This window comes from Notolepis coatsorum (assembly GCF_963971535.1).
Source record: "Notolepis coatsorum genome assembly, chromosome: 14".
Classification (NCBI taxonomy): domain Eukaryota; kingdom Metazoa; phylum Chordata; class Actinopteri; order Aulopiformes; family Paralepididae; genus Notolepis; species Notolepis coatsorum.
Window position 1 is genome coordinate 101,038,101 of NC_140178.1, and position 72,089 is coordinate 101,110,189.

At 42.3% G+C, this 72,089-nt stretch overlaps 1 protein-coding gene across 1 annotated transcript; it reads right to left on the bottom strand.

Annotated features, from left to right (window-relative positions):
* Positions 1 to 11,789: 11,789 nt before the first annotated feature.
* On the bottom strand, positions 11,790 to 60,320 carry tsen54 (TSEN54 tRNA splicing endonuclease subunit). Its single transcript, XM_084329801.1, has 11 exons — positions 60,253 to 60,320; positions 54,709 to 54,867; positions 51,154 to 51,217; positions 48,373 to 48,456; positions 47,027 to 47,125; positions 46,577 to 46,629; positions 40,297 to 40,401; positions 37,169 to 37,791; positions 22,263 to 22,323; positions 21,810 to 21,923; positions 11,790 to 15,154 (listed from the first exon to the last, which is right to left on the bottom strand). The coding sequence occupies exons 1-11, from the start codon at positions 60,306 to 60,308 to the stop codon at positions 15,004 to 15,006; spliced, it is 1,569 nt and encodes a 522-aa protein (XP_084185927.1). The 5' UTR covers positions 60,309 to 60,320; the 3' UTR covers positions 11,790 to 15,003.
* Positions 60,321 to 72,089: the final 11,769 nt, after the last annotated feature.

The following is a 72,089-nucleotide window of genomic DNA, read 5'->3' on the forward strand; positions in this document are numbered from 1 at the left end:
GGTCTCCTAAGTAAAGCACCAGTCCTGTTTGTGGTAACCCGTATCCTAATATTCTGATCATTGCCTCCCCTATCTCCTCCCAATACCCCTTCAGCTTCTGACATCCCCAGAATATGTGTGTGTGATTTGCCCCCTCCTTCCCACACATCCTCCAGCATGCTCTTTGTGTTGGTGCATATTTTCCCTTCAGCTCTGGGGTTATAAAGAATCTGATTATGTTTTTCCATCCAAACTCTTTCCATATCCTCGATCCTGTTGTTGAATGTTGCACCTCGCATATGTTCCCCCATTCCTTCCCTGTTATTTCTATCTCTAGCTCTCTCTCCCATTTCTCCCTTATGTAATCGGTCGTGTGTCCCTTGCTGTTCATTATAGCCCGGTATATTGCTGATATTACTCTTCCTTGCCCCCCTTCGTATGCCCATACTATCATCTTTATTATTCCATTCTGTTCTTCGTCTTTGGCCCCCCTTATTTCTTTGTTGTAGTAGTCTCTAACCTGTAGATATCTGAAGTGGTCCCTGTTTTCTAGTCCAAATTTCTCCTTTAATTTTTGTAGTGTCTGCATTTCCCCCTTCTCTATCATTTTGCATATCGCTGTTGCCCCCCCCCCCCCCCCCCCCCTCTCCCACCTTCTGAATCCATGGTCTAACCTCCCTGGTTTGAATCTCTTGTCATGTGCTACCCATCTCAGAACCCCTGACTGCTTCTCCAATTTGTGTGTTTTTACTACTCTGTTCCATATGGTCAAGGTGCATTTGGTGATTGGATCTAATAGTCCCTCTTTTTCTTTAAATAGTTCCCTATCTCCCACCAGAGCTTGTACCTTGTATCCCTCCCCTTCTTTTTCAATGTCTTTCCATCTTGCCTCATATCTGTCGTTACACCAGCACGTCACTGCTCTCAGTTGTGCTGCATAGTAATAATCTTGTAGGCTGGGTACTGCCATCCCTCCCTCTTCCTTTGGTAGTTGTAGTGTTTTATATCTGACCCGTGGTCTTCTCCCCGCCCATATGAACCTCGATATCAGTCTGTCCCACTCCCTGAATTGATTCTGTGGTATTTGTATCGGTAGTGACTGGAATAGGTACAGTAACCTTGATAGTATGTTCATTTTAATGACCTCTATTCTTGAATTGAAGTCCAAGGGCATTACTGTCCATCTCTCTAAGTCTCTCTTGATGTTCTGATTTATCTGTGTATAGTTCGCCTCAAAGAGTTTCTCCACCCCTCTCGTGATGTTCACCCCTAAGTATTTAATCTTGTCCATGTCCCATCTTATCCCGTACTGTTCCCTAATTTCCGTCGTTGGGGTATAGTTCCATGCTAAGGTCTGTGTCTTTGTCACGTTTAGTTTGTATCCTGAGTAGTGGCCATATTCCTTCAGTAGATCCATCAGTGCCGGGAAGCTCTTGTCTGGTTGCCTCATGTATACTATCACGTCGTCCGCAAATAGGCCTAGTTTATATTCCGTTCCCTTTATCCTTACTCCCTTAATGTCCTCGGTCTGTCTGATCAGTTGTGCCAGTGGTTCTATGAAAACGGCGAAGAGCGTCGGTGAGAGACAACATCCCTGTCTGGTAGCCCTCTCTAATCTGATTCTATCCGTCAAGCTGCCATTCACCTTAACCCTCGCTGTCGGTTCTTGATATAGCGCCTTGATCATCCTCATCGCCCTCCCATTCAGTCCGAACCTCATCAATGTTTTATATAAAAATGTCCAGCTCACACTGTCGAATGCTTTTTCTGCATCTAGGCTAATCAGTACCGCGCTACCACCTTGTTTTTGTATCTCCTCTACTATGTGTAATGTCTTTCTCACGTTGTCCTGTGTCTGTCTCCCTTTAATAAATCCAGTTTGATCTTCATCTATAATGTCTGGCATAAACGTCTCAAATCTCTTTGATATTATCGATGTATACATCTTGTAATCCACGTTGAGTATGGACACAGGTCTGAAACTACTACATAATTCTCTATCCTTCCCTTCCTTCGGTATCGTGGTGATTATGGCTTCCTTCCACGAGGGGGGCATTTTTCCCTCTTCCATCGTGTGTCTGAACGCCGCCCCTAACATGGGTACTAATTCCGTTCTAAATGTCTTGTAGAATTCCGATGGGAATCCGTCGCTCCCCGGAGACTTGTTGTTTTTAGCTCTACTAATTGCCTCTTCCAGTTCTCGTTCCGTAATTATTTTATTTAATTCTTCATTCTGTTCTTTCCCTATCGATGATAACTCTAGCTTCTCCAGATATGCTTCTATTTCCTCTTCTCCCGCTGCTTTTGGCTGTGTGTATAGTTTCTCATAGTATTCTCTAAATGTCCTCTCTATTTCAGCTGGGTCTCTCAATATTTCATTAGTCTTTATATCCCTTATTGTGTGTATCGTGTTCAACTTCTGTTGCGTCCTAATTCTCCTAGCCAACAATCTGGTCGCTTTTGGTCCCCCTTCATAGTACGTTTGTTTCATGAACCTCGCTTTCTTTTCTATTTCCGTCAATAATTCCCTATTTATCCTGGCCTTTACTTCTTTGATTTCTCCGAGCGTTTCCTGTTCTTTTGATATCTGGTGTCTCCCCTCTAGCTTCTTCCGCCTCCCTATCAGATTGTGATATGTCTCCGTTCTGGCCTTCTTCAGCATTGCTGTCTTCTCCATCAATTTCCCCCTTATCACCACCTTCAGTGTGTCCCATAGAATGTTCGGATCTACCGCCCGTTGTCATTTTCTTCCTTATACCTGGCTATCTCCTCCTTGATCTGACTCACCACCCCCTTGTTATTTAATATTCCTACATTTAGTCCAGGGTTTCCGTTAGAATTTTTTTTTGCAGGTCTGAGTGTCCGGTAGATTTCAATCTACCGGACAAATGGGATAAATTCCGGTCAGAGTTTATTGAGCTTAAAAACAATTGATAGACCTATATAAAGAATGACATCATCAAGGCATTTATAATATTTTAACTTAAAACTAGGCTACTTTTGCGTATATACAGTCATTAATATATTCCAAATAAAATAAGTCCCTCGAGACTTCGTGCTGCTGCAGACTTGAGGTGTCGGTGGGCAGTCTGCCCGACCTTAATAAACAGCAGTCTGTTATAATCACATTTTTATGAGCTAACGAATTCCGTTATATTGGACATTTGTATTAATCAAGCGAAGAACTGAGAAATTTGGCAGAGAGAGACGGCAACATTATCGTGGGTTTGCGCCGTGATGTATATCTCCACCTCCCAACGACTTGGTGCTGCTCATAATGTCCGGTGAAAATAATTCCCTCTAAGCACAATTTGATTATTTGAATTGTATTAAAATAGGCTAAAATTAAATAGCCTATGCGATGAACGAAACAATCATTACATTTGTCGTTGCTTCACCAAGCAGCCGGTCTAATAATGACACCGCTGAGTCAGCGCGAGCTGGCTGCTGATATTTACGTGAAGCATGGAGCACTTGGAGCAGGCAGAGCAGAGCAGCGGTGTCAGCAGCGCCCCCACCCAACAGCTGAATTGCCAATGGCTGAATTGGAGTACAAGCCATGCTACACGTAAATATATCAACAGCCAGCTCGCGCTGACAGCAGGATGTCATTATTAGACCGGCTGCTTGGTGAAGCAACGACAAACGTAATGATTGTTTCGTTCATCGCATAGGCTATTTAATTTTAGCCTATTTTAATACAATTCAAATAATCTAATTGTGTTTAGAGGGAATTATTTTCACCGGACATTATGACCGGAGAGATTAAATATGTCGGACTTCAACAGATTTTGCCGGTCAAATACCGGTAATTACCGGCTAACGGAAACGCTGATTTAGTCTCCAGATCGTGTTCCTCCGTCTCCCTTCTAGATCTACTGTCAGATATATGGCACTGTGATCCGATATGTCCGCTACTACTATTCTGCTCTCCCGTACCCTGTAACTGTCCCCCGTCGTCATCAAAAAGTAGTCTATTCTCGCATGTCACGTGCGGGTGTGAGTAATGTGTGTATTCCCTGTCCATGGCGTGCATTCCCCTCCAAACATCTGTAATTCCCATTTCCGTCATCTGAATATTCATATATCTACTGATTGGTGCCCGTCCTTTTCTAGTACTCGTGGTGTCTAGGTCGTGATTCAGTACTACATTAAAATCTCCTGCGCATATCAATATCCCTTCTAGTTCCATCACTATCATATCAAAAATGGTCTCATATAAATCCCTCTCACTCTCTGGGGGTGCATAAACATTCACTAACGTAATCATTTGACCCTCCATTTTTCCCTTCACCAGAACAAACCTTCCCTCCTTGTCTCTTACTTCCTTGATCAATTCAAATTTGACTGTGTTTTTGATTAACGTGATTACTCCTCTCCTCAGGTTCCGTTTAAAGGAACTATAGTATGCATTTTCATATCCAAATCTCTTCAGTTTCTCATGATCCTGTGCTACCAAATGTGTCTCCTGCAGAAAAATCACTTCCATCTCACTTTTTTTACACTTCAACATCACTTTGCCCCTCTTTATCTTATTATTCATTCCATTAACGTTTAACGACATCATTTTTATACCTTTAACCATTGTCATCTTTCTTCTTCTTTCGTCTGTCAGTCCCCCCCATGTCACATTCATTCCCCCCTCCGGTTGTAGCCTCCGCTCTCTTCACCGAATACATATAATGATTAACATAAATAAAAAACATAAACTTTACATAAAGTGCTCCCAAGGCGATCGGGGGGTCCCTGTGTCCCCCCCTGTCCCCTGCTGGTGGATGAGGAGTAATTGCTCTCCTAGTGAGAGGCCTCCTCCTGACGGCTTGGGGGTTTGAAACCTTTACCCCCAACCGCTCGTCATATTTGTCCAGCATTCTTACTGTTTTTATTGCTGTCGAGCTCCTGGTCAAAAGCGCTCTGTCCTTCATTCTGATCAAAGACCCCCATTTCCTAGGTCCCTCTCAATGTGGCTCATATGTTCCAATGTCCCTCCTTCCTCCCAAACCCGTGTGTGGTGTCTTCTGTGTACCCCTTTTTACTTTCTTTTCCTTCTCTCTATTTTCTATGTGATGTCCATTTATCCCCTTAATCCCTTCCAACTGTGTTACTTGCAGCGTGTGTCTATGTATTTGTTTCAATATATTCTGTGTTCCGTCTATCATACCTAATTTTATTTCCATTTATTTCCTCCATCATCATGTGTATTATGTGTCCATGTACACGTTATGTTCGTTCCTATATCCTGCCTCTACCTGGGAATGTGTGTTTATGTATCACTGATTCTTGAGAGTCGGGACAAAACATGTCCTACATAGAAAAGTCAAATTTATATAAAAAATTAAGAAATTAATAATGATTGACATACTCACAAAGTTCAATCTAAAGGTATTGTGTATACTGATGTTATGTTTTAGCACATATATTTGTTTTTTGGGGGATATTTCTTTAAATGTATAATCTGTGGTTAGAAGCTCCCATGTTAATTTCCTTGTCCTCAGCAAGGGTCACATTATTGACCAGCCCAAAAAAGCTTGAAAAACCTCTCCACTTGTGAAAACATACATATCAAATCAAGGATAAGGGTTATAAATGTATAAAACTATGCATGCCATGAAACTCAAATAATATTTTCCATAGAAATCTGCCTATCAAAGTTGTGTCCTCAGTTTATGTCAACTCAGTCAGACTTTTTCATAAACCTAATTAAATCAGGCAATAGCATGGCCAGCTCTATCCCTGAGGACCCCTTTTCCTTTCCCTGCCTGTGGTGAATGCAACACTACCACACATGGTCTGGTAAATTTGATACGTTTTGATATTTTAGACAAACAATGTCAATATTCCTATGGTCACAGCTGGAACATGTCAACACCATCTCTCCGTTATTATACTTTTAAAAAACAATAGTGGATTGAATTCAAGTGTTTCAGTGAGATTATTAAGACAGCTAGCAACTGCCAAAAAACTAGCTAGCTGCAGTGCACAATACAGGCTTGGAGGGAAAATGTGTGCCTTTTTGTCAACTCCGTCAGACATCAACTCCGTCAGATTTTGTGTCTGACGGAGTTGACGTGTAAGCTGACGGAGTTGACAAATCCATCAATAACCTCATAATATGCTATTATTATACTATTTTTGAACATGGTAAAGGATTTAAATGTTATTTCAGAGTTGTATCTGCACAGAAGTGTGCATATAATAACATGCATTACAATACACTTCTGACTTTTAGAGCATGGGCAGGCTGTGGTCTGCTTATTGAATAATTGTCTTACTTTCCCAGCACATGTGTTAATACATAAATATAAATATATCACTTGTCTACGTGGTTGATTGATTGATGTAAAATTTCATAACCCAGTAGGGATACAAGACAGAAGAAAACAGTTATTCTTGTTCTTATACTGTTTACTTAGATCATCAGAGCAAAGGTGAACGGTGGTAAACTGTGGATATTTCATCTTAATATCTTTATAATAATTCTTAATATAGGACTGGTCCATGTGTGTCTACTGTAGATTGCTACATCATCCTTTATCTGACTCTTTCCATCCATAGTGTAATACATTATGGTATGGAGTGATCAACAGGATAATATTTTGCTAGTCAGTTGTCTCAATCTTATCAGTTGTCACAAGTGTAGAGTTCAAGAAAAATCAGGATCAGATAAAGATCAGATCAGGATATTCTAGATAACAATGCCAGACAGTGCAGGGAGTCTCTCAGACAGGAAAAGCAACGAAGTAAAATGCGAAAAAGGCATTCAAGAGAAATAAAAACTATGAAAGAGAATATTACAAATGTAACAAAGCAACGAAACAACCTGATAAAAACAATAATGCGCAGAAAAAAGGCTACAAATACATCACCACTGGACTCTCCAGGCACAGAAACAAAGAAGATGCTATCAGGAAGCAAAGTAAGGAATCCGAAAATCCAAAAGACCCTTCTATTCCACAACATCCCCAGAAGAGAGCTGAAGACAAACAAACTCCTGGCCCACGGCGCCAAAAACCAGCACTGAGTGTGTCATCAGGCACGATTCTTAAAAAGTATCGTCTTCTTCAACAAATGAAAGAGTTTGGGTTAACCTACAAGTTAATGAGAGAAAAGGAGCAGCCTCAGAAAAAGCCAACATTAATACAGGGTATAACACAGACAGACTGTTCAGGATTTCTTCCTGAACTCTACACGTGTGACAACGGATAAGACTGACACAATCACCAGGAACAAGATCAAGCGGCACATAATGATCCTGCTAGACTCCATGCTCAACCTCCACACTGAATTCCAGATTAAGAACCCCACTGTAAAGCTGAGCTATTCTTCATTCTGTGCTCTGAGGCCCTTCTATGTCACAGCACCAAAAGCATCTGATCGGAAGACATGTCTGTGTCAAATACATGAAAATGCATGCTTAATGCTCGAGGTCCTTAAAATGTCTGGTGTTGTGAAGTCAAACAAACTGGATGACAGTTTTCAATTAGTTTGTTGCTCTCCAGCAAGTGAGGCCTGCCTTCTTCGCGCCTGCTCACAATGTCTAAACAAAGGTACAGTTACAACCCAAGAGCAAGACAAAATCGATGTTCAATGGAGGCAATGGGAGAGAGTTCAAGAAGACACATGCAATGGAATCGACATGAACACTAAGCTCGTCGAACACAGAGGCAGCCTTTCATTGCTCATCAAACTCTATGAGCAAAAACTCAGATAGGAAACCACAACACATGTGTGTTCATTGCGAAACCAGTCAAAAGAATACAGCAACACAATTGAGTCCTGTGATGAGAGTACAGCAATCGTCCATGTTGACTTTTCAGAATCCTGGAAATTCAAATATAAAGCTGAAGTTCAGGCCTGCCATTTCGAACAAAATCTGCCACAGATAACACTCCATACCAGAATGTATTACACTAAGGGTGGAAAGGCAGGGTTTTGCACACTGTCGGAGTCAAAGAGACAGGATGCTGCAGCAATCTGGACACAAATGGATCCAGTCCTAAAAGATATCAAGACAAAATATCCACAGGTTACCACCGTGCACTTTTGGTCTGATGGTCCAAGCAAACAAGAACAAGAAGAACTTTTTTCTTCTGTCTGGTATCCCACCTACACTGGGGTTTGAAAGGACAACGTGGAACTTCTTCCCCACTTCTCATGGTAAGGGCGCACCAGACGGCATTGGCGGAACAGTAAAAAGAACAGCTGACAACCTGGTCCTGAGAGGAAATTATGTGACTGATGGACACATATTCTTCAAAAAGGTCTCAAACAGTCTGAATGGTGTTCAGCTGTATCATATTGTGGAAGAAGACATGCAAAGATACGACACACTTCTCATGAATCCTCTCAAACCGGTTCCCTCAACAAGACAAATACACCAGATCATCGCACATAAGGACAGGATCCACAACAGACAACTATCCTGCTTTTGCAGCGAGATGTTGGATTGCCAGTGCTTCTGCCCAGCTACCTCCTATTACCATGGCAACCCATGAGAACAGCAGAGTGATACACGGAGGGCAAGGAAGAAGAGACCTCTGGCCATGTTGTGGGAGGAGATGGAAAATGAGATGGAAGAGGGTATGGAGATGGAAGATGTAATGGAGGAGTTGGACGAAGAACCTTTGAAAGGTCCTGAGGGTACGGTGACAGTAAAGACTGTTAGCAGCCTTAGTAATAGAGACTGGTTAGCAGTAGTATATGATGACCACTGGTGGCTAGCCAAGACCATCGATGTGGATAATGAGCAACAAGATGTGAAAGTGGAATTTCTGCAACCCCATGGTCCAACAGAAATGTGGTTCAGCCCAAATGTGGCAAGAAGGATGTCTGTTTCTGCCCAGTTCAAGACATCATAGTGAAACTAATCAGAAATGCAGAAGGAAAGGAAGAGGAGAAGTGGGTGAGAAAGTGGAGATCAGGAAGTGGTGTAGAGGAGGTAGATGAAAACAGGGACGAGAAGAAGGGGTCCTGTTCTCCATTACTGTTTTTGTTGTTGGAAACGGTGCATTTTGTAATAGTTGGAAACAGTGTATGTAAAGTTTGTTGTTTATTACAATTGAGTTAACAAAATGTTCAGTATAAGACAAGGAGTTATTAGTTCTTATTATTGTCACTTCCATCTGTTTAAAAAATTGAGCAGAGATGCAAATCCAATGTCAACTCCGTCAGTTTCTCGTCAACACCGTCAGATCATTGTCAACACCGTCAGATATTTATTTTTGTTAATCTTGGGGAAAATACAAATTCCTTCTTCAGTTTATGTTGTTTAAGTAATAAAGGAGCATTAGATCTTCATCCTCTTGTGTCTTATTTACTTAATGATCTTTTTTTTATCATATCAAAATTAAAAACAAAGTTTGAAAATGCTAATATTTCTAACTCTGGGTTTTCAGAATAGTGTGAAATTACACCTGAGGTTTATATATTATATTTTATTGCATACCAGAGTAACTAAACACTATTACAACATACTTCAGAACTTCAGATTCTTGTTGGACTGGAATAATTAGAATTATATACTTTTTTGTGTGTCTGACGGAGTTAACACAAATCAAGTTTCAAAGGGAAACATGTGAATTTGTTGAAAATGTTTTTCTATGTAGAGCCTGCACCTTTACATGGTTAAATAGCTCAGACCTTTCTCTACATGAATATATAACTCTAATTAATATAGTGTGCATTCTCAAAATATAATATTTAAAAAGTGTTTTGTCCCGACTCTCAAGAATCAGTGGTATATGTTATTTCAGTTTCATATTTTGTCTCTATTTGGATAGTTTTTTCAATCTCTTGTGCGTGTACTCATCCGTTCGTCTCCTCCCGCCTCCTCTCCTCTCCTTCTCAGTCTCTGGCCTCCTCGTCAGTCTCCGCCTTCGGTCTGTCACGTCTCACCTCGGCCTTCTCCTCTCTCCTCCCTCCTCTCCCGGGTTTCGATCTCCTACTCTGGTCCATCTGCGCGCTTTCTCCAATCTCTGCTGCAGGCTCCGCGTCTGGCCCTCCTGTCCCCTTCCTTCTCCGTCCTCCGCCATCTGCATCCCCTGTCGCCTCATCTCCTCCGCCGCCTCCCGCGCCGTCGCGTACGTCACCGTCCCTTCCTTCCAGTGAATCCTTAGCAAGGTCATGGGTGATTGGAATTTCATTACATTTACTTTCAGAATTCTCTTCAGTCCCGCGTAGGACCTGCGTGTTATTGCTACCGCTGTCGAGTAATCGTGATCAAACGACAGTCTTTTCCCCTCGATTTCTATCTTCTTGGTCCACGCGGTTCTGAGTATCAATTCCTTAATCTCAAATCTCAGAAAGTTAATAATCACCGCCCTCGGAGGTCTGTCCGGTTGCGGTCTCGGAGCCAACGCCCTGTGGGCCCTCTGTATCTCCATTTTTTCCAGTCCCGTCTCATTCATTTGCTCTTTGATAAGCTTTTACACAGGATCACCGATTCCCCTTCGACTCATTCTTTCAATCCCCATATTCTGATGTTATTTCTCCGTGACCTCCCCTCCATGTCCGATATCTTTGTCTCCATCTGTTCTTGTTTTTGAATCGCACACGTTAACACCTTGTGTATCTCTGTGTTCCATTCCTCCATTTGCGCCGTTCTAGTCTGTACCTCTGTTACGTTTCTGTCCTGTTCCGCCATCTTCTCATCCACCCTTTTGAGTTCTGTATTCATTTCACCTCTGAAGTCCTCCTGTTCCTTCCTCAATTCCTCCCGTAACTTCCCAATATCATTTCTTATCGTGTCCGAGTTCAGTTTTATGGTCGCCTGCATCGTGTCCGAGTTCAATTTTATGGTCGCCAATATCCCGGCCTGCATGAGCACGGCCCATCCTGGCATTTCCTTGTCCGTCTCAGCCGAGACTCCCCCTTCCTCCGCCTGCTCCTTCTCGGTCTCGCCTCGGGGGTTCTGCTCCATCGAACTCTCCTCTTCCTGTGAGTTCTCCATTTCTCTTTCCTTCATATTTGTTTTCTCCTCCTTCCTTCTCGTTTGCATCTTGATTTTTGATCTCTTTTCGGGTCTTTATTTCTCAGTTTTTCGCTCTTTTGACCAGGAGCCTCACCGCATGCGTGCTACTCTTCCGCTCTCATACCGGAAGTCGAAAATGGGCTGTTTTCAAGGAATTCCAGGCCTCGACTTTTCTTTGTAAAAAATTAAGCACTTTAAGCACTTCAAGGACCTTGTGCAAACCCTGTCCTCATCGTATGTGTCGCTGCATGACTACGTTGCAATGTGTGCTACGAATAAGGACTTCTTCAAAGTCCAGTTTAATCTTTCATCTTAATCTTAATGTACCCAAAATTCCATTCCAATAATGGATGTACCTTACCAATAATAAGGGCCTTAAAAATGAACAAATGCCAGTGCCTGTTGTGCCTCTCCGTCAGAGAGGACCAAGTGATGATTGTCGTATCTATCATTAGTGATGAATCTGAGGGCAGAGTGACAGACAGGGTCCAGGGATGTAAGCATGGGTGCCACCATCACATTAAGCATGAAACCAGCTTTAGCCAATCAGGGAGATCGGATATGGATGAAATAACCAGCTTTAGCCAATCAGGGAGATCGGATATGGATGAAATAACCAGCTTTAGCCAATCAGAGAGATCGGATATGGATGAAATAACAACATCTAGCTGTGGTGGATGAAGACAAGACAACACAACTTCAAAATTATTCTGGTAATATTTATTACAAAAAAATAAAATAAAATAAAAGGGTTACACATTATGTAGATCTGAATGATGCAACATGGCCCTGAGAGTGCAGCCATTATTACTACTACAGAGACTCAACATATTGTCAAGATAAGCCTGAGTGAAGTGTTTTTAAGATGACAAGAGCGTATGGGTTCCATATTCACAATTAAAGCTTCCCAAAGTGCTGATCAGGGGTCAGTGGCGAGGAACACTTAAGTCTTCCTGACCGTTTTCAAACTAAAAGACTTTTAAGAAGCTTTGTGAGTATGGACCCAGGATCAGACTGATCAGACATGACCACATACACCTCACTGTGAGTACTGACCTATAGGATCAGACTGCTCAGGTCACATGACCACATACACCTCACCGAGTACTGACCTAAGATCAGACTGCTCAGGTCACATGACTACATACACCTCACTGAGTACTGACCCATGATCACAGTCCTACGTGAAAAGTTGAACAACGTTCCACTGTCAAACATCTCTGCTCAAACAGGAAGTAAACTAACTCAAACAGGAAGTCAACTAACTGGTGCTTCCGGGGCGGCCGGGTAGCGCAGCGGACTAAGCGTCTGTCTACCACCACAGAGACAGTGGGATCGAATCCAGCTGTGGTGCCTCCGGCTTGGCCGACCGTCCATACTAACACAATTGGAAAGCCGGCGAGGGTGGGTCCTGGTCGTTGTAAAACAGCGACTCCTACAGATCGGTCAGGGCGCCTGCACAGCAAGGTCGGGTCTAGGCGGGATGGGCATTTTAAAGAATCCAGATCGATTGATCGCATGCTATACTCGAGTGATCGTGTATTACTCGAAAAGGGAAGACATTAAAAAAAGAAAATAAGAAATTATTTTTGAAAATATTTTATTACATTTTTTTTTACTTACTTTTGTTCATTCATGTATATATATATGTTTAAGGAAACCAACAAAGAGTTATAATCTTACACATACATGTGAAAAAAATTATGTAAAAATTTTTTTTTACATAGAAGAATTGAAGAAAAAAAATTCATAATTTTTTTAAATAATTTAAGATCGATTTTTATCATAGCTACGAGTAATCTATTACTCACACCCATCCCTAGTCGGGTCCTGGGGGAGGTAGTGTGCTCCTCGGTCGGGGCGCCTGCTCAGCGCGGATAGGATCTAAGGGGGGTAGTGTGATCCTTCCACACGTTACACTCTCCCAGTGAGAGTCCGCGCTGCCAGGTGAAAAGAAGCGGTGGGCTGGCTACACATGTGTCGGAGGAAGCATGCGATAGTCTACGCCCTCCCAGACCGACAGTAGGAGGCAGAGCATGCAACGACCAGGTAGGGGATTGGGAATTGGCATAATGACTAACATTGGGATGGGGGAAAGATGGAAAAAGAAAGGGGGGAAAAAGAGAAAGTAAAAAAAATAGAAGAAAATAACTGGTGGTTCCTTTACTCATATTACATAGAGTAACATATTGAAAAAAAATCCTATTATTGTTTCCCCAGCATATTCTTTAGTCGCTGTTATAGATAAGAACAGAAGATTTGTTGAAAAAAGTTAAATCATTTAATTTCACGGCGTCTGTGCAGCCTTGTTTATCCACTGTGTCCATGGAAATGAGGATGAACACAGCCAATAAAGATATGGTTTCCTTACGGAGGAGAGAGATGGCACTAATAGTCTGTTTTACTTTTCTGATAACTACATCACTGCATAACTCAAATGTTCTGACAAGCTTACATTTTGGTTATTTTTTTTTCAAATTTGGTTGTGGGTGTCTGGATTTTGTTAAAAATGTTTGCTTACTTGGTCAGAACAGGCTGTGACGTACACACCTCACTGAGCACTGACCTAGGATCAGACTGCTCAGGTCACATGACCACATACACCTCACTGTGAGCAATGACCTAGGATCAGACTGCTCAGGTCACATGACCACATACACCTCACTGTGAGCACTGACCTAGGATCAGACTGCCCAGGTCACATGACCACATACACCTCACTGTGAGCACTGACCTAGGATCAGACTGCTCAGGTCACATGACCACATACACCTCACTGTGAGCACTGACCTAGGATCAGACTGCTCAGGTCACATGACCACATACACCTCACTGTGAGCACTGACCTAGGATCAGACTGCTCAGGTCACATGACCACATACACCTCACCTTAGTGCTCAATTCTGATGTGTTGCCCAGATCTGATTTCTTTACTTTAGTTTGTCTGTTTCACATTATGTTTTAAATGTGGCCCAATATCAGATTCCAGTGTGAGCCGGTCACACACTCCTGTACTGACCTGCATGCGCAAATGAACAATAAAAGAAGATGGACGTAAACATGGAGGACACTGAGGTCAGTTTATGGTTTAATTTATAACTTGATGTGCAGTGGAGGTTAATCCGTGAGCAGATGATAATGGGGGCGATGGACGAGGTGAAAGAGACATTTCTTCTTTCAATATGCTTTCAAACACAGCAGTTATGATACGTCTCTTCAAGTTTAGCTTGTACAGAAGTATCTCCCTAAATACTTATAAGATAAACACCTCCCTGTCCCTCCAGTGACCACCTCCATCACAGCCGTCTTCCATGTCTGCATTCACAGAGTGACTCCCGCCACAGAATTGTGATGAATGGCGCGGCTGAGTAGCGCAGCGGACTAAGCGCCTGCCTACCACCACAGAGACTCTGGTATCGAATCCAGCTGTCAGCGGTACCTCCGGCTTGGTCGGTCGTCCATACTAACACAATTGGCAGTGTTAGCGGGTGGGAAGCCGGTGGGGTGTGTATCCTGGTCGTTGTAAACAGCGACTCTTACTGGTCGGTCAGGGCGCCTGCTCAGCAGGGAAATAATCTGGGGGAGGTAGTGTGATCCTCCCACGCGTTACGCTCCCCAGTGAGAGTCCTCGCTGTCAGGTGAAAAGAAGCGGCTGGCTGACTCCACATGTATCGGAGGAGACATGTGATAGTCTTCAACCCTCCCCAGGCCGGCAAGTGGGGGGGAAATCGCGCAACGACCAGGAAGGGAATTGGCATAACAACTAAATTGGGATGGGAGAAAAATACGGAAAAAAGGGGGGAGAAAAAATAGATTAAAATTTTTTTTTTGATGAATGTCAGTCTAGAGTGACGTAACAGTCATATGATTTCTGACATGACAGACCGAGGTCACATTGCAAAGAAATCAGACCTGTATCTGATTTAGGACCAACATATACAAAAATAAAATAAAATAAAAAACTCTGATTCAGCCAGGCCACTTTCGCCTGCAGTCTGAACGTTCAGATTTCCTACTCCGAGACATTTAGTAAAACACAGGCCCAGGTCCAGTGGTCAGAGGGAGACGTCGGTGGGCAGCTCAAAGTCCTTGAAGGTGTAGAAGGAGATGTCCCCGTGGTCCACGACCGCAAAGGTGACCGGGACGTCTCCGCTCTGGAACGCCAGCAGCTTGACTGTCTGCAGGTCGGGCACTGGACCGGAGAAACTGTGGACGGGACAAAAGGAGAGAAGTCACATAATGTTCAGTCGCTAAAATGCAGGGACATTTAGAAGCGCTGCTTGGATGTGTGTGTGTGCTGGTAGTGAGCTGATGGATCAGCGGGTTCAGACATCAAAACAATGACGGGTTGTGTTCTGGTCATTAATTCATTCAGCGCCAGCCTGTATCCCCATCCCTGTGGTCAATGGGCCACGCCTTAAAAGATAGGCATTTTCACGATGCGTCACGATGTTTGCAGAGCTATATCTATATTCTATATTATATGTAACACACAGTGTGAAATAAGGTTTCAAAGGGTAGGCGATACTGCCACCTAGCAGGATTCGGCCGGCATTGCAATCTCGGCGTCTCAGAATGAGTGCCAATGATACACAGAGGTCCGTGAGACTGTATAGAAAAAAATTATTGAATAAAAGAAAAAACAATGAAAACGATCGAAAACCCGACTATACTCAGGTTTTGGCGCTCAACACATGGCGAGATAACCCGACTATAGTCGTGATTGGCCGTGAATGAGTTAAAGCAACACGGTCTTCTTCACAAGGTGAACAAAGATTCACACTCGGTTTGCCAAAAAACAAGACTAGCGCAGGATGTTCGCAGTGTGCCGGTCTAGAATAAATATCGCCTATAGTAGGGAGGTCAGACGTTCTGCCGTGATGTAATGAAACGGGAGCTCCGCCCACAATGCTGTTCAGAACGCAGTTTAATGTAATGAAACGGGAGCTCCGCCCACAATGCTGTTCAGAACGCAGTTTAATGTAATGAAACGGGAGCTCCCCCCACAATGCTGTTCAGAACGCAGTTTAATGTAATGAAATGGGAGCTCCGCCCACAATGCTGTTCAGAACGCAGTTTAATGTAATCAAACGGGAGCTGCGCCCACAATGCTGTTCAGAACGCAGTTCAATGTAATCAAACGGGAGCTCCCCCCACAATGCTGTTCAGAACACAGTTTAATGTAATGAAACGGGAGCTCCGCCCACAATGCTGTTCAGAACACAGTTTAATGTAATCAAACGGGAGCTCCGCCCACAATGCTGTTCAGAACACAGTTTAATGTAATGAAACGGGAGCTCCGCCCACAATGCTGTTCAGAACACAGTTTAATGTAATCAAACAGGAGCTCCGCCCACAATGCTGTTCAGAACGCAGTTTAATGTAATGAAATGGGAGCTCCGCCCACAATGCTGTTGAGAACGCAGTTTAATGTAATGAAATGAGAGCTCCGCCCACAATGCTATTCAGAACGCAGTTTAATGTAATCAAACAGGCGCTCCGCCCATAATGCTCCTTACGTTTTCAGGCCACTTCCCTCACGAAGAGCCAATGTCCCAGACGATACTTTCAATTGGTAGAACAAACAACCACTCAGATTGTAGCCAACCCCTGTGTGCCACACAATGGCGTTTGTCCGTTGATGATTTGTTGGAGAAATGCCTGTTAAAATGGAGTCTGCGTTTTTTATTCAAATGGCTACTCCCCTTAACCCATTCTCCGCCGATGACGTGTTAACACGTCATTCTCCGTCATGCGTAATCTGCCAATGACGCCGTAAGTTATAAAAAGTTAGTTATAGCCCTGCAAAGAAGGTGAACATCTCCATAGACAAATAGAGCTGGCAGAGGATGGTTTAGGATGGGTACAATGCCCGGCAGAGAATGGGTTAAATAGGAGCCAACAACATCCGAACGTTGCCCCAAGTCTCGACTGAAACCGTGTGAAATCAGATTATTCTTTCCATTTTGGATTTTGAGTTTTAAACCAAAAGGCAACGGGTGCGCCGTCACCTATTAGGAATTCAACGCGGGCAACGCGCCTGAGTCGAGGCATGAGCGTCCTCTCTGGTATTGCCATGATCAATTATAATGGATTATAGACCGGTCAAGTAATTACAGGAAGTTGCGGTAACAAAATGATTACTTCTTTATTTCCTGACTAAAACATTTTGATCTTTTTTTTTTATGTTGTAGACCAGGGCTATTCAACTGGCGGCCCGCGGGATGATTCTGACCGGCCCGCATAAGATTACATGATAATAAAAAAAAATTAATTTTTTTATATATATATATATATATATATATTAGTGCTGTCAGGCGATTAAAAAAATTAATCTAATTAATTACAGGATTTGTAATTAATTAATCTAATTAATCGCATTTTAATCGCATTCCCATTTTATGCCTCATATTCTATATTCTATAATCATATTTCAAATTGCATGTGTCCGGATGGCAGAATTCAGTACTGTATCTACAAAACCTTCTGTTTAATCATCTTCCATCTATTAATTTGCTTAGATTTTTCAGGTCTGGTCAATTTGAGCATGGTGTTATTCACAGTCAAAGATAAAAAAAAAATTATATTCTCATTTGGTTCATTACAATTTACTCAAAATAAAATGTTCATTCAATCAATCACCGCGCAGATTGATTGATTGAATGAAAATGTTATTAACAGATTGCAGAATGGGTACAATACAGTACGGCTCAATACACACAATTGTTAAGGGAATGCAGACCAGAGAAAGACTTTCGTCTTGTTTACATCAGCGTCCCCCATTTTCAATTCATAATGAATTGTAAGTAAGGGTGCAACTTGCACCGTGCAATCCATTCTTTTTGGATCTAGCCCACAGTATTTCTGACACTGGGAATACATTCCCTGAGATTCATAGATGTCCCTAGAATCAGATACCAAGAACATGCAAATGTACCATATTAAAAAAAAATCTGTAAATGTGTATTCTACATGCTTATGGAATGAATGAGATACAAAAAAAATATAATAAAAAAAAAATAAAAAAAAACTTTTTTGTAATTAATTTTGAGTTAATTTTCATAACGCGATTATTTGCTGTGTAATTAATTAATCTAATTAACGCGATAAACTGACAGCCCTAATATATATATATATATATATATATATATATATATATATATATATATATATATATATATATATATATTAGAGGTGGGCATAGATTAATGTTTTTAATCTAGATTAATCTATCTGCAATCCTGGATTTAATCTAGATTAATCTAGATTAAAATGGCTAAAAAAAAAAAAAAAAAACTGCCGAAGGCATTCAAAATATGTGTTCTACCTAGGCCTGCCGCGATAAGCAATAAATCGATTAATTGCCGCGATAATTAAAATGAATGCAATGATTTTGACGGGCGCGATTAATTGCTATTTGCGCGTTTGTTTTAATGAGGCGGACCCAGTGCCCCTTGTCAGTCACTGTCCGTGTTGGGAGGCGGGCCGCTGGCTTTACTACAGAGCACAGCACAGGAGCTCCGTGGGGCTAACGTTACCCCTCATTGTGTCTATTCTACTAGCATTAACGTTACTCATACAAACAGAGTAAACACAGTTTTCAATCAATCAATCAATAACAACATTAACGAGACCCTCGTTGTGTCTATTCTGCTAACGCTAACGTTACCTCTCATTGTGTCTATTCTACAAGCGTTAACGTTAGCTAGGCTGTCTATGCTAACGTTAACGAGCATTAGGCTAACAAGCTGTAACGTTACCAGTCGCGTCTATTTGCTAACGTTAGCATTAGGTAATAACCGGTTTAAAATGGATGGTGATTACCTCACGTTGTGTCTATTCTACTAGCATTAACGTTACTCATACAAACAATCAATAGCGAGTTATATTGATCACGCTATGTACGATAGCCATGCTAAAACGCTAGCACAACATTAGCACCTAACCTAACAACAAGCCTTAACAAGTCAGCGATCTTTTTGCGAGACTAAACTCTCCGCTCGGTGGCAAATTGTGTTGATGTCGGTTTTGTTTAATCAATAAATGAGGCAGAATACACAGTGACTGTATCCTTTGTTTATTGCACTTGTGCCTGCTGCAAACATAATGATTATGAAATCCTAGAGACGCGTCTCTATTCAGTGGTCTGCAGTGTTTCACGTGACTTTTCTGGTACCCAAAAAGTACCTGATAATCACAACAATACTTCCGGTCCGGTCGGTGGGCTTCAAAATAAAAGTCTTAAACACCGGAAAAGACGGAGCGGTGGGCTTCAAAATAAAGGTTTTGGGAAATAAATTTCTCCAAAAAAAAATTCTCTAACCGGTCGCAATAATATCGCTTATCGCGATATTTTCGGGGGCAATTAATCGCCCAGCAAAATGTGTTATCGTGGCAGGCCTAGTTCTACCCAAATAATGACCAGAAGTAAGTCCTTACTTTTTCTTTCCTCCTTATGTTTCTCAGGCCAGGTGGCCCATTACACCATGAGCCCATCTCCTGTTTCCAAAATGCATTACAGACTGTTTGAAAAAGCTGTTTTGCTATGATAATTGGTAATGAAATATCAAAATAATGTTCAATAAGATGTACTTGTGTTTAATAAGTTGTTTTATTCAGGAGTTAACACAAATAAATAATATTACCAGTACAGTACAGTATCTAGCACTCTCAGGAGCAAAACAGAAAGAATCATTTCAAACTTGAACTATGTGACATGGCTTGAATCAACTGCTCCAGTGGAGTTGCTCAGTGGCCAATGGTGTCAACTGTGGTTGTACTGGGCAGCTCCCAGGTGTGAATGGAACTGTGTGAATGTGAAGCAGGGCGTTCCTGAAAAAGAGCATCTGTGCTCAGCGAACCTACCCTGGGTAAATAAAGGTAAAAAAAAATATATATATATATATATATATATATATATATATATAAAAAAAAAAAAAAAAAAAAAAATTAATGCGTTAATTATATTATCGCGCGATACTAGTATAGCGTTAACGCAGCACGTTAACGCCGTTAACGGCCCAGCTCTAATATATATATATATTATATATATATATATATATATATATATATATATATATATATATATATATTTTTTTTTTTTAACTTTTTTCTTTTCATGTCAACGTTCACACGCACAATTGAGCCAAAAGTCACTCAATTAATGACAGATTTCATTGATAAATTGAGGGAAAACTTTGCAAGTCGATTTGATGAATTTGACATGCCCAGAGAATTGATGCATTTTGTGAGCAACCCATTTGCCAATGTAGCTGCTATTTCCACAAAAGGACAAGAGTTCCTTGCATCACTTCACATTGATGAAGGTCTCCTGCAACTTGAAATAATTGACATGCAAGCATCATCTGCTCTGAAGCAGGCACTTGAGAATGAATCCACCACAACATTTTGGATAAAGTGTATTCATGTCAACACATTCCCCAAAATAAAAACGCTGGCAATATCTGTGCTAACAATGTTTGGCTCAACATACACCTGTGAATCCAGTTTCTCTCACATGAATGCCATTAAAACAAGCAACCGTGCCTCCTTGACAAATGAGCATTTGCATCACTGTTTGCGGGTAGCCCTCACTTCCTATGAACCCTCTTTCTCTGCCATTGCCCACTGCCAGTCAAAGAAGTGCAATCTCTCTCATTAGATGTGTGTATGTAGGCTAGGCCTGTCTGCCCCCCACCCCCCCTGATGTTTGAGAGTTAAGAGTGGACAATAAGTGCTAATAAGATGCTGTGATTTGCTGTTGTTGCACAGACATGAAGCACTTTTTCATAAGCTCAGCTGCACTATAAATGTGTTTTTTTGTTCAAGTGTTGATGTTAGAATGTTCAGATGCACATCATGCACTTGTTTGTTTTTTATTTTATTTTTATATTGAGATGTTGCAGTTGTTGCACAGTCATAAATGAAGCACTTTTTGCAGGAGATGTTGCAGATGTGGCACATAAATGAAGCACTTTTTTTAAAAAGTATACTACTTTTGCAATGTAGTTAAATAAAAGTTGTGAAAATGTGGTTGCGTGTTGTGTCAAGTGTACATATATTCATAGCACGGGAGACGCCGTGGCAGTCCGGCCCCTGGCCCCTTGGGTTTCTGACAATGTGGCCCCCTGAACAATTTAGTTGAATAGCCCTGTTGTAGACCATCTCACAGAGGTGGAATACGCTATTTAAATAAATATTGGCTCATTAACCCTTTCACTACCACTCTACCAAAGGGTTAACCCTTTCACTGCGACAATAGGTTAACCCTTTCACTGCCACACGACAAAAGTGTTAACCCTTTCACAACCACACTACAGAAGGTTAACCATTTCACTACCAAACTACAGACCGTCTGTAGTGTGGTAGTGAAAGGTTAACCTTCTGTAGTGTGGTAGTGAAAGGGTTAACCGTCTGTAGTGTGGTAGTGAAAGGTTAACCTTCTGTAGTGTGGTAGTGAAAGTGTTAACCTTCTGTAGTGTGGGGTAGTGAAAGGTTAACCTTCTGTAGTGTGGTAGTGAAAGGTTAACCTTCTGTAGTGTGGTAGTGAAAGGTTAACCTTCTGTAGTGTGGTAGTGAAAGGTTAACCTTCTGTAGTGTGGTAGTGAAAGGTTAACCTTCTGTAGTGTGGTAGTGAAAGGTTAACCTTCTGTAGTGTGGTAGTGAAAGGGTTAACCTTCTGTAGTGTGGTAGTGAAAGGTTAACCTTCTGTAGTGTGGTAGGGAAAGGTTAACCTTCTGTAGTGTGGTAGGGAAAGGGTTAAGCTTCTGTAGTGTGGTAGGGAAAGGGTTAAATAAATATTTCGGGTGAGGGTAGAAAGACGGTCTGACCTGCCGACCTATACGACGTGGGGGATGTTTACCTGCAAACACACATGCGGGAGTATGGTTTCCCCGGGTGGCTCTTTTTAAACTCTGCCACCGCGTCAGGCTGGTAAACACTGAAACAAATCTGCCACTCGTCTGAACCCTTCAACCTGCACACAGACAAAAGAACAAGGTCTTAAATTTCCTATCGACATACAATACGCCATTCATACACCGAGGACGTGATGTTCTAATCATCCGAGAGCAGTGACATAAACCATTCAAAGATATTTTTTTATCTTAAAAGACAAACATAGCTTAAAAAGACAAACATGAGTTGGGAGTCTATGTTATCTATGGACTCGCTACGACTACAAATGTATGTAATACTAGCCTGTATCATCATGTTATCTAAACACAAGTGCATTGTGACTGATCCGTCGGGCCTAAAATCAAAAGCTTAAAGCAGCCGACAGCAGGAAATACTGTAATAAAGGAGGGTTTACTACCTGGATGCTCCATCTGGTAGTCGAGAGGATGTGACCACGCTGAGTTTATCTAGCAGCTCCCCTGTAAGAAGAGGAGCGTTGGCATTTTTTTAGGACGCACACAAAAATAAACTGTACGTGATGAGGTTTCATACACCAACAGCACTCGATGTGTGGCACAGTAAATCATTGTTACTCTCGACGAGAAATGAATTGGCTCATTTACAAAACCGTCCTTGGTCCTGACCCCTCCTTATTTGATACACCTGTTATAATTCTCTCCCTATGACACCAGAGCTGCTCACCATATCTCGCTAGATGTTCCCTATGTTAACACTTCCTTCGGTCAATCCTCCAATGTGCTGCTCCCAGCAGGTGGAACAAGATGCAAAATACTTTGAAAATGGACACATTGATCCCCCTCGCTACTTTTATGGACTCTATCGCAGAGTTGTTTACACACACCTGCAACTGTCACCCAGCCTTTTAACTGTAATTTGTAGGGGTGGAACGGTAGGCATTCAAACCTTACACCGTTCGGTACAACCTCCACAGTTCGGGGCATGTGTGTATTGTTCGGTTCAGGGGATGCGCAAAAAATCCGCACATACACGCACGCACACACACACCCCCAGAGACAGAGTAACTAACGTTAGCCGCTAACTAACGTTTACCTGATGTAAACAAGACGATAGTCTTTTTCTGGTCTGTATCCTCTTAGCAGTTGTTTGTATTGAGCCGTACTGTATTGTATTGTACATCAAAGCCGCTAACTAACGTTAGCCGCTAACCGTGGAAACACTCGAAGTGACTCCACGACACCAGTTCCATTAGTGGGGAATAGGGATGGGTATCGTTAGGATTTTATCGATACTACTACTCTTATCGATACTGCTTATAAAGGCAATCATACGAACCGCAGTTGCCTTGAGGCTCCAGGTAATGCGTTGTTAGTCCGACACGCTCCGAATTGCAATCCAAAAAGAAAAGATGACGCTGGTCCAATGTACTTTCAAAACAAACAGGATTTATTGGGAAGCGAGTCACAACAGCCCCAATAGCTGCCTACCACTATAAAACAAACAAAACGGGTTATGTACATGAACTTAAACTGTCAATCAAATGCGAATTGAGTGCTTGTGTTCTTGTAGACAAACGAAACAATTACAACTTTCAAAATATAAAAAAGGAGCCAAAATGTATAGTCCATTCAAAAAATCTTCCATCTTCCAAGTTATCAGTAAGAGTGTATTAGTGAACGTGGGGGTGTGTGTGTGTGTGTGTGTATGTGTGTGTTCTATGTAGGAGCCTCGAGCAGCAGACACAACTTTGTGATAGGTCTGCGAAGAGTGGTAGTCTGGGTTCTCACTTGAACTCACTTGAACTCACTTGAACAACTATATGAATTGAAAATGGGGGACCCTGATGGAAACAAGACAAACGTCTTTCTCAGGTCTGCATCCCCTTAACAATTGTATGTATTGAGCCGTACTGTATTGTACCCATTCTGCAATCTGTTAAATAAAGTTTTCATTCATTCATTCATTCATTCATTCATTCATTCAACCTGTCTAACCAGTCCTCTGGAGTCGGGCATGGTCTGTATGACCCGCCCCAGGATCCAGGAGTTGCGGGGGCAGTATCATCAATGATGAGAACAATATCTCCGGTATCAAAGTTCCTTCTTTTCCGTATCCATTTTTGGCGTTCCTGTAACTCGGGCAGGTACTCCTTTGTCCATCTCTTCCAAAAAAGGTCGGCCATATATTGTACCTGCCGCCATCTGCGTCTAGGGTAGCAGTCCTCTGGTGTGAACACTCCAGGTGGTATAGAAGGTTTGGTGTTCATCCGAAGTAGGTGGTTGGGTGTGAGAGGTTCTAGGTCGTTAGGGTCATTAGAGGCTGTGGTGATGGGCCTGTCGTTGATGATTGATTCTACCTCACATAACAAGGTCTGCAGACTCTCTTCGTCAAGTGTCTGTTGCTGTAGAATAGCGCTGAGGACCCTTCTGACTGTCCGGATTTGTCTCTCCCAAACACCACCATGGTGGGAACCGGAAGGGGGGTTAAAAACCCATGTGATGCCCTTTTTAAGCAGAGTGTCTTTAATGTGGACCTCGTCAAGGCCCTGGATGGCCTCTCTAAGTTCCCGCTCTGCTCTAACTAGGTTGGTTCCATTATCGGAGCGCATGAACTTGACTTGACCTCTCCTAGCAGTGAACCTTCGGATGGCATTTATACAAGAGTGTGTGTCCAATGAATGTGCCACTTCCAGATGCACCGCTCGTATGTTTAGACATGTAAAGATGACTCCATAGCGTTTAACGGTTTTTCTACCACACTTGGTCACAAACGGTCCAAAGTAATCGACACCAACATTGGTGAAGGGTGGTTCATCTGGGGTGACTCTCTCCGTAGGCAGATCTGCCATGTGCTGCTCACCTTTACTTCCACTCAATCTTCTGCAGGTGACACACTTAGCTATTAACTTCCGTATGGCTGCATTAGCACATGGGACCCAGTACTGTTGCCTGAGACGAGAAAGAAGATAATTCCTTCCACCGTGTCCAGTATCCTCATGTATCTGCCTGATGATGAGTTGGGTAACGTGATGGTCCTTAGGCAGAATAGCAGGGTGTTTAGCTTGTGCTGGCATGGCTGACCTGCTTAATCTTCCCCCTACTCTCAACACGTCGTCCTGAAGAACTGGACACAGTTTATGAAGATGGCTGCTACTTTTCACAGTGGAACCCTTTCTCAGTGCCATAATCTCTTCTGGAAAGGCTCTTTGCTGGCAAAACTTTATGATTTCCACTTCTGATTGCTGGAGTTCCTTTACAGAGAGTGATCCTTGGTTCGATTTTCCCTTCTGATTTTTCAGTTCATCTTTCCTTATTTTCTCATTTTTCTCATCCACTTTGGCTGTTTTTTCCATTGCTCTTTTCTCACACTTTTGTTTTAGTGCATCTTTGATCTTGAGCATCCAGGCAATCGCTTTTTTGAGTCTGTGCCACTCGGAGTAGTGAGAGATGAGCCTGCTAACAGTTTCCAGGTCCTGCTTTACAGATGTAGTATTCACAACTGCAGCTCTCTTGACCTCTGGATCATCTGCAGCAAGGGCTTGATCTGGCATGTCTGGCCAGTTAATCTCTGGCTGCATTAAGAAGCCTGGCCCTGAGATCCATGTTCTATTTTTTAGGAACATGCTTGTTGAGATGCCTCTTGATGCACAATCGGCAGGATTCAGTGCAGTACTTATATGTCTCCATTGGGAAACCTCAGAAGCTGCTCGAATGGCTGTGACTCTATTCGCAACGAAAGTGTGAAATCTGGTAGTTTCATTCTTAATGTATTTCAACACTGCTGTGCTATCTGTCCAGAATACGGAGCTCCCAAGTGGGACTTCCAGTTCAGCTTGCATCATCTTGTCCATACGAGCGGCTACTGTAGCTGCCGTTAGTTCCATTCGTGGTATGGTGACTGACTTCAGTGGTGCGACCCGGGCCTTACCCATGATGAAGGAACAGTGGATTTGATGTTCAATGTTTTCCAACAACAGGTAGGTAACAGTGCCATAACCAGTCTCACATGCATCGGAAAAGTGATGGAGCTGAGCTGAAACCACGTTTCCAAAACCCTGGGGTTTGATGCATCTCTTGACCTTGTAGTCTGATAGATGGTGTAGATCCATTAACCAGTGGTGCCATTTCTGAGCAAGGACCACTGGAATGCTTTCGTCCCACCCAAGCTTCATCCTGCTTAGCTCTTGCAGTAACTGCTTTGCCGGAAGAATGACGGGTGCCAGAACTCCCAGGGGGTCGTAGACGGAACTAACCATAGAAAGGATACCCCTTCTAGTAAGTGGTCTGTCTTGGATGGCTATCTTGAACTGCAGTGAGTCTGATTCAATGCACCACTGGATACCGAGTGCCCTTTCGACTGGCAACACGTCCTGATCCAAATCAAGGTATTTTATTTCCTTAGCTCTCTCCTCTTCAGGAATTGAGTCTATAACAACGCGACTGTTGCTGACCCACTTGTTTAGTTTGAAGCCTCCTTTTGCACACAAGGCTGTGAGGTCTTGAGCAAGCGTCAGAGCTTGATCCTCCGTTGCCACTGACTTTAGACAGTCGTCTACGTAAAAATTCCTCAGCACTGTGTGTATGACTTCTGGTGTGAAGTCTTCTCTATGGTCCTTTGCACACTGCTTCAGACCGTAACTGGCACAGCTTGGCGAGGATGTAGCTCCAAAGATGTGCACTACCATCCTGTACTCTTCAAGCTCTCCATCCAGATCTCCGTTTGGCCACCAAAGAAACCTCATCAGGTCTGAATCCTTGTCTGGGACTTTAACCTGGTAGAACATGGCTTCAATGTCTGCTATAAAGGCTACGGGTTCCTGCCGGAATCTGGATAAAACGCCAATGAGACTGTTTGTCAAGTCTGGGCCTTGTAAAAGCTGGTCATTCAGTGAGGTTCCTTGGTAAGAAGCACCACAGTCAAATACCACCCTTAGCTTCTTTTTCTTGGGGTGATAAACTCCATGGTGCGGGATATACCAAGTCCTTTTGCTGCTGTCCTGTGAGCCTTTTTCCACTTTTATGGCATAGCCTTTATCCAGGATGTCGGCCATGAACTTGACGTAGTCCCTATGTAACTGAGGGGACTTGCTAAGTTTCCTTTTCAGGCCGAGGACCCGCTGTTGTGCCACACAGCGATTATTGGGAAATTCAGCATCCTCCTTCCTAAGTGGTAGGCCTATGTTGTAGTGGCCATCCACCAGTTTGGCTGACTGGGAGACACGCTCTATGAAGACGTGGTCCTCTCTAGACATTTCAAGCTGCTCCTCCCTCTGTCGCTCGGGGAAATCATACTTGATTTGTTGCTGCAGAATCTCATCTAGCTGTACAACCGAAATTCTGTGTGCCATTACAGTCGACTGTCCACAGGGGGAGACAGAACCTTTTTTTAGGCGTCCATTGACGGTCCAACCCAACATTGTTTTAACGGCGTATGGACCATCTCTCTGGCTGTTGATAACCATCCATGGTTCCATGGCCTTTGGTACATTGGTTCCGATTAACAGGCCAATGTCAGCATCAATGTGACGGAGACGTACCTGCTGCAAATATGGCCACTGATCCACGTATTCCTGAGTGGGAATATGGTCTTTGGTCACAGGTATTTTCTTCTGCGTGTAGACAGCGGGGAGTTCCACTAGTGTGTTGTCGTCCATGCCACATACCTCTATTCCACAGACCACGGCGGTACTCACGACTTCCTCTTTATTCATGGTTTTGAGAAGGATGTCTGTACTTCTTCCTGAAACCTTGAGGTCTCGGAGAAGAGCTTCTGTACAGAAGGTGCCGGTGCTTCCTGAGTCCAGAAAGGCATAAGTTTGTATCATGCGATTACCCTTCTTTATTTTCACCCTCACTGGCACTATGGATAACATGCAGTCAGGCTCCCCGGCCCCTGTGTGGGTCTCGCCGTCTCCAGTTATAAATGCACTGGTAACAGTCTGTTCCCTATTTTTATTTTCTTTACCACCGTCGACCTGTTTATGTATGTGGAGTATGGTAGGGTGCCTCAGTGAACACACTTGACAAGTCACTTTCTGTGTGCATCCCTTGCTCATGTGTCCATATGACAGACAGCCAAAGCACACTCCTTTGCTTTTCAAGAAATCCAACTTTTCCTTTTGTGGCTTCTTGTCCAGTTCTCTGCAAAGGTCCAAACTGTGCTCTCCCTGACAGAACAAACATGGCTTGAGGGCGGCTGGTGAGGGCCTTCCAGTAACTCTCTTAACGGGTGAGACGCTGGTAGTAAAACCACTCTTCCTCTCCCTTGGTGTACTTGGTCGATATGGAAGTGGTCCTGATGTTCTTCCTGAAGAGGTGGGTGTTTCCTTTAGGTTCCCAAACAAAGGATGTGACATGATTCTAGCTTGGTGATCAATGAAATTAACTAGATCATTAAATCTAGCTCTCCGTCCACTTTTCTCTTGTAGGTCACATGCCAAGCCTCTCCACCTCTCTTTCATTTTGTATGGCAATTTAGAGAGAATGGCTCTCATTGTGGTTGGATTATCCATCTCCTCCATGTACTCAATGCTGTCCATCGTTTTACAGCATCCAGTTAGAAAGACTGAATATGCTTGTAGGGCTTCAGCATCTTCAGCTTTGACTGCTGGCCAGTTCAGGGCTTTATCAATGTGAGCTGTTGCAATCTGGTACTCGTTGCCATAATACTTCTTTAGGAGCCTTTTGGCCTCCGAGTATCCTATTGAAGCGTCCATATGTTGGCAGCTCCGTACCACTTCTCGGGGTTGCCCCATGGTAAACTGCTCCAGGAAATACAGTCTGTCCTTGCAGTTTTCAGTTCTATCCTCAATACCATGCTCGAATGCACGTATAAAGAACCTGTATTCTAATGGATCCCCTTTAAACGTGGGTACGCTGAGAGGTGGTAAGGATGATAGTCTTTGCTGTTTCACCAGTACTTCAGTTATACTATTCTGATGTTGCATGACGTCGACGATCCTGCCCATGTCGGGTGTTTCCCTGTATCCTTCTAGAGTGACAGCACCATTGTGTCTGACGGCTCCATTTTCATGCTGTTTCGCAGATCCTCCATGGCTGACCCTTAAAGCAGACATTCCAATTTGGGGCTGTTGTAACATTTCCTTTCGTCTTACAACAGTCTCCCCTGCTATGTTGCTTGGTCTTGGGTAAACAGGGTGATATACAGTTTGAACACTTTCTGGTAACAGGCTGCTGTGTCTGTTCAACTGTGCAAGCTGAGCAGATGGAGTAAGAGGCTGGAATTCCACATCATACACATCTGAATTTGTGATGGGTAATGTTGTGATGACATCAGTGGAGGTGGGCGCCATTGCCTCTCGAATAACCTTTTTTGAGGCTTCCTTGGACCTTTCCCTTTCATCGAAATATTCATTCATTCCATCGCCTGGTCTATTGTCCATCTCATGAATGTTCTCATATTCTGTAAAAACATTCAGTTTAGCACTGGTGGTTTGTATTTCAGTTTGCAGTTCCAGCTGCTCCCTTTTGGCCTTTAGTTCAGCCTCCTCCTTGTCGCTCCTCTCCTTTAGTACAGCCTCCTCCTTGTCCAGTGCTTGTTTCTTTATTAATGCTTCTGCTTTGATCAATAAAGCTGCCTTCTCAGCTTGTAGTTTGAGTCGGATTGAGGATGTAGAGGAGTAATTAGAATGCCTACTACCTTTTGATGACCTCCTTGAACGCCTTGAAGAGGTGTTTGAAACGCTGTCCTTTGGGTGGATCTCTTCTTCACCTTTGTCATATTCAATATGCGGTTGTGCCGCTTCAGTCCACGTTTGAACATGGGCAGCAAATGCATGCAGTGATGCTGCTTTAGGCTTGTACCATTCTGCTTGGTCCTCTTCTGTTTCCTCTATGGATATTTTGGTTAGCAAACCCTTTACAGCTGTATTGAGTTCATGTAACTCGCCACACAACTTGGAGAAATCTGTCATTTTTGTGTGAACCAATTCCACATTTCCATGATTTCTCATAAGTTCAGTGATTTCATTCCTTTTTTTAGTAAGTGCACCCAGTTTTGCACTTCTTGATCCTTTTAATTTTTGTAAAGGATCCTCAAAAATACCACTCTCCATTTCCTCCATAATGTGGGCAACTAACGAAAACCTCCTAATTCAGATGAGCAGCGGCGTTGTATGCATTTAAAACAGAACAGTGTTTTATGAATGAAGCAGCTAGGGCGTGGGAAACAGCGCACTTGGCAAATGCTGCGTGTGACGTCATCCACTCCCAAACGCACACACACCGACCCGCTGTCAGCCACACAGAGACAGAGTCCGTATCGCTGTCAACCACAGAGACAGAGTCCGTATTATATTTTCCTCTTCACCAGCACAAGACACCTTCAAACAATAAAGACGGCCGCGCCGTTTATGTTCATCACATCCACTCCACTCAGACGCAACGTCTTTGATCCACAACGAACATCCACTTTTTACTTTACCTCCTTCCTTGTTGCGCTTAGAAGTTGTCCGTCGGCTTTGTCAGCGGTAGTTTTTGACAATATAAAGGCAATCATACGAACCGCAGTTGCCTTGAGGCTCCAGGTAATGCGTTGTTAGTCCGACACGCTCCGAATTGCAATCCAAAAAGAAAAGATGACGCTGGTCCAATGTACTTTCAAAACAAACGGGATTTATTGAGAAGCAAGTCACAACAGCCCCAATAGCTGCCTACCACTATAAAACAAACAAAACGGGTTATGTACATGAACTTAAACTGTCAATCAAATGCGAATTGAGTGCGGTCAAAAACTATATGGTACCGCTCCACCTGGGCCTGCGTGAACTCTAAATTACCTGCCATGTTATAGGAGTGGTTAGGGGGAGCGTGGGAAAAAAGGGGAGTTGACCAGGTAAGTCTCCATCTTGGAATTCATTGACAAATATTAATAAACAAATAAAAACACGAATACCATAATAAACCACATTTCTAAGGGGGCAATAAAGTTACAATTTATCATCATAGGATTTGGCTCCTACACTGCTTAACGGTTCGGTACTTTATCGATACTCTTATCGGTTCTTTTAGATTTTTTTTTTTTTTTTTTTTTAAGTTATAAATTCATTATTTGAACGGCTTAAGGCCATATCTGTACTTGATGTTTGTTTGTTGTGTTGCATATTTGAAATAAACTTCAATCAAATCAAATCAAACCCCCCTTCTTAAAAACAAAAACCTGTGTTTAACCTAGCCATCTATAAAACATCATGCTAAAACTGTGAAACAAATGTCCTACTCCCCTAAAGAAAGAAATACATAGCAAACATGACTCAGTTATCCAATAGTGCTGCTGCTTTTTATTTTGCTCAAATCTTTTAGTTAATAAGACTAAAAGACTACAATATGACTACAATGATTTCATGACGGCTTCCTGTCCTCGCGTTTCCGGTTTCCGGTGCTATGCACAGAGATTTTTAACGTTTCAACAACAGATTGCTGATAATTAAACACTTCATGGAAATGTCGAGTTCATACGTGTAGTGTAGTATGAACTCGACATAACGTTAACGTTACTCCGTTTCCAGTGTTGCTGCCACCGTTGCGTCGCAGATGGATGGTACACTCTTTTAGCTCCATAGCTAATCCGCTCCTAGACTACCAATAGCAGTACCGATAACGTTGGAGCTTATCAATACTCAGTTTTTTTCTAATTTAGTACCGGTTCCCATTTAGAACCGGGTTTCGGGGGGCATCCCTAGTGGGGAAGGGGGGGGGGGTATATTGACGAGGCTTGACAACAGAGGTTCAAATATAACTTGACATTTATTGGCTGTTCGTTTATATATTGCTTCATGCATCAGGATTCTCCGAGTAGGGTCCAGCTGCAGACCCGGAGACGATGGGCCGTGTTACTGTTGACTATTTACTTCCTTGTGTGATGTCACTTCAAATATCAGCAATGCCTCCCCTCTTGTACCAAAATCTCTCCTAGCTCTAACCGGTCACTGTCAAAATGATGTGCCTGATGTCAAACTGCCTCATTCTTTCAGTTTTTGCATGACTACGACCTTGAGAATAACTGAAAAGTTGGATTATTTTTAGGCTATATATCTTATGCTGTATTTTTGGAGCGTTACATTTAAAAAAAAATTAAAAACAACGTATACTGAACCAAAATCGAAAACTGTGACCCCAAAACGAAAAACGAACCGAACCGTGGATTTTGTGAACCGCTCCAACCCTAGTAATTTGTCTGTTCTGCTTCATGTATACCATGTAATTTAATTTGGTTTGATGTGTGTTTTAATTATTTACCTTACCTCTGTGATGTATGTTATCGTGTCTCTTTTGAATATCATTTTGTCCCCTTTCCCTGTTACCCTTCTAAAGGCCATTAAGTCCTCTCGCCAGGCGGTCATTGTAAATAGGAATTTGTTCTTAACACTTTGGGTGCCGGGAAACTCTTTACAGCGTCATTCCCGGCCATGCTCAAGTTGCCGAAGACGCTTTACAGCGTCTTTAATATCAATATTTCAAAAATCTGCGATCGGATTCATATTTCCCCTCCGCTGGCCTGAGATCCACCAGGAGGACCCACTGAGCTCTCTGGCGGTTCAGGAGCGCCATCTGGTGGCCGATCGGCGCAATCGCCAAACAGGAAGTGCTGTGGAGGTTGTGCTGGTCGGCCATATTACTTCCGGGCACTCGGTTTGGCTCCCGGCACTCTGGCTCATCACAATATATAGCGATCCATTGCCAATAACTCAATAAACAACATGATTTGGACGTATATACCATTATACAACCTGGAAATGGACCGGGTAAATCGACATCCCATAATGGTAAAATTTCTACTCTACGCTGATCGCCCAACGGCGCGCGGAGACTGGGGTGAGTTTTAGCGTGTAAAATTACCGTCTTCGATACTAACTGCTATGATCAACATTTGACCCACATTAGATGATTGGTATAACGCTGCCCACGGAATTATAAACGCCCCCTAGCCCATCCGGTCAACATCAGATGACGTGTAGTAACTTCTAGAAGTACGTCTAGTTGGAATTTTTTATATCGCGCCGATTGCCATAAAACTGTATTGCATCATCAATATAATGCATTTGGGGCTATATATCACGTTCTGGAGAAAGCTGCAGAAAGAGATGAAAACATACTTATACATTAGACCATACTTTAGTATGAATATGTGAATGAAAAAGTTTAACGTTGCTACACAATGAACAATACATATAGGACTTTGAATGGGCCCTAATAATGGCAATGTAGCAATAGAATTTAAAAAGTTATAGCCCTGCAAAGAAGGGGAATTTCTCCATAGACAAATAGAGCCGGCAACCTACGGTTGATAATGAATTTAGCCTTAGGCAATCAAAGTGTTAACACTTTCAGAGCCACCAGGGGGTGTCGTACTTACCTGGCTGAATGCCAGCACCCACTTCAATGATAGCGTTGTGAACGCATAATCTCTGTCTTAAATTATGGCTATGTGTCTAATCTGCCCGTCGCTTATCAATGACTTGTTTGCAGTCAACATTGTCGAAACGGATTGTTTTTTTTTAATCGCTTCATTTCCGTTTTATAGCATTTTGAAAAGCCCTCGTTAGTGTGCAGTAGTTAGTAGTATATCAATACCAGCCATTGGATTACTGTTTTCTAAATTGGGGAGGCTTTAAATCGTCAAGGTAAGAGGATTTTAAGTCATGGTATCCATAAACTTCAATCGGTTCAGATCCTTTGAAGGAATGAGAATATCAACAAACCTGTAGGGAACGTCAGGGTACTGTCCTGCCTCACTTCCAGTGATGAAGCTAAGCTATGCTAACGGAGCGTCTGTTCCCAAAGCTAAATGCACGCACAGAGACAAAAAAGGTATGTATCTTCTTGTCTAACTCCAGGGAAGATGTTAAATAAGCTAATTTCCCAAAATGTTGGAGTTATCCTTTAAATAAAGGTTAAATAAAAAAATATCTAAAAAAGAAAAAAAGAAAAGGAAATTGCAAAGTACCTCATCTTAAAAAAAAATATATTGTAAAATTGGACTGATTGATAAGCAAATAATTAGGACTTGGTCGACGTGATCTTAATCATTGTGCTCAAAAGCCTCGTTTTAGAAAGAACATAAAAAAAGGGTATTTAATTCCATTGCGATAGCACATTAACAACAATGTGAAGGATGCTCTGGTCCTTCTGCACGAAGCAGCACAAAGCAGAACTGCACAAAGCACTTTATCCACGAAAAGTTTTATATATCTACTCTTAGATCTACCAGATCGTGATCTTACCAGTAGAGGTGTAATGTCTAAATCTTACCAGTAGAGGTGTAGTGTCTTCATCTTACCAGTAGAGGTGGTGTCTTAACACATCCCACGCCGGAAAACGGCTTACGACGTGTTTCAAGTTCATGCGAATTCTGCCAATCCACGGCGTACGACGTTATTGAGATCATATTTCATTTTTTCGCCATGTTATTCATAATTCCCTCACGGAGCCTCATCTGATGCAGTGGGAGTAGGGCTGGGCGATATATCGAGTATACTCGATGTATCGCGGCTTGTTCTACGTGAGATGTAGTAAATTACTATATCGTGAACATCGAGTATATGTTGTCACGTCGCGGCTGATATGAGACTTGCTTTAGTGCAGATCGTTCCTCTCATTTCATTATAGACAGACCAGCGCGGACCTTAAATGACATGCAATTGTAATTTCATTACACAGACCAGCGCGGACCTTCAATGACATGCAATGGGCTAACGTTAGCTGCTAAGTTAAACCATAATAGGCTAAGCTAACTAGCGTTAGCTCTTAGCTGCTAGCGTTAGCTCAAAGCAGACTCCACGACACTAGTTCCATTAGTGAGAAAGGGGGGTGGGTTATATTTAGACGCTTGACAACAGAGGTTTAAAGATAACTTCATATTTGTGGCGGCTACGTGGCGTAGTGGGCAAGGCGCTCGCCACGAATGCGGAGACGCTGGGCTCGCCTGTTCGAGCCCAGCGCTCCACATTGCTTTCAGTTTAGCTGGTCGTTCATACTAATACACATTGGCCGTATTAGGGGGTGGGAAACTGATGGGTGGGGATCGGGCGTTGTGGACAGCAACTCGTACAGGTCGGTTGGTGCGCCTGCGCAGTAGAATCAGGAAGTGTCGGGGGCAGCGTGAGCCTCCCACGCGTTACTCCTCGCCACTGAGAGATCGAGCTGCGCAGGTGAAAAGATGCGACTGCTGTTACCTCAAGTACCGGAGGGGACTTGTGCTATGTATGACTTAGTCCACATTGCAGCCGGCTTGTGGGAGGCAAGAAACAGCGTTCGTGACAGGGGAGGGTTGAATTGGATGATACGAAATTGGGATGGGAGAAAATATAGAAAATGGGAGAAAAAGTGGATAAAAAAAAAAAAAAAAAAATCATATTTATTGGTTATTCGTTTCTTGCATCCAGTTTCAATCTCCGTGTGTTCAACTTCCTGTTTACATTCGAGTGTGATATCATCGCCTACGGCAGCTTATACGCTCAAAACGCAAACGCGCGCTCTCTCTCTCTCTCTCTCTCTCTCTCTCTTCAATGATTTAAAGTGGCCAAACGTTACAGTATAAATACTAACTGGATAGTTGATGATATAAACATTTCATTTCATTATCTGAAATATTCTAAAATCATTAAGTCTGCTATAAGCCATTATCCCTTTGTAAGGCTTTGTGTGTGAGGCAAAGTAAAATATATTGTTGGTTTCCTGTTGGTTGTCAGTTTGGCCATGGGTAGGTAGGGAATTTATTTAATTTAATTTTTTTATTTTATTCTTTCCCACGGCGACTATGGATAGGGAATTTCTTTATTTAATTAAAATGTTCACAACAACATGGATGCATGTATTCTGCCAGCATGTTTAATATCCATAATACTAAATGTTTGACTAAGATTTCTATGAAACTCTATTCTAAAAAAATAAAAAAAAAATAAAAAAATCTGATTTTTTTTTTTTATATAATTTTTTTTAAAAACTCATAAAATATATTGGGTCGCACCTAAATCGGCAGGGTCGGTCGGCAACCGGAAACCAACTATTAATTTTGTTAGGCCTGATTATTATTTTCTCACAGTAGTGTGTATATATATATATATATATATATATATATATATATATATATATATATATATATATATATATGTGTGTGTGTGTGTGTTTGGCTAAAGTGGATAGAAAACACAGTACTGTGCAAAAGTCTTAGGCACCCAATAGTTTTTATATAAATTGTCTTAGATGTAAATACATTTTTTTATTAGTGTGTCAGTAGACTACTCTTAGTACATTTTCATAAAAAAAAATTTAAAGCATCTTCATGGTTTAATAATGGAAACATATTTTGCAGTGACTTATTATAATCATCATATTGGCGTGACTGTATGCATCAAAGGGTTAAACGGAAATGGACGAGTCGATCTCGGTGCATCTGGGAAATGCGTCCGGCACTCGCATATTGTTGCGGGACTGTATACACACGTCCGTGTGTAGCGATCGCTGCCATAACGCAATAATCTATACGATTTGGCCGTTTATTATGATTATACAAACCGGAAATGGATTTAGGAGATCGCCGTCAAATAAGTGGGATCTTTTTCCTCCAGTCTCATCGTCGAACGGTAAGAGGACGCTGACGTAATTTTCAGCGCGTTTGTTTATTATTATCCATGCAAACTGCTCTGATCAATATATCACCCATACTACATAAAGCATTTACTGACAATCACGGAATTATAAACGACCCCCCCCCCCCCCCCCGTTCATCCGCGCATGATCAGTCATAACGTTTAGGATCATGTACAGTTGAAATTTTTAATATAGCGTGTATCGGCAACAAACGGCATTTGATAATCTATATATGCGTTTATGCCTATATCTCACGTTCATTACGATGAATTGAAAATGGGGGACCCTGATGTAAACAAGACGAAAGTCTTTCTCTGGTCTGCATCCCCTTAACAATTGTATGTATTGAGCTGTACTGTACTGTACCCATTCTGCAATCTGTTAATAAAGTTTTCAATCAATCAATCAATCAATCTAGGAATTACTGCAGAAAACGATAAAAACATATTTATATTCTAGACGGTATTTTCGTATGAATCTATGAATGAAAAAGTAAAACGTTCCTACATCCTGAACGATAGATAATCGATGTTGAATGGGCCATAGTAATGTCAATTTAGCAATACAATTAAAAAGGTTATAGCCCTGCAAAGAAGGTGAACATCTCCATAGGCTTACAGTGCTGGCAGAGAGTGGTATAAAATGCTCAAATTGCGTGGCAGGGAATGTGTTAATCTAACCAGTAGAGGTGTAGTGTCTTAATCTAACCAGCAGAGGTGCAGTGTGTTAATCTTACCAGTAGAGGTGTAGTGTCTTGGGTTGTGTAGGGGCGTGACGGCGCCCTCCCAGAGGTGTGCCGGTCGGTCATCGCGCCTCCTCCGTCTCCTCCTCTCCAGCAGCTCCTGGTAATCGGCCCAGTTCCTGCACCGCTGCACCTCCTTGTCTCTGTTGATGTCCCAGCGGTGCCGGTCCCTGTCCCGCTGCCTCTGTCTCTCGCCGGAGGACATCTTCACCTCCCGCAGGTTTAGCCTCTGCAGCCAGGGGGCGACGTCGCACGCGCTCACGGACAAGGCCCCCGGCAGCAGCGAAGGGTCCGGGGGGGCCAGGCTGCCGGGCGGGCTTCTCGTGGAGGACCCCAGGTCCGGGAAGAGGATGGAGCCGAAGTCCCAACGCCGGGAACCGGAGGAGGCCCGCCGGGACCGCCCCGGCTCGGGGTCCGGGTCGGCGTGGACGTCCTCCCCCCCCCACCAGCTCCTGCTCCGGCCGCGTTCGGAGGAGGAGGAGGCCCCTGCGGTGTGGTCAGTCTGGACCTCTGACGTCTCACAGGCTGCGAGGTCAGCGGCGGGATCCGGACACTTCTCCTCGTCGTCTCCTCCATCGCCTGGTTTATCCTCCTCCTGCCCGTGTGCTTCTGCACGTCTGTAGACAAGAGCAAGACGTCGGTCTACGGTTCATAGATATTAACAGTCAAAAAATAATTTCAGTTCATTATTTATTCATACATACATTTTCATATTCAGATCTAATTTATTATTATTTGCCTATGATATATTATATCCTTCTACTATTACCCTGCCCAAACATGTACCTCCGCTCCCCCACGCCGCTATGACGCCCGCATTTCCCCAAGGGGATCAATTAAGGAATATCTTATCTTATCTTATATTACTTATCTATATATTACAATAAAAGATCAATCAAAAACAAAGAAAAACACTCAATCTTTCTGTTCCAATCCCCATCGTATTCAAATCTGTCATCTTCTCAAACACATAATGTGATAAGCCCTTAATATATAAGAGGAAGTGATCTCATACCTGGCTAAATGAATTAACGACTGATCATTCTAGCTATTGAGTATTCAAAGGAGGCAGTATCCGTCATCAGTTTAGTCCAGGGGTAGGCAACCCTAGGCACGCGTGCCTGCATAGGCACGCGGGGGCATTTGCATAGGCACAGGGGGCATTTGCATAGGCACAGGGGGCAGCAAAAAAAAAAAAAAAAAAAAAAAAAATGAAATATTATAGTGAAATATTTTGCACTGTTGTCGCATTTATCTGGTTGAAATCCTCCCACAGGTTCTTTTTACTACCACATATTTGATTGAGACCCTTTATTTGTTTATTATTTCAATTATCTGGAAATACATTGCTACATCATTCAGTAACATTTGCAGAGCCTTATAACAAAAACATTATTACGGTCACCATTGTGACCAGTGGGATTAATCAACACATTTTATTATTTATTTTTCTATTTCATTGAACATTGCACATGTTAAAAGCCATTTTTGTTACTCAAAATGTGAGTATTACCAAGTCAACTTGTGTTCTTAAAACAATGATAATAAACATAGTTTTATTAGGTTGAAATTATGTGGTTGTGTACTTATTTTTCTGTTAACTTATTATGGATTGAAAACTGAAAACCTTAATGCACAGTAACTGAACTCAATATTTTTAAGTTCTGGTAACTTATAATTATTATTTCTTTTACAGTGTAGTCTTGCAATCAATCAAAACTTATTTACACGATATACCTCACATTCACCCTCCATTCACATCCTGGTGTTCTCCTGGTGTTCTCCATTAGGCCTGTAGGTGGAGCTATGACAGCACACGTACAGTACACACACCGATGGTGTGTGATGTGTCCAAAAATTTATGGGCAAATGTGAGTGAAATGGTCGCACTGTATGCAGCTGTTTGTCTGCATTGCATCCCCCCCCCCCCCCCTAACTCAGATTTAGGGTTGATACAACCATCATAATATTGTTAATAATAACAATAACAATAATGATGTAATAATGTAAAAATTATCATTAAAAATACCTGATTATGAGAGAAAAAAATGTACGATGCATGGAATATTGTTGAGGCACACTAGTTACAACTATATTTCAAACAGGCACTCCATGTCAAAAAGGTTGCTGACCCCTGGTTTAGTCCATTCTGTGAGTTCTGGTTTGTTTATACTCTCACTGCAGTAATGCAGCCTACCATCAACAGTCCAAACTGTGCTTTGGTGACCCCTAGTGGTAGAACTGTTCTAACCCCAAGCATAACTGAGGAGAGTCTGGTAAAGGTTCCGCGATCCGACATGTATCAATATTTAGCCATATAAGCCAGTATAATCTTGAGACATCCTAAGCATGATTACAAAGGATTTGTATAATGGTAATGTCTGGTTAGGAGCGAGGGAAAATGGATGGATTATCCAATGGGGGGTCCGGGAGGGGGGGGTACGAGCTGGAGCATATGTGTGTAGGTTTTTAGATAACAGGTATTAGGGGTATATCCTATATAAGACAATTAACTAAAATGTGATTTCATTGGATGTGCACTGTCAACTAATGCTTGTATATCTTATCGTGTGTTGTCATGTTTGTTTATGTGTTTGTTTAAAAAATAATAAAAAAATAAAATACAAAAAAAAAGGATTTGTATGAGTATGTTTCAGTGTTCCCCCCCCTGGACGCTGTAGGTGAACCAGGTGTTAGTTGTTAGCATGTTGTAGGTGAACCAGGTGTTAGTTGTTAGCATGTTGTAGGTGAACCAGGTGTTAGTTGTTAGCATGTTGTAGGTGAACCAGGTGTTAGTTGTTAGCATGTTGTAGGTGAACCAGGTGTTAGTTGTTAGCATGTTGTAGGTGAACCAGGTGTTAGTTGTTAGCATGTTGTAGGTGAACCAGGTGTTAGTTGTTAGCATGTTGTAGGTGAACCAGGTGTTAGTTGTTAGCATGTTGTAGGTGAACCAGGTGTTAGTTGTTAGCATGTTGTAGGTGAACCAGGTGTTAGTTGTTAGCATGTTGTAGGTGAACCAGGTGTTAGTTGTTAGCATGTTGTAGGTGAACCAGGTGTTAGTTGTTAGCATGTTGTAGGTGAACCAGGTTAGTGCTCATCCTGAACCAGGTGTCCATACTCACCCTCTTGTTAGGGGGCTGGCGCTGCGTTTTCTCTTCAGCTGTCGAGCTCCTCTGTCGCGGGACTGAGGCAGGTTCAACTTTCTCTCATATGGAGACGGTTCGGAACTGTAGGGAGCCATATAAATCATATTGAGTCAGCTGAAGGCTAATCTAAGTACTACATTAATAGGGGTGTAACAATGCATCGATCCTAAGGTGACGATTCAACTGCATAGATTTGAAAATGTTAGAATAGATTTTTTATAAAAAAAAATTGGTCGATTTTGTTATTGACCTATAGTCCATGATTCACTCCATGTTGAGAGAATCAGTTCCCCCAGCCACATTTGTGTATTCAAATTTTTGGGGGGAATTAACTGATCGAAAATGTATTGAATCGCATCGAATCGAATCGTGATCAAATGAAGAGATTTCATGATGCATTGAATCGTTGCCTGAAGAATCGTAATCAAATTGAAGTTGGGTCAAATATTTACACCACCCCTATACATTAACACTCCTCAGCAAACAAAATAATGCCTCATCTCTAGGGATATTGGCTCGATATTGGCTTTTTTACCGATACCGATATACCGATATTGTCCAACTCTTAATTTCCAATACCGATATCAACCGATACCGATGTATGCAGGGTTCCCCCCCCCCCAAAAAACTGAATAATTTCAGGTAATTAACATTACATATCTCTTGTCGTGTAATTAACACAACATGCATACTTTGACAATGAATAAAATAATAATGTGTTCTTACTTGCTTGCCTGGGTAAATAAAGGTTAAATAAATGTAATAAAAAACCTGTTGAACTGGTTTATTTTTTTTGAAAATAAAAAATATATAGTGGATTACTATTACGACTACAACCACTGCCAATACTACTGATACATCCCTATTGGCAAACTTTATATTTAAAAAAAATATATATATATATATTAATATTATTATTATTATTATTTTTTTATTATATATATTTTTTGGTTCATTATACAACTGTGGCGGGCCGCCACAGTCTAGGTAATTAATGGGAAACCCTGGTATGATTGGGGTTGCGTCTCCATTGCATTTCTTGTAAACTGTCCGGTTGCTAGGCAACCTTTCAAAATGAACACCAACAACTGTGGTACACGATGATACAACGGTGATCCCAGCCAGGTTTGTCCAGGTTCTAAAGACAATGGAGACACTCACTGTGTGCCAGACCGGTCACGGCATGGCTAAACCCTGGCTATTATTTCTAATAATGATAATGTATGTGTATAGTACTTTCAATGCAGGTTGTAACAAGGTACTAGACTTCACAAGTAGTTTAAATTAAGTAAATAAAGTATCAATTAAAAAAGTTATGATAAAATTATATAAAATAAATAAATATAAAATGTATTTAAAAGAATAATAAATAGAAGCACTAGGAACAATGACACGACAACATCAGAACATTGTGACAATAAGGTCGCTTTCACATATAGTTTTGGTGGACTCGGTGCGGTTCTGGTGGTGAAGTTGCAACATTGTTGCATTCTTCATTTGGTTCGTCTGCGTTCACATAGCAATTTGTGAGGCGCACCGAACTTTCTGAACAATGTCACGCGGTCGAAAAGGGCGCTCGTCTATTGGACAGTGGAAATGTGTGTGTGTGGCTGCGAGCCCGTGTGTGCGCGCGCGCGCGTGTGTGTCTGTGTGTGGACTGCGAGCCCTCCAGATCAGCGGAGGCGAGTTTTGACGTGGCATTGATCCATTGTTCTATTGAAGCCCATTACCACCATCCTCTCGCTAAACAACTTGTACACCACGTTGTTTTTATGAGTGCCCACAAGTAGCTGTTTTATTTGGTCTTCTGCCCATATGTGTACAGTGTGCTTGTTTTGCAGTGAATGCCGTTCGCCTCGGTAATAATATAATAAGCTGCGTTTTTTCTTCCTGCACAGTTAGATAGATAGATAGATAGATAGATAGATAGATAGATAGATAGATAGATAGATAGATAGATAGATAGATAGATAGATAGATAGATAGATAGATAGATAGATAGATAGATAGATAGATAGATAGATAGAGAGATAGATAGATAGATAGGTAGATAGAGAGATAGAGAGATGCAGTGTGCTTGTTTTGCAGTGAATGCTGCGAGCAGTGGTAATAATAAGCACTTCCTATATTTGGTCCGATGAAGCGAACCGAGACCTATGTTTTTGGTCGGACCAGAGTTCGTGTGTTTGGTCCGCGGACCGAGTTCGACGCGCATTCACACAAACCCGAAAAACCAGACTATCGAATTCTGGTCCGATAGTCCGGACCAAACAGCCCCTGTGTGAAAGCGACCTTAGACTTCATACACACTGTAGTGTTTCAAACACTAGAGGGCACTACAGGCCACATAGAGTGGGTTTTCTAGGGCTTCCCGACACAAGAGGCCCAGGCGCGTGTTGCTTTTTAACAGCGGAGGAGTGCAAGAATGTGACAATGTGACCGCGGCAGCGCGAGAGAGCGGCAGTGCGGAAATAGGCTGTCTATTGCCATTCTCTAAGACAAACGCTAACCTTAACCAGCTCCTTAACAGCGCCTAAACTTAACCCTTCTAACCTTAACCAACTCCGAAACAATGCCTAACCTTAACCTTAACCATGCCTAACCTTAACCTTAACCATAGAAAGAATATTGCCATTCTCTAAGACAAACTCTAACCTTAACCAGCTCCTTAACAGCGCCTAAACTTAACCCTTCTAACCTTAACCAACTCCGAAACAATGCCTAACCTTAACCTTAACCATAACCATGCCTAACCTTAACCGGCGAATACACGTTAAAAAGAAATAAAAATGTGATGGGATTCGAACTTGTCACCAACGGACCGCAGGACCGCAGGACCACAGGACCACAGCGCTGCCAGGTGAGCTAAGCTTCGAATGAAAATCATGGCGGATTACGGCTACATAATGCCGCAAGCTCTGCCGCTCCGCTCTGCGGCTGCCGCGCCTGCCGCGGGGCGTGTCGCAGCCAATCAGGGAAAACGCGGAAGCACTCGGCAGCACTCCTCCGCTGTTAATAAGCAATAGGCGGCCCAGGCGAAACACAGACCTTTACTGCAAAGAAAATGTGGCAAGATGTTACAAAGCCAGAGCAGATGGAATGTGATCAGAAACGGCAGATTTAACACTGATTACCTTAATGTGCAACAGGTGCGCAGCCTTCCCTGCTCCCAGGTCTAATTAGCCTGACTCAGGGGGGCAGGTGTGTCTAATTAAACCAGCCATCCCCCACAACGCAGTTGTTTGCAAAAGAAATCATAAAAATGTAACCCTTTCACTGCCGCACTACCAAACGGTTAACCCTTTCACTGTGACAATTCAAAGAAGGTTAACCCTTTCACTGCCGGCGACCGTCGGTTGTGTGATAGTAAAGGGTTAACCTTCTGTCGTGTGGCAGTGAAAAGGTTAACACTCCATTATGGTGCACATTCATGAGGCACAAACACTTATCATCATGATGAGTCATGGTAACATGGCCGACGGGGCCAAGCGTGAGCAGAGAGCTGTCAATCAATCAGTCGTTCCTCACTGCTTATTCAGCTGGAAATCCATCCCGACTCACCCTGTGTTTGCATGTTATATCACTGAGTCACCCTGTGTTTGCACGTTATATCACTGAATCACCCTGTGTTTGCATGTTATATCACTGAGTCACCCTGTGTTTGCATGTTATATCACTGACTCGTCCTGTGTTTGCATGTTATATCACTGAGTCACCCTGTGTTTGCATGTTATATCACTGACTCGTCCTGTGTTTGCATGTTATATCACTGAGTCACCCTGTGTTTGCATGTTATATCACTGACTCACCCTGTGTTTGCATGTTATATCACTGACTCGTCCTGTGTTTGCATGTTATATCACTGACTCGTCCTGTGTTTGCATGTTATATCACTGAGTCACCCTGTGTTTGCACGTTATATCACTGAATCACCCTGTGTTTGCATGTTATATCACTGAGTCACCCTGTGTTTGCATGTTATATCACTGACTCATCCTGTGTTTGCATGTTATATCACTGACCCATCCTGTGTTTGCATGTTATATCACTGACTCACCCTGTGTTTGCATGTTATATCACTGACTCACCCTGTGTTTGCATGTTATATCACTGACTCACCCTGTTTGCATGTTATATCACTGAGTCACCCTGTGTTTGCATGTTATATCACTGACTCGTCCTGTGTTTGCATGTTATATCACTGAGTCACCCTGTGTTTGCATGTTATATCACTGACTCGTCCTGTGTTTGCATGTTATATCACTGACTCACCCTGTGTTTGCATGTTATATCACTGACTCGTCCTGTGTTTGCATGTTATATCACTGACCCGTCCTGTGTTTGCATGTTATATCACTGACTCACCCTGTGTTTGCATGTTATATCACTGACTCGTCCTGTGTTTGCATGTTATATCACTGACCCATCCTGTGTTTGCATGTTATATCACTGACTCGTCCTGTGTTTGCATGTTATATCACTGACCCATCCTGTGTTTGCATGTTATATCACTGACTCACCCTGTGTTTGCATGTTATATCACTGACTCATCCTGTGTTTGCATGTTATATCACTGACTCGTCCTGTGTTTGCATGTTATATCACTGACTCACACTGTGTTTGCATGTTATATCACTGACTCGTCCTGTGTTTGCATGTTATATCACTGACTCGTCCTGTGTTTGCATGTTATATCACTGACTCATCCTGTGTTTGCATGTTATATCACTGACCCGTCCTGTGTTTGCATGTTATATCACTGACTCGTCCTGTGTTTGCATGTTATATCACTGACTCGTCCTGTGTTTGCATGTTATATCACTGACTCGTCCTGTGTTTGCATGTTATATCACTGACCCATCCTGTGTTTGCATGTTATATCACTGACTCGTCCTGTGTTTGCATGTTATATCACTGACTCATCCTGTGTTTGCATGTTATATCACTGACTCGTCCTGTGTTTGCATGTTATATCACTGACTCATCCTGTGTTTGCATGTTATATCACTGACTCATCCTGTGTTTGCATGTTATATCACTGACTCACCCTGTGTTTGCATGTTATATCACTGACTCGTCCTGTGTTTGCATGTTATATCACTGAGTCACCCTGTGTTTGCATGTTATATCACTGACTCGTCCTGTGTTTGCATGTTATATCACTGACTCGTCCTGTGTTTGCATGTTATATCACTGACTCGTCCTGTGTTTGCATGTTATATCACTGACTCGTCCTGTGTTTGCATGTTATATCACTGAGTCACCCTGTGTTTGCATGTTATATCACTGACTCACCCTGTGTTTGCATGTTATATCACTGAGTCACCCTGTGTTTGCATGTTATATCACTGAGTCACCCTGTGTTTGCATATTATATCACTGACTCGTCCTGTGTTTGCATGTTATATCACTGACCATCCTGTGTTTGCATGTTATATCACTGACTTGTCCTGTGTTTGCATGTTATATCACTGACTCGTCCTGTGTTTGCATGTTATATCACTGACCCATCCTGTGTTTGCATGTTATATCACTGAGTGACCCGTCCTGTGTTTGCATGTTATATCACTGACTCACCCTGTGTTTGCATGTTATATCACTGACTCGTCCTGTGTTTGCATGTTATATCACTGACCCATCCTGTGTTTGCATGTTATATCACTGACCATCCTGTGTTTGCATGTTATATCACTGACTCGTCCTGTGTTTGCATGTTATATCACTGACTCGTCCTGTGTTTGCATGTTATATCACTGACTCACCCTGTGTTTGCATGTTATATCACTGACTCGTCCTGTGTTTGCATGTTATATCACTGACTCGTCCTGTGTTTGCATGTTATATCACTGACTCGTCCTGTGTTTGCATGTTATATCACTGACTCGTCCTGTGTTTGCATGTTATATCACTGACTCGTCCTGTGTTTGCATGTTATATCACTGACTCGTCCTGTGTTTGCATGTTATATCACTGACTCGTCCTGTGTTGGTATTTGTATACATAATCCCACTCCGGTCATATTAAACTTGCTTCACATCAGTACTCGATCCACACATTTCCTGGCCACTTTTATTCTCTCCGAGGCCAGTCTGTGATTGTTCTCATGCAGTAGTATGCGCAGAAACGACATGAGATTATAGAGGATACGGTCACATTGGACAGCTGTTGGCTGTACAGTTACAATCGAACAGTTTTTAACACTTAGGATGGATTTGATGGGTTTTCATGCAGTACAAATGTGTAAGTGTCCCGTTACCTAGGATCAAAGCGGTTCACCACGTAGCCGAGTCTCTTCAAATGCCCAAAAACCTTTGAGAAAGGAAAAAAAGGTTCCCATTAGGCAAGTTTATAAATATTCACATCAGGGTTCCAACAGAAATTCAAGGACTTTCAAATACTTTCCCAAGCACTATTTTTCATTTTAAAAGGGCATTTAATTAGGTTATTTGGTTTATTGATTTAGTTACACTTTAGAAGAAAAAAAATTCAATTTCTTGATTCAGAACAATTTTATCATGGATGAACAAAACTCTCAATGCGAATGGTTGAATTTCAAGGACTTTTTAAGCACCTTGTAAAAAAATTGGCTGTTTTCAAGGAATTCCAGGCCTTGGCTTTTTTTTTAAGCACTTTAAGCACTTCAAGGACCTTGTGCAAACCCTGTCATATAGACGTTGTGCCACGTTGTCCTCCTCAGTCATCATACCTGATACTGTTGCAGGGTTACCGTCTCGGAGGACAGGAACCTCTCGTATCCCTCCTGGATGGACAGTGGCAGGTCCTGGTAGAACACCTGCAGGGTTCCCTGTTCCAACATCAGCAGATGACAATTTAATGAGAACTAATGACAGAAAGCAGCTCAAGTAAACTTTATTAGTCATAGCTGATTATCACTAGCTGTGTCTATTCAGGGGCCGTAGCCTTTCGAAGGCTGCATTTGAAGACCGCATGCGTCCAATTAAGTCACAGTTGAGCAACCAAGGCTTGTCCCAATTCAAAGGCTCCTTCAAATGCAGCCAGGAAATGCAGCCTTCTTTCCCTGCGTTTGGATCCACCAGGACAGCCACCCAGAATGCATTTCACAGTCGGCAGATAGTGCCGACTATTTACCGAGGCAGAACGCTGTTGTAACATACAACCTAGGACCATTATTATACAGTTTTAATATTTTTTCAGGCAAGAATGTACCCATTTAGATTCCAAATATGTTTGTTCAAATAACACCTGTTTGGAAATTTGCTCCAAAGTTTTGGAAGATTGAGTGGCTGCGACATGACTGGGGTTGACGCAGTAATTCATTATTACTCGATAGCACCCTTGACCTTGATTAAAGATGATGATAATAATAATAATACATTTTATTTGTATTGCAAAAAAAGAAGATGAAGGAATAGCCCCCACAAAAACAAGAACTCTGCATCACTATTCCTGTCTACTGAGAGGGAACTGTGCCCTGAGAGGGAGGTTTACTTTGCCCTGAGTGGGAGGTTCGAAGGGTCAAAGTGGGTATCAAACAGGAGAGAAGACTGTCAGGTTTTAAACTGTGGATACCAAACAGAGAAAGTAAAGACGACTTTGAACTGTTGAACAGTAATCCAGAACTATGTTATTGCACTGTAAAAAAAAAAAACTATTTTATATGTCTGCACTTTGTGTGCTCATTTTATGTCTATTATATTCTACTATTTTATTGCACTGCACTATTGCACTATTTTACTCTGTCTATTTTATCTTACTCTTTTTATTATTGTCTATTTAAAACTGACTCCAACCATAAACAAGGATGTTCCTAATGTGAACAACTGTGATTTTATGTCTGCAATTTATGTGCTCATTTTATGCCTCGTCTTTTTCTGTTGTGAAGCACTTTGAGCTGCAGTTTCTGTATGAAAGGTGCTATACAAATAAAGTGTATTATTATTATTATTATTATTATTATTATTATTATTATTATTATTATTATTATTATTATTATTATTATTATTATTACTGAGGTCAATAGTCGTAGCAGGTGAACCACACCCGGGTTAACAAGTTAGATTTGACACTCACACATTCCATCAGGTAGAGCGCCTCCTCTGGGTGGAGACATTGCTTTCCACCAGCAGAAAAACCCATAGTCTGCCAGAACTTTGCCTGTAAAAAAAACCACAAGGACAAACCATGTCACAGATGTGAAGGGTTCTATTTAGGGATGTACCGATCCGATATTGGTATCGGTATCGGCCACCGATATCAGTAAAATAGCTGGATCGGGTATCGGTAAAAAAATATATATATCGGATATATATTATATATACCGGTATATATATATATTTTTTTTTTATAATAAATAAAATAAGAAATAACCATTCAGTACATTTATATCTATGTGTTAATTTGTTACATTTAGTTTCACTAAGTTAGGAAAGTAATGTTTTAAGTCAAGCCTGATGTTGCCTTGAACAAAAGAATGATCCCAGTCTCTTCCACACTGTGACAGTGAGGCATACAGTTTATTAATTGAATGAATGAAGTTTATTTTCTGTCTTTGTTTACAAATCAACAAATCAAAAACACACTTGTGATCCTTTACAATTCTTAAAAACAAAATATATTTGAATATAAAAAAAAAATTCAAAAAAAACGTGGATTAAATTTAAAAGAAATTGGACAATGGGTATCGGATCGGTATTGGCCGATACCCAAACCCAGGTATCGGTATCGGGACTGAAAAAGTTGGATCGGTGCATCCCTAGTTCTATTGTCGGTTGAACTGGGCCCTCATTCATCAACGTGGACGTAGAACTTGACCTACTTCCACACGTAAGCACGGAATGTAGAACTAGCATACGCACAGGGAAGTCGGCATTCATCACACGTGCGTACGCAGGCTCTATGGTCCTCCGTGTTGATGAATACCACTTTGTTCTACCGTCAATGCTCGTGCATGATTATCCATATATGGTCATGAAAATGAGGAAACACCCCCCATGGGATGTGAAATAATGGACGGACCCGAGCGGAACCCTGAGAAACTCCACAAAGATTGTTCACTGCTGTCGAACCAAGAAGACACTATCGCGTATTGTGGGATAAATAAAAGGCGGACTCGTAAACGGTGATGTCAGATATCAACGGCTCCCTAAGACCATTGCTGCAATTCTGCCTGGACAGCTCAAAATACTAATAAAGACCGTTCGTTGACCACTGTTTGGCGTTGGTTGTGTGTCATTATAACCGTGCTGTAATATGAATGCCTTTATTAGTTGTGTTCGATTGGCTATATGATTTTTAGATGCATCTATTTTGTTGTCGGCTAATAAAGACCGCGCTGGAATATGACTGCCTTTTCCCGTGTTGTTTGATTAATACCCCAGGGATTAAAGTTCTCCTCAATTTTATTCCAAATCGCAATGGATCTCCCGTCAATTTTCTACCTGCTGCATATGATTTCTAGAGGCATACTACAATCTATTTTGATGTCAGTATTGGGTAGCCTATATAAACAATATAATACGAGAGCATATACAAGAACAATGAATCTCACTGCATGTATGATAGCCTGCCTTTCAATACATGAACTTGAATTCCATCATGTTTGTGTGCGGGACTCACAAGGCTGTTGTCACAATGGGTGGTACCGGTGTACAGTAATAATAACAGTCCACACAATATCACGATCCATGCCATAGCCTATGTTCTATTAGGACATGATCTGTGACGACAAATGTTCTAGAATGTTTGATTAAGATATCATACTCTGACAGCATGCCTATGAGCAACAAAAACGCGAACTTGAATCCCATCATATACATAGTCTGTCCACTATAGTGTCATTGCAATGCGTTTTCTATTCTTTCTTATACAGTAAAAAGGGGGAAGAACACTATATTCATATGACTTGTATTCTGCTTACAGCTTCGAAGTTCCACTTGTTTCGTTTAACGTAAAGCCTTTTAAATATAATCAAACCGTTCCCGTGTTTCTGCGGTCTGCGCAGAATAATAACGAGTTGAGCTTTATGATTTATGATGAATTGAAAATGGGGGACCCTGATGTAAACAAGACGAAAGTTGGTCTGCATCCCCAATTAACAATTGTATGTACTGAGCTGTACTGTACTGTACCCATTCTGCAATCTGTTAATAAACTTTTCAATCAATCAATCAATCAAGCTACGCGGAGCGCAGTCAGTCAGTAGCCTACACCCCGTATATTCCGATAACGCTATATAAACCATGCTGCATTCATTCTGAGAGAAAGATCTATTATTCCAAATGCTATTTATAGGGTTTTGACCATAATTACACTACTGTTGCTATTTTACAATGAACTATAATGAACTACGGTTCGTACAGAACGTGCCAGTGTTATTATGCACAGAAGCTCATTTCCTTGTTGTAATAATATATTCTACCACTGGGCGCTAGGTACGCCAGGTCTGAACTGTGCGTAGATGTAAGCACGAAGTCAAGTTCAAATCGAAATTGATGAATCCCACTCTTTGCTTAGAAATGATCGTACGCACAGGGTAAGCACAGATCTGTGCGTAGAACACGTTGATGAATGAGGGCCCTGGTGCGGCACACAAAGTGCCATGTCTGTGAGCCACCACTAGGGGCAGTGTGGGGACATGCAAGTGACCCAATTATCGAATTACTGAACGAACGAGTGAGTTAGTGACATTGCTGGTCAGAGAGGTGCTTCGCATCTAAAATAAATAAATAAATAGGGGAGAATTGAGTTACAAGATATAGCAAAAAGTCATAAAATCTCTATGACCAAAGGGTTTACATAAGACAAACTGTGTATTATTTAATACTATGTTTCCGGTGGGGATGTCATACTCACAGCTGGTGACTGGAGCTCCACGACTTGGTCACTGGGAATCCATACGGCCTTCACTAGGTTACCTCTGCAATAAGACAAGGAGTAACACCATAGATATATATCAGATGACTCACCCGCACTGCTGGCCAACGGAGACCGACGTTGCCACAAGGCGGCCATCTTGCTACAGGGCACATGAATGTCTATAGTGCATGTATTATGAAATAACCATAGCTTGCTAAATGTTCAACCGTTTGGTTTGTTAAAAACGTCAGAGATGTAGTTATCATACTGCATACTTATAATGGACTATCATATAAAAATAAAAATGTAATTTTAAATCTTCCAAGCAAGAATCATAGCCACAGTGGACATGTCTTCCACTGTCTCTAGTAGGCAGAGTCAATTTAATTAAAATGGTAGTGCTACCAAAGTTTTTATATCTCTTCACCCATATCCCAGTCCTCATTAAGAAGTCGTTCTTTAAGACACTCGATCGATTAATAAGCTCCTTCCTCTGGGGCAATAAGATCCCATGGATGAGGAGATCAATACTACAACTCCCCAAAGAGCTAGGGGGACTGGCACTGCCTAACTTCCAGCACTACTACTGGGCGTGTAACATACACAAACTTTTATACTGGATGAGGGGCACGACACACAACTTAGGCCCGGTGTGGGTCGACATGGAACTCTCTTCCTCTAGATCAGTGGTCTCCAACCCGTCGATCTTGATCGACTGGTCGATCTTTGAGACTGTCCCTGTAGATCTTTCCATGAAAATAAAAAAAAATAAAAAATGTATCTTACCCTGAGAGTCCACATTACAGTTCTACTTTTGTTTTGATGTGAAAAGTGATGCTGCACTTAGCACTGACTGAGAAAGTACACATACAGTTCTACGTTTGTTTTGATGTGAAAATGATGCTGCACTTAGCACTGACTGAGAAAGTACACATTACAGTTCTACTTTATAAAATGCTAATTGTAAATATGTTTGTCAATGTTAATAATATGAGAAAGTCCACATTACAGTTCTACTTTTGTTCTGATGTGAAAAGTGATGCTGCACTTAGCACTGACTGCACTTAGCACTGACTGAGAAAGTACACATTACAGTTCTACTTTATAAAATGCTAATTGTAAATATGTTTGTCAATGTTAATAATATGAGAAAGTCCACATTACAGTTCTACTTTTGTTTTGATGTGAAAAGTGATGCTGCATAAGATGACTGCACTTAGCACTGACTGAGAAAGTACATAATAGTTCTACTTTGACGTTTTAATGTTGGACCAAAGCATTGCATGTAATTAGAATACAGGCAAATAAAAGTCATTTAGTTTAAAGTACAATCTTGGCTGTCTTTTTCTCTCAACGCTTCAATAGGTAGATCTTGCCTTCACCAAAAAAAAAAAAAAAAAGTGATCTTGGGCTTAAAAAGGTTGGTGACCACTGCTCTAGATACTCTCTTCGCTCTCTGCTGTGCTCCCAACTCCCTATGTCGGCTACTGGACTCTCTGCAAACCCAATGGTGGTCGACTCCACTAAAATTTGGATTCAAATCAGGAAAAGCCTCGGCCTCCATAGGGCCTCTGACCTCTCCCCCACTTTTAACAATAATTTATTCCTGCCCTCTTGCACTGATTCTTCCTTTCAAGTCTGGTTTGACAAAGGGATAACCACTTTTAATGATTTCTATGACCAAGGGACGTTCATGTCTTTTCCAGACCTCGTAAAGAAATTCGACCTTCCCAAATCCCACCTGTTTCGTTTCTTCCAAATTAGGCACTTCACACAGAAGCATATACGCCACGCAGATTACGCATGGCGGAGAATGACGTGGAAACTCGTCCTTGGCGAATAAAGGGTTAACAGAATAGTCCACCGAAGCAAGATGGCCGCCCGTGAACTACGCTGGAGACTCCGCCTTGAGCCATCTAGTGTTTATATATATCTATGAGTAACACGGCCCAATGTCACATGGCATTTGTTGTCGCTCTTCGTGGGGGGGGGGGGGTGGAGTGGGGTTAGGGGATAGGAAAGGGAAATGGGGGGGGGGGGGAGAAAAAAATGGAAGATGTATAATATGTATAACTGTCTGCATAATTTTGAAAACTCTTCCAATAAAGAAAGTTATTAAAAAAAAAGAATCATAGCCACGTACATTTTTGTTTGTGCAGATCATTCACCTTAACAGAATAGTCCACCGAAGCAAGATGGCCGCCCGTGAACTACGCTGGAGACTCCGCCTTGAGCCATCTAGTGTTTATATATATCTATGAGTAACACGGCCCAATGTCACATGGCATAGTGTCACACAGCACAATGTCCCACTCCTTTCAAGCACATTATGATGATTGGATAAAGTGGGAACAGGATACCAGTCAGAAAATGTATTTTGCGTTTACTGCAGAGCGGAGGGACTGGGAGACCCATGTTACTGACCAGACACTCTATATCAGTGATGGCTGTTTACCGCAGAGCAGAGGGACTGGGAGACCCATGTTACTGACCAGACACTCTATATCAGTGATGGCTGTTTACTGCAGAGCGGAGGGACTGGGAGACCCATGTTACTGACCAGACACTCTATATCAGTGATGGCTGTTTACCGCAGAGCGGAGGGACTGGGAGACCCATGTTACTGACCAGACACTCTATATCAGTGATGGCTGTTTACTGCAGAGCGGAGGGACTGGGAGACCCATGTTACTGACCAGACACTCTATATCAGTGATGGCTGTTTACCGCAGAGCGGAGGGACTGGGAGACCCATGTTACTGACCAGACACTCTATATCAGTGATGGCTGTTTACTGCAGAGTGGAGGGACTGGGAGACCCATGTTACTGACCAGACACTCTATATCAGTGATGGCTGTTTACTGCAGAGCGGAGGGACTGGGAGACCCATGTTACTGACCAGACACTCTATATCAGTGATGGCTGTCAGAATGTAGAGCTATGATTTTAACATGTAGACCATGTATTTTAACAAAGAAAATACCACTTACAGCACTTTTAAAATGTTATGTAGAGAATAGGGCTGGAGGGTTTACTGAATATGAAGATATACCATCATGGATTTATGCAAAGTTATGGATTTTTACTATAACTATATATCGCCCAAGATATATACACCTTGTAAAGAAATTATTTAAAAAAATTATATATATATACATTATAGATACTGTTTAACAAAAAACGTATAGTTAAGTTTAACAAAAAAAATATAGCATTATTTATACTGTCTTACTGATTAATCTAATTTGATTTCATTTAAATTCATTATTATCTTGTTATTGTTTTTTTCATATTTTTTTATTGTTATTGTTGAAGTACTGTCCTGTGATGTCCTGTATATTATTATTATTATTACTGTATTGTATTGTATAATGGGAGAAAAGGGAGAAAATAAAGAAAACAATTTTAAAGATTGCTTGAAGTTTTAAAAAGTAGGACCATAATAATTGTGATAAAGATAAAAGACAAAAGAAAACGTCATATCACAATGTAATTTGCATTGGAAACTATACCGTCAAAACTAAGAGAACTGATATTTTCAGTGGACTCACAGTCTCTCCACCCGCTCTTCTGACACCAGACCCCAGTGTTCGTCCAGGCTCTGCTGGAGCTGCTGTCTCTGCTGCTCCGAGTCGTCGGGCGTGAAGTCCTTCTGGCCCCTCACGGGAATCTTCTGACTCCGGGATCGAGCCGCAAACAGCTCAGAGGGACTGGAATCACAAACGGATGAAGACAGCGTCAGGCTCTAACAGCTGAGCTCAGAGGGACTAGGAATCACACAGATGAAGATAGCGGCGTCAGGCTCTAACAGCTGAGCTCAGAGGGACTGGAATCACACACAGATGAAGATAGCGGCGTCAGGCTCTAACAGCTCAGAGGGACTAGGAATCACACAGATGAAGACGGCGTCAGGCTCTAACAGCTCAGAGGGACTAGGAATCACACAGATGAAGACGGCGTCAGGCTCTAACAGCTCAGAGGGACTAGGAATCACACAGATGAAGACGGCGTCAGGCTCTAACAGCTCAGAGGGACTAGGAATCACACAGATGAAGATAGCGTCAGGCCCTAACAGCTCAGAGGGACTAGGAATCACACAGATGAAGACGGCGTCAGGCTCTAACAGCTCAGAGGGACTAGGAATCACACAGATGAAGATAGCGTCAGGCCCTAACAGCTCAGAGGGACTAGGAATCACACAGATGAAGACGGCGTCAGGCTCTAACAGCTCAGAGGGACTGGAATCACACACAGATGAAGATAGCGGCGTCAGGCTCTAACAGCTCAGAGGGACTAGGAATCACACAGATGAAGACGGCGTCAGGCTCTAACAGCTCAGAGGGACTAGGAATCACACAGATGAAGATAGCGGCGTCAGGCTCTAACAGCTCAGAGGGACTAGGAATCACACAGATGAAGACGGCGTCAGGCTCTAACAGCTCAGAGGGACTAGGAATCACACAGATGAAGACGGCGTCAGGCTCCAACCTGGATCCTCCTGAATCAGACTCTACTTCATAGGGGTGGGAATCACCAGAGGCCTCACGATACTAAGTATTGAGTCACTATACGATAGTATTGAGTATTGCGATATTAATATTGCGATATATTGCGATTTATAAAATGTGTTCAACTGCAGAGTAAAACTTTGTCAACATGTTTTATCTAATAAAATAAAGTTTAGTCTGTTCATCTCATTTTTATTGCAGAACATGGTATTTTCTCAAGCAGACAGATGTAAACACTAATCTGTGTTGCATCAACTTGCATGTACCTGACAAACTGAACTGTTTGTAATATTAGTCATATTCCAACTTAACTGAATGCACACATGTATTAACAGGTATTGAAATGAACAGTGCAACTTCCTTATACAAAAAAAATATATATTATAATTTTTTATAAATAAATATCGATACTTGCCGTCCCTGTATCGATACAGTATCGCCACGCAAAGTATCGCGATACTACTACGTGTCAATATTTTCCCCCACCACTACTACTTCAGCCCTTTTACTTTTTAGAAATTCCCAATCCATAGATTCCTAATATAAGATAAGATACAATATTCCTTTATTGATCCACTTGGGGAAATGTGGGCGTCATAGCATGTGTTGTACTTTGGAATGAACTACCTTTGCCTACCAAGCAAAGTCAAACCAAAAGCATTTTTTAAACAAAGGCAAAGGCTCAATTATGGGAAGAGCAACTGGCCCAGCAGCCATAGGGCAGAACATCTGATTCCAGGGCTGAGTAGACAGGGGACTGAAACTCTAGTTCTTCCTAGTAGGCTATAAACAGATTACCCTATGAACTCAGAACAATACCCTCTCAGTGTCACCTATAAAGTCCTATGGATGGAGCAGCCTCAGACTTCATACTGGGTGACATCACAGCTTTGAGTTCTAGCACTCTAGTTTTTGGGAGAGAGTTGCTAATTTTCACTAATATTTGTGTACTATGGTCTTAGACCATAGGGCATAGTTCCCGTTTAATCTTGCATTGTGCTGTAGCGATGCACAGATATGTTGCATATTTTTTCCTCTACACATATCTGCAGAGATACCGATACCGATTGTCAGACCCATGCATGTTTTGGAGGGGTTACAACACAAATTAAATGAGAAATTAACTGAAACCTATTTGTCAGAGTGTTGTTCTTTTGCTAGTTTGGCCATGTGCATTAAAAGCTAAATGCTGCCAGTCTAAAGGTCACAAAAATGGCAATTCTACAATCGGCCAAACTAACATCAGCTTTAAAAAATGTATAATTGTACCGATAACTATTGTTCTTTTTAAAGCCTGTATCAGCCATACAGATGGTTCTTTTTAAAGTCCATATCGGCCATAAGGATGGTTCTTTTTAAAAACCTGTATCGGCCTCGGCCATACGGATGGTTCATTTTAAAACCCGTATCAACCGTACGGATGGTTCTTTTTAAAGCCTGTATCAACCATACGGATGGTTCTTTTTAAAGCCTGTATCAACCATATGGATGGTTCTTTTTAAAGCCTGTATCAACCATACGGATGGTTCTTTTTAAAGCCTGTATCAACCATACGGATGGTTCTTTTTAAAACCTGTATCAACCATACGGATGGTTCTTTTTAAAGCCTGTATCAACCATACGGATGGTTCTTTTTAAAACCTGTATCAACCATACGGATGGTTCTTTTTAAAGCCTGTATCAACCATACGGATGGTTCTTTTTAAAGCCTGTATCAACCATACGGATGGTTCTTTTTAAAACCTGTATCAACCATACGGATGGTTCTGTTTAAAGCCTGTATCAACCATACGGATGGTTCTTTAAAACCCGTATCAACCATACGGATGGTTCTTTTTAAAACCTGTATCAACCATACGGATGGTTCTTTTTAAAGTCCATATCGGCCATAAGGATGGTTCTTTTTAAAAACCTGTATCGGCCTCGGCCATACGGATGGTTATTTTTAAAGCCTGTATCAGCCGGGCGGTCAGGTGGCGTAACGGAGATTGCGTTCGTCACCAACCCCGGAGCGGCTGGATTCGAATCCAGCTCACAGCTCCGGGGTTGTCACCAGCTTGGCTGGCCGTTCACACTAATACAATTGGCAGTATTAGAGGGTGGGAGAAGCTGGCGGGGTGGGTCCGGGTCGTTGTAAACAGCGATTCCTACAGTTCGGTCGGGGCGCCTGCTAAGCGCGGATAGGATCTAAGTGGGATAGTGTGATCCTTCCACACGCTACGCCCTCTCAGTGAGAATCCGCGCTGCCAGGTGAAAAGAAGCGGTTGATTGGCTGGACGTGTGTCGGAGGAAGCATGTGGTAGCCTCCACTCTCCCAGACCGACTGTGGGGGGTAAGTGCGCAGCGACCAGGAAGGGGATTGGGAATTGGCATAACGACTAACATTGGAATGGGAGAAAATCGGAGGAAAAGGAGGGGGAAAAAGATCAATAATAAATTTAAAAAAAAGAAAAAGCCTGTATCAGCCATACAATACAGATGGTTCTTTTTAAAGTCCATATCGGCCATAAGGATGGTTCTTTTTAAAAACCTGTATCGGCCTCGGCCATATGGATGGTTCTTTTTAAAACCTGTATCAACCATACGGATGGTTCTTTTTAAAACCTGTATCAACCATACGGATGGTTCTTTTTAAAGCCTGTATCAACCATGCGGATGGTTCTTTTTAAAACCTGTATCAACCATACGGATGGTTCTTTTTAAAGCCTGCATCAACCATACGGATGGTTCTTTTTAAAGCCTTTTTAAAACCTGTATCAACCATACGGATGGTTCTTTTTAAAGCCTGTATCAACCATACGGATGGTTCTTTTTAAAGCCTGTATCAACCATACGGATGGTTCTTTTTAAAGCCTGTATCAACCATACGGATGGTTCTTTTTAAAGCCCATATCAGCCATAAGGATTGTCTGCCAATACACCGGTGCATCACGTGGACGTTTCCCAACCCGTAGAGTTGGCCCTACCCCCCCGTTACTCCGCCTCCCACAGAGTCACCGGCGACCTCACCGATGTCAGTGCCCCCGGGTGTCGGGGAGGGCGAGAGCACTTACGCCGCTCCTCCTTCCCCGCCCCCGGTTTTCCGCACACGCCGAGGCCGGGCAGTTGTTCCCCCCCACCGGGGGGATTTTGACTATGGGTGTATTCTGGGGGGGCTTGTGTAGTGATTGTAATGGTACACAATTCACCAACGGAACTATTGTTAGGAACATTCTAGAACATTAGTTCCGCCCGAACATTCTGGAACGTGTGTGATGATGTCATAGTAGAACCTTCTAGAACCTCTAGTAGTATTGTATCTTTGATTGATTGATTGATTGATTGATTGATTGATTGAAAAGTTTATTAACAGATTGCAGAATGGGTACAGTACAGTACAGCTCAATACATACAATTGTTAAGAGGATGCAGACCTGAGAAAGACTTTCATCTTGTTTCCATCAGGGTCCCCCATTTTCAATTCATCATATGACACACACGACATACAGATACAGTACTGCTACATCTATACATTTATGACATACCAGATTTGCAAATACAGTACTGTTTGTGATACTAAAAAAATCTTGTAGTTGTGCTGATGAATATTAAAGGAGTTACCGTCGGCTTCGTGACACCGCCTCAGACTCCCGTCTCTCAGCACCACACTGTACTGAAATACTGTCTGTACAGCTGTCTCATCGTATGAACTGTGTGCCATTTGCATTATGTAGGAGTCTATGACACATGTTAACTACATGATAACCAGCCTGTGAGTAGATTCAGAATACATTTCGATTCAGAGTCTTGTTGTATGATAACCAACCTGTCGAGTGTTGGTGTTCAGATGTATTTAGTCATTTAATTCCACCCCAGAACCCAGACAGTAAAGTCCTTCACATTGGGGGAAAATGTGATGTAAACACAAAACACCCCGACACAAAACACAAAATGTGGGACCCTGATGTAAACAAGACGAAAGTCTTTCTCTGGTCTGCATCCCCTTAACAATTGTGTGTATTGAGCCGTACTGTATTGTACCCCATTCTGCAAAAAAAAGTTAATACAAATTTCAATCAATCAATAAATCAATTGCACGTTGGGACAAGGGTTTTAGACTAACTGCATTCTGGCTTGATGTTAGAATAATAGCTCAACCCCAGGCTAGCTGCTAACTAAACTAACGTTTAACATTTGGCACATTATCTTAAAGCATCTTGCCTGTACTGGGGGTCAGTCAGGGGTCAGGGTTAGCAGTTTGCCCCTTGTCCCTAAGTGTGCCCAGTGATTGTGACTACTAGGTTTGCCCCGACGTCGCAGGGTTAACAATAGCATTTCAAGAAGTGTAGTAGCTATAGTGTGAAAGGGGTTTAGATTAGCCAGAACCATACTTCTAGACTAAGAATGTGTTATTATGTGGCGCTTAATGAGCATTGCACTGGAGGAAGTGAATCTACTGGTAAGTACTTAAACAACACGTGCAAGTGGAAACTATTGATCCTCCAAACGCGGATCGAGGATCAAGCTACTGTAGTTTATTTGAATTAGAAAACGGTATATATGTCGTACCGGTTTATGTCTAAACAACAGTAACGTTTGACTACAAACCTTAGTAATTCACTGCAAAACTCCACTCCGGCGCCTGTCGTGTTTTTGTCTGCCATGTTTGACAGCCACACGACTTGTTCTCCCCGCGGTCCTAGTGCGCATGGGCGACGCTCCTGTGGGCATCCCTCTCTCTGCCATAAGAGTTGTTCCAAATATGGCCACAAGAGGGAGGCACAGCACAACACTTGACACTTGTATTTTCATCATACAAGTAAAACCCACCACTGTGTACCATCAGGATTGGTAAAGTTTCTCTCCAAATGGAATCCATTGCAGATGTCACTGCTTGAGCTGATTGAAAACCCATTTTGAGTTAATTTAGATTACTTTAGAAAGAAGGCTTTTAATGCATAATACCTACAGCATAAAACCCTACAACCATGATAATGTTTTTTGTATTCACAATAGGCTATATTAGCTTACTATAGCTTAATGTTACATTTAATCCTTTACCTGAACCCTTCTTACTATGATGTCACGCAAATGTAGGAAACAATGAAAAGCAAGTTAATACATAATAACGTTTTGTTACACAGTTATTTTCTGAGCCTACAGGTCCAGCTTGGGTGAATCCTTTTCTGTTTAAATCACATGGTAGATTCCTTTTTCATTATTATTATTAGTATTATTATTTGCATTTTAGTTAATTATTTTTGTCATTTGCTCCTGTATTTGTGTGTGTGTGTGTGTGTGTGTGTGTGTGTGTGTGTGTGTGTGTGTGTGTGTGTGTGTGTGTGTGTGTGTGTGTGTGTGTGTGTGTGTGTGTGTGTGTGTGTGTGTGTGTGTGTGTGTGTGTGTGTGTGTGTGAGCGTGCATGCATGCGCATATGAGTTGGTTTGTGTGTGTGTATTTGTGTGTGTGTGTACATGCATGCGTGTGCATGTGTGTTGGCTTGTGTGTGTGTGTGTGTGTATGTGCGTGAGTGAGCGTGCATGCGTGTGCATGTGTGTTGGTTTGTGTGTGTGTGTGCGTGTGTGTGTGTGCGTGTGCGTGTGCGTGTGTATGTGTGCGTGCGTGTGTGTGTGTGTGTCTTACAGTTTCACCACATTCCCTCAGCCAGGGCCTGGTTGGCCACGAGCCCCGGCACCTGACCTGCGAGGTGATTCGCTGGATGCACGGACAATATGGAGGCACCGCCCCCACGGAGCCTAATGTCCACACTACCAGGAAGTAGCGCACCCAGCTCCCGCCCCCCACCCCCTAAAGATGTAGCCCCCTCCCCATTCCTGAAAGTCAACAATAAACCACGTTTCCAGTAAGCTGGCCGGATAGCTCCCCAAGTTCTCCCGTCTCCACGGAGACCACTACTACGAGAGCCGGCGGCCCCGGGGTCTCCTGGCCCAGCGGGGCCACCCATGCACCGAGACCAGACACCGAATATGACTCAGAATATATTATACATCTCAACATTCAACATTCAAGAGATTTATTCGTCACATACATACATACATACACGAGACATGTAGTGGAATGAAGGTGGCCATGCCGTGCCCGCTTTTGATTGTGCAAAAATACAAATAATAAAATAGAATAGATAATAAAATAGAGTTATAAGAATAAAATATTTTTTGAGAGAGTGCAAGTGAGAGGGCGTGTGCGTGTGTGTGTGCGTGTGCGTGTGCGCGTGTGTGTGTGTGTGTGTGTGTGTGTGTGTGTGTGTGTGTGTGTGTGTGTGTGTGTGTGTGTGTGTGTGTGTGTGTGTGTGTGTGTGTGTGTGTGTCTGATGGCCTGGGGGCAGAAGCTGGGTCGGAGTCTCTCTGTTCTCTCACCACTGTGACCTTTATGACCTGGTGGACTGGACATCTCTTCACACCAGAAGGCTTCTTCACTGGCTTCAAGTCATCTACAAAACCATACTTGGTAAAACACCTCTCTACCTCTCCTCCCTTCTGCACGTCTCCACTTCTAACTACAACGTAAGGTGCAGCAACTTCATCAAACTCACCGTCCCCAAAGCCCGCACGGTTTCCGGACGCAACGCCTTCCGATTTTGCTGCTGCGTCTGACGGGAACACATTACAAAACACCCTTAAACTCACTGCCCTCACATCGCTCACTGCTTTTAAACAGAATCTGCAACAGATCTTAACTGACTGTTGCACCTGCCGACTGCCTCCCAATCGCACGCATAGCCCTCAGACTCTTCTCTCCTCCCCCTAAGCCCCCTCACCTACCTCCCTCCCTCTCCCCCTTTCTTCTCTCTCTCCCTCTGGTTCTCACTCTCCCTCTCTCTTTTTCCCTCTCTCCCTTTCCTTCTCTCTCCCTTATTTATTGTTGTCCTTGTATACTATTGCTACTGTATGCATGTACATAACCTTGTTTTTGTTACAGCCCCCCCCTCCCTCAAAAGGCCTTTGCTTTTTGGACAGGCTGCTTTTGTATATAAGAATTTGTTCTTAATTGCTTGCCTGAGTAAATAAAAAAAGGTTAAATAAAATCTTTTTTTAATTATGTGGAGGCGCTTGCCTGACCGCAGCAGCTTGAACAGGCTGTTGTTGTGGTGGTGAGCGTCCTTCACTATTCTGCAGGCTCTGGATTTGCACCTCCTGTTGTATAAGTCCTGCAGGGGTGGTAGTGCAATACCCGTAGTACGCTGCTCTGCTGAGCGCACCACTCTCTGTAGACTAGTGCCTTCCTGTCCTGGGCAGTGCAGTTGCCAAACCAGGCTTGATTGATTGATTGATTGATTGAAAACTTTATTAACAGATTGCAGAATGGGTACAGTACAGTACAGCTCAATACATACAATGGACCTGTCTCAAAACCCTGCCCTCTTTTCTTGATCCTCCAATCACAGCTGTCGCTTACCTCGGACTTCCTCGTACAAACAAAGTTTGTAACAAAGTTTGTACGAGGAAGTCCGAGGTAAGCGACAGCTGTGATTGGAGGATCAAGAAAAGGGGCAGGGTTTGAGACAGGTAGTTAAGGGGATGCAGACCAGAGAAAGACTTTCGTCTTGTTTACATCAGGGTCCCCCATTTTCAATTCATCGTAAATTCAGGCAGTGATGTTCCCAGTCAGGATGCTCTCCACAGCCCCAGAGTAGAAGGAGTGGAGTATCTTCCCCGATACTCTGAATTTCCTGAGTTGTCTCAGGTGGTAGAGGCGCTGCTTTGCCTTTTTTTTTTTTTTACCCTTTCACTGCCACACTACAGAAGGTTAACCCGGCCTTTACTATCACCCTACAGACGGTTAACGGTGAAAGGGTTAACCTGCTGTCGTGTGGCAGTGAAAGGGTTAACCTTCTGTCTGTACTGTGGCAGTGAAAGGGTTGACCTGCTGTATTGTGGCAGTGAAAGGGTTAACAACACAGCCGCAGTGCAAACTCTCGCCTCCGTTCCAGACGCCGAGGGACAAGAGACCGAATGTTGCGCAATTAAAGGGGCACTTCACCGGGAAATAATGCAGATTTATTTTACACACGATCTCACACACGTTCAAAAGCTCTAGCTTTGCACACATTGGTCCAGTTTGACGGCTGGCGAGAGTGAAGGAGGTTGAACGTGGCCACCGGACGTGACGTCATCGGAGGACACGCTGAAAGCCAGTGATTTTACGCCAGCAGTAGTGAGACGGTTTCAACTTGACGACGACACACACGGCGGCGTTTGCTGACGCAATAACTGACGGGGGGGAGAAGGAAACACACACTCGGGTCCAAACCGTTCCCCCTAGCGACAGAATGCCAGTGAAACCGTCCACATTCATAGTGGGTTGTTTGTACAAAAGAAGCGCTACTCTTACACACAGTGAACTACTCTTGAACTACGACCAGAACTCAAACACGGACACGGTGACACGTTTGAACCCCGGAGAGCCACGGCCGTGGTGTTGCCATATTTTACAACCTTAATGTCCCGGCCCCCCCCCCTCCTTTTGTGGAGCCGTGACGTCAGCGCCGGCCCTCTCTGGTGCTTGAGTGACACGGCACCTTTGTCCGCCAGTCTCCACAACTCATTCAGAGGCGCTTAAAGTCCTGGGTCTGGGGTTTTGCACGCTGGCCTTTCAGGCTGCCTGACTCCTTAATCCGCCGTTTGAGGCAGTGAATAACTGGCCATTTGCAGCCTGGTCCAGGCAGGGGTGGTGGTGGGGCGGCTCGACTTTATCCCAATTGTTGACTGGCAAAACACGTCCCTGAGGACCCTGGCGGCTTATGGGCTGATGGGATGACTGCCGGCGAGGTTGTGGTGAAAGCTCAGCATCAAGTATATGTGATGGATCGTATGGTGTATATTGTGAATTATCCATCTTTATTGATTAAAAGAAAGAAGATGTTGCGATTCTCCACCCTCAGATGATGGACTGTGAGTGAGTCATCTGGTTTTGTCATCGCCTCGAAGAAAGAGTGTTATTTTTAGAACATCCATCGGCCTCCAAAGAGTGTTTTTCCCTTGATAGTTTTGGTAAATAGTGCATTTATATAGTGTTTCTTTTATCCAAATCGCTTTACAATTTTGTTCCTCACACCATGCAAGGTGCCGACCTGCTCATTGGGAGCGATTAGGGGTTAAGGCTGCCCGGGAGGAGCGGGAATTAAACCGGGAACCTTCCGGTGATTACCAGATTAGATTAGATTGGATTCCAATGTATTGTCATCATACATGATGGCAGGGGCGACAGTGGCTCGGTAGGTAGAGAGCAGTCGTCTGGTAATCCAGAGGTTCCCGGTTCGATTCCCGCTCCTCCTGGGCAGCGTGTCGAAGTGTCCTTGAGCAAGACACTTAACCCCTAATTGCTCCTGATGAGCAGGCTGGCACCTTGCATGGTCGCCTCTGCCGTCGGTGGGTGAATGAGTGAACGGGTAAAATGTGAGGAACAAATTGTAAAGCGCTTTGGATAAAAGCTGCTATATAAATGCAGCCATTTACCATTTATTTACCATCCTACAGCACACAGTGCAGTACGAGGAGAAGGAGGTCGGCATCTGACCAGTGCAGAGGTCACAGTTAGGTTACCGTCGGTAGTGTGATAGTAAAGGGTTAACCTTCTGTAGTGTGGCAGTGAAAGGGTTAACCTGTGTATTGTCGCAGTGAAAGGGTTAACCGTTTGGTAGTGCGGCAGTGAAATGCTTAAGTGCGACAACAACACCTGTCCATACTAAGGTTGGAAGAGAAACAACAGCCCAGTATCCCTGTTTAGTATGGACAGGTGTTGCTGTCGCACTTAACCCTTTCACTGGTCTAACAATATAGTGTGCAAATATAGTGTGCATACGGGCGGTCGGGTGGCGTAGCGGAGATTGCGCTCGTCACCAATGCAAGAGGCTGCGGTCTCGACTCCCGGAGTCAGCATTGCCCTGCGGCTTGGGCCGGTCGTCATACTAACTCGTTTGGCTGAGTTAGCGGGAGGGAAGTCGTGGGTGGTAATCTGGCGTTGTGGACAGCAATGCCTACAGGTCAGGTCTGGGCGCCTGCTCAGCTAAAGGCAGGAAGTGGTGAAGGCAGCGTGACCTCCCACGCGTTACACTTCACCAATGAGAGTCCTCGCTGCCAGGTGAAAAAAGAGCCACTGGCTGTCTCCGCATGTGTCGGAGGAAGCATGTGGTGGACTTCAGGGTTCCCTTGTACCGACCAGTAGGAGGAACATGCGCACAACAACCAGGTAGGGGAGGGGGGGGAATTGGCATAACGACTAAATTGGGATGGGGAGAAAGAATAGAAAATCAGGCGGAGAAAAAGAGGATTAAAAAAAAATATATATATATAGTGTGCATACAGACCCACTATACTGAAAGGTCCGTACTACTCAGTACTCACACGTTCACACTAGTGCTCAGACAGAAAGTGTATTTAACCCTTTCACTACCACACGATAGAAGGTTACCCTTTCACTACCACACGACACAGACGGTTAACCCTTTCACTACCACGCTACAGAAGGTTAACCCTTTCACTGCCACACGCCAAAGGGCTAACCCGTTCACAACCACACTACAGAAGGTTAACCCTTGCACTACCACACTACTGTAGAGGTCGTAAAAGGCCTTTGCTTTTTTGATCAGGCTGCTTTTGTATATAAGAATCTGTTCTTAATTGCTTGCCTGGGTAAATAAAGGTTAAATAAACAATTAAATAAAGAAATACAGACGGTTAACCATCTGTAGTGTGGTAGTGAAAGGTTAACCTTCTGTAGTGTGGTAGTGAAAGGATTAACCTGGTAGTGAAAGGTTAACCTTCTGTAGTGTGGTAGTGAAATGGTTTGTAGTGTGGTAGTGAAAGGGTTAAGCAACACAACCCTCTAATATAGTCTCTGCATTAAAGAGAGTATATAGAGGGGCTCAGACAGTGGCTCAGGAGGTAGAGCAGTCGTCTGGCAATCCGGAGGTTCCCCGTTCGATTCCCACTCCTCCCAGGCAGCATGTCGATGTGTCTTTGAGCAAGACACTTAACCCCTAATTGCTCCCGATGAGCAGGTTGGCACCTTGCATGGTTGCCTCCGCCGTCTGTGTGTGATTGTGTGAGTGAATGTGTGAGTGAATGGGTAAAAAAATTAATTTAGGTACAAAATTGTAAAGCGCTTTGGATAAAAGCGCTATATAAAAAAGCAGCCATTTACCATTTACCATAGAGACAATACAGTCTCTGTGTATAAACTCTGTGCATTAAAGAGAGTATAGAGACAATACAGTCTGTGTATATAAACTCACATTAAATGGCGTGTGGTGCTGCTTATACAATAATCGTAGGACATTTGGAGATGTGTGAAGGATTGTATACACAGTATATTGTGAATTCACCCACACCTTGCAAAAATATTGGCCTTGGGGAAATATACATCCAACACCCCCCAAGTGTAAGCTAGAAACTCACCTCTTCACCATAGCCTTTTAATATACTCTACTGCTTAGACTCTTTACATCCACACTGTGTATCATTGTGCTGTAAATGAGAGCTATTTTATTACACTGATTCTAATATGCCATACGCATTGATTCTATTCTGTCAAGTTTATGCTCATTTCGCTGCTGTGAAACACTTTGGGCTGCAATTCTTGTATGAAAGGTGCCCCATACAAACAAAGTGTATTATTATTATTATTATTAGTATTATTGTATTGCTCTTGTCCTATTAGCATCAGCACCAAAGCACCTGAAAACAGTGTCCTCTATATCCCTCTATATCCTCCGACATCTGGCTTGTAAACAGACCTTTGAGGGTCAGTGAAAGGAGTGACGGAGCCTAAGCCATTAGCAAACAAAGCCACACTAGTCACTTCCCGTAGTCATCATCAGCATCGCCCGCCCACCCACCCCTCTCTCTCTCTCTCTTTCACTCTCTCTTTCTCACTCTCTCTCTCTCATCCAAACACTCAGTGTTCGCCTAATCTGTTAAATCTGTTGTCATTTGTCCTCACTCTTCAATGCACTCTCAATCCACCCCCTCCTCTTCACCCCCCCTCCTTTCTGGAAAACATCCAAGTGTGTTACATGTGGGCGAACAGGATGAGGATGGCAGAACAGGTGTCGTTGACCTCCCTCTCACACCTGTTTGGAGGGAAGATAAGATACCTGGCAGACCTACTACTGTAGGCTAAAACACTTTCTCTCTCCTTTTCTCTCACTTTCACATCAGTCAGTCAGTCGCAGAGTCATTGTCGCAGATACCAGGAACTGAGAAGAAGCACAATGCTTTTCTGATGATAATGAGACGATGTTTATCCGCCAGTTACGTTAGTAAATAAAATGGGGAAGTTGGCATTTGATTAGATTAAACCTTTTGAAAATTGACAATTTGCCCCCCCCCCCTCCATATGTACCTGTATCACTGTACATATTAATACCACGACTATGCACATACATCTGAATAGCACTATTACTCAGTAGTACTCATTGATATATTCTATATCCAGTTTAATCACCTGTACATTGTATTATTATTGTACTTTACTGTTACATTTGCACTCTGGTTAGATACCAAACTTATTTTCTTTGTACTGTACTCGTGCTGTATAATGACAATACATTTTAATCTAAATCTAACATAATCTAATAATTTTCTGTAGAATAAAGTAATGTCGAAAAATGGTAGAGCATGAGTAAGCTAATTTTGGTACTCCATACCCACAAGTACTCAAAACGAAGTACTCGTACTTGTACCTGCATCGGCAAAAAGTGGTATCGGTTAATTTCTACTAAATATAGTACAGTAGAAGAGAATCAGGAAGGATAATGACATCAAGGAGACACAATGTCTTTGTTGCAAGAAATAGTTGATAGGATGTGTGGAAAATATCAACAGGAAGAGTACAAAATGTTTTCCCATAGAAAAAATCATGGCAGTTTGATGGTAATTTTAGTTCCATAGCACCAACCACTGCCATGGTGAAAGTCATGTACCACCATATGGTGAGACAGCACCCCCTAATAGGGAAAAAAAATACTTGAATAGATATGACTATGAAACTTGCCCAGTTTGTTATGTACATATAAACTAAGAAAAAATATATTACATGTTTTCTGAATTTTATGTTTATATATGCAAATGAGGCACTTCCCCTATTAAATATGCACATTTGCATGTATCGCCAAGATGGATAATGCCAGATTAAAAAACTTGGTTTAATTTTGTTGATACATTCAAAACGAAACTTTGTATAGAAAGACTTTGTGGCTATGTCCTCTTATCAGCCCATACATCAGGAAATACTGTCTACTGTCATAAAAAAAAGAAATTTGCCTAGTTTTGGTATAAAATGTACTATAAACCCGACTATGAATGATATATATCAACAAACCTTTCTATAGAAAGAAGCATAATATGGATGGGAAGAAATGTGGAAAGTTTGGTGTGTGTAGGTACTAGGGAAATGGAGTTCCAACTCTTTATGTGTAAGTAAAATGCATAAAAATCTTTTTTTCAGAAAACAACCTCAAAGTTTTGTATTGTAAAATGCCATAAATTTGAAATTTGAAACAGCTATTTACAAACACAACACCCAATCAAATCATTAGTAATAGACAACCTAAACACATGCCTGATAACCGAATAATAATAATAATAATAATAATAATAATAATAATAATAATAATAATAATAATAATAATAATAATAATAATAATAATAATAATAATAATAATAATAATAATAATAATAATAATAATAATAATAATAATAATAATAATAATAATAATAATAATAATAATAATAATAATGATGTTATTGAACTGAACAGAACCACACACAGGCTACAAACAGTGTAGTAAGTGTACCCTCTAATAGGAAAAAAACAAATTTGAATAGATATCACTATGAGACTTTCCCAGTTTGTTATGTACATATAAACTAAGAAAAAATGTATTGCAAGTTTTCTGAATTTTATGTTTATATATGCAAATGAGGCACTTCCCTATTAAATATATATGTGCTGCATTTATGGATGCAATCAGGCAAAATGAAGTCAAATAAACAACAAAATGTGTGTTATTGACATTTTATTGTCACTAGTTTCATAGAAGACATGTTTAGGAAGCAAAATATAACAAAATCTCAATATCGTCGAGAAAAAAAAGCAAAAAGGCTATTTTGGGGGTGCTGTCTCGCCTTAAATAACACTGTCGCATAATAGAGGCCTTTCATGGAGTGTTTAGAATGGCCATTTTCCCTCCAGTTTGGAAGACACAGCGGTTGCTATGTGCAAAACAGCGGTTACTATGTGTGGATATATGAGAAATATATGAGTAAAAGTCAGAGTGGAACAGTCATACTGTGCTTTCCCGGTATTTTACCTGCTCTACCACAGCACGGAAATTAGGTTACCGATGGTTACAGACAGCCAGGAGCACTCATTCAAGGGTACTACGACTATGCCTGCACCTCATGGTACCAAAGCACCTCAAAGGCACTAAAAACAAGATTACAAACAGCACAAAACAAACTGGTCAGACTACTGCTTGACCTTACTCCTAAAACCCACCTCACCCCTGCCCACTTTGACAACCTATAGGGTGGCTTAGAGTAGACAACAGAGTACAGCAACTTGCAATGGGCCTGGTCTACAAGATACACTACACGACCAAGGTACCCATGTACATGTCGAAATACTTCCCAAAGGTCAGTGAATATCACGATCACGACCACAACACCAGAGGGAGTTCCACAAATCATGTTGAACCCAGATTCGGCACAAACAAGGGTCTAAACACGTTTAGCAATTATGCCACATCAATGTGGAACGCACTACCCACAACCGTAAAAAAATGTGAATCCCTACCCACATTCAAAACCGCTCTCAAAGAGCACCTACGGGAGGCTGCAATTCAAAAATGCCCCCCGTAAATGTCTGAACACCCCACCCACCCACCCACTCCCTCCTAATTTACAGTTCCCTCCCCCTCATATGTATATATTTACTGTTAGGATCTCTGTTTAACAGTACTGTATATTTGCATATCCTGTATGTCACAAATGTAACAATACTGCATATCTGTGTATGTCATGTATGTCATAAATGTCATGATTAGTTTAGATTAGATGATTAGATTAGATTTTTATATCTGTATATTGTGTATGTCATAAATGGCATTATGAATTGAAAACGGGGGACCCTGATGTAAACAAGATGAAAGTCTTTCTCTGGTCTGCATTCCCTTAACAATTGTGTGTATTGAGCCGTACTGTATTGTACCCATTCTGCAATCTGTTAATAAAAATGTTCAATCAATCAATCCATTTTGGAGGAAATACAACTATACAAACATTCCATGCAAGGCATCAATTCAATTAAAACCACGATACAGATAATAATATCTATAGATATAATGTAATATATATACATATTTCAATAATCCTTTGGTCACTATCAGTGTTGGGCAGTAACGCATTATTAACTGGACTTTCTTTCCATCACAGCTGACATCTGGAGCATCAGAAGCCAATTGATTGATTGATTGAATTGATTGATTGATTGATTGATTGATTGATTGATTGATGATTGATTGATTAATTGATTGAAAACTTTATTAACAGATTGCAGAATGGGTACAATACAGTACAGCTCAATACACACAATTGTTAAGGGGATGCAGACCAGAGAAAGACTTTTGTCTTGTTTACATCAGGGTCCCCCATTTTAAATTCATCAGGATAGGTTGTACATAACTTCTTTCTTTTTTGGGGGGGGGGGGGACATTAAGTGAAAGTAACGAGTAACTAATTACTTTCATACAAAGCCATCTGTAAAGACATTTTGTTTTGATTACTTTTTAAAGGAGTAATCAGTAATATATAAGTAACTAATTACACTTCCTGAGTAACTTGCCCAACACTGATGGTAGAGACAGAAAGACCATGATGATATATCTTCTCCAGTGAGGGTTCACTGTGAGTCACTGTAATCCACAGCAGCCTGGAACACAGAAGGTCACCACGTTCTGAAGCCCCCTCCCCAGGGGGAGGCTCCATTGTTCCAGAACCCTCCGGACGGATCCCTGCGTGGGGAGTTTACAAGATGTGGGGGTATACTCCTTCTCCTCCTTTCTCTTTATTCACCCCTGTTACCCCCCTCCCCCTCTACACACACACACGTACACAACCCCCCCCTCCCCTCTCCCTCCGGTCCTGTCCTGCGCTCCTGCTCACTTGTTTGCATTCCTCTCAGTTAATAAGTGTTTGTCTGATCCTTGGCAGGGGGGCTAAAGATCACCCCACACACCGACAGGGACGCCCCTCCCTCCCCGGGTCACCCAGCTGGAAAAAGGACAGGAGTGATGCTGCTGGGGGGGGGTTATAACTTATGGGTGTCATATATTTCATATAGGCACACAGCTCAGCCATTAACTCTGATAACAACTAGGAATCCGCTGCTCCGAAGCAAGGCAGTAACAGCACGCTGACGCACAC

Bases quoted from the DNA above. Each gene is read 5' to 3' on its own strand.
- tsen54 (XM_084329801.1), bottom strand. From the start codon at position 60,308: ATGGCAGACAAAAACACGACAGGCGCCGGAGTGGAGTTTTGCAGTGAA. The intron at 54,868-60,252 runs GTTTGTAGTCAA...TTGTGATTCCAG, and splicing joins TTTTGCAGTGAATTACTAAG to TCCCTCTGAGCTGTTTGCGG. The intron at 51,218-54,708 runs GTGAGTCCACTG...GTCTTATTGCAG, and splicing joins GAAGAGCGGGTGGAGAGACT to AGGTAACCTAGTGAAGGCCG.